The sequence below is a fragment of the Salmo salar genome, chromosome ssa26 (genome assembly GCF_905237065.1).
Source record: "Salmo salar chromosome ssa26, Ssal_v3.1, whole genome shotgun sequence".
In the NCBI taxonomy this organism is placed as follows: Eukaryota; Metazoa; Chordata; class Actinopteri; order Salmoniformes; family Salmonidae; genus Salmo; species Salmo salar.
Genome location: NC_059467.1, coordinates 21,642,706 through 21,713,070, shown reverse-complemented (window position 1 = coordinate 21,713,070; position 70,365 = coordinate 21,642,706). Strand labels below are relative to the sequence as shown.

General features: G+C 41.8%; 5 protein-coding genes and 1 non-coding gene across 9 annotated transcripts; 1 reads left to right on the top strand and 5 right to left on the bottom strand.

The window, feature by feature from the left end:
- Positions 1 to 1,864: 1,864 nt before the first annotated feature.
- On the bottom strand, positions 1,865 to 13,315 carry LOC106587398 (cytochrome P450 2D15). 2 transcript variants are annotated; one of them, XM_014175753.2, is made up of 9 exons: positions 13,115 to 13,315; positions 11,851 to 12,013; positions 8,546 to 8,698; positions 8,114 to 8,274; positions 6,247 to 6,420; positions 5,949 to 6,087; positions 5,688 to 5,875; positions 4,254 to 4,395; positions 1,865 to 2,299 (listed from the first exon to the last, which is right to left on the bottom strand). In XM_014175753.2, exons 1-9 carry the CDS (start codon positions 13,271 to 13,273, stop codon positions 2,112 to 2,114), a joined length of 1,467 nt encoding a protein of 488 aa, XP_014031228.1. In that variant the 5' UTR covers positions 13,274 to 13,315; the 3' UTR covers positions 1,865 to 2,111. The 2 variants fall into 2 exon arrangements, with proteins under 2 accessions (XP_014031228.1, XP_045564003.1); XM_045708047.1 differs by lacking the exon at positions 13,115 to 13,315 and adding an exon at positions 12,195 to 12,214.
- Positions 13,316 to 17,993: 4,678 nt separating this feature from the next.
- LOC106587399 (transcription factor E2F4) lies at positions 17,994 to 31,454 on the bottom strand. Of its 2 annotated transcripts, none has more exons than XM_014175754.2 (10): positions 31,203 to 31,454; positions 30,346 to 30,762; positions 27,364 to 27,473; positions 27,115 to 27,276; positions 26,776 to 26,884; positions 26,417 to 26,678; positions 26,114 to 26,239; positions 20,067 to 20,114; positions 19,851 to 19,895; positions 17,994 to 19,768 (listed from the first exon to the last, which is right to left on the bottom strand). In XM_014175754.2, the coding sequence occupies exons 2-10, from the start codon at positions 30,487 to 30,489 to the stop codon at positions 19,653 to 19,655; spliced, it is 1,122 nt and encodes a 373-aa protein (XP_014031229.1). In that variant the 5' UTR covers positions 30,490 to 30,762; positions 31,203 to 31,454; the 3' UTR covers positions 17,994 to 19,652. The 2 variants fall into 2 exon arrangements, with proteins under 2 accessions (XP_014031229.1, XP_014031230.1); XM_014175755.2 differs by having other exon boundaries at positions 19,891 to 19,895.
- Positions 31,455 to 40,905: 9,451 nt separating this feature from the next.
- On the bottom strand, positions 40,906 to 41,028 carry LOC123730866 (small nucleolar RNA SNORA76). The gene has a single exon (XR_006762317.1). It is a non-coding gene; the product is annotated as a small nucleolar RNA SNORA76 (small nucleolar RNA).
- A 1,492-nt stretch (positions 41,029 to 42,520) lies between these two features.
- LOC106587401 (lysosomal protective protein) lies at positions 42,521 to 46,914 on the top strand. The gene is made up of 11 exons (XM_014175756.2): positions 42,521 to 42,824; positions 43,672 to 43,783; positions 43,925 to 44,062; positions 44,282 to 44,440; positions 44,651 to 44,742; positions 44,926 to 45,010; positions 45,157 to 45,306; positions 45,453 to 45,607; positions 45,734 to 45,896; positions 46,023 to 46,112; positions 46,248 to 46,914. Exons 1-11 carry the CDS (start codon positions 42,649 to 42,651, stop codon positions 46,329 to 46,331), a joined length of 1,404 nt encoding a protein of 467 aa, XP_014031231.1. The 5' UTR covers positions 42,521 to 42,648; the 3' UTR covers positions 46,332 to 46,914.
- Positions 46,915 to 50,303: 3,389 nt separating this feature from the next.
- On the bottom strand, positions 50,304 to 60,356 carry LOC106587403 (putative sodium-coupled neutral amino acid transporter 7). 2 transcript variants are annotated; one of them, XM_014175757.2, is made up of 12 exons: positions 60,218 to 60,356; positions 56,191 to 56,689; positions 56,008 to 56,061; positions 55,766 to 55,910; positions 54,325 to 54,469; positions 54,057 to 54,155; positions 52,544 to 52,601; positions 52,293 to 52,407; positions 52,017 to 52,164; positions 51,732 to 51,931; positions 51,581 to 51,632; positions 50,304 to 51,482 (listed from the first exon to the last, which is right to left on the bottom strand). In XM_014175757.2, the coding sequence occupies exons 2-12, from the start codon at positions 56,443 to 56,445 to the stop codon at positions 51,365 to 51,367; spliced, it is 1,389 nt and encodes a 462-aa protein (XP_014031232.1). In that variant the 5' UTR covers positions 56,446 to 56,689; positions 60,218 to 60,356; the 3' UTR covers positions 50,304 to 51,364. The 2 variants fall into 2 exon arrangements, with proteins under 2 accessions (XP_014031232.1, XP_014031234.1); XM_014175759.2 differs by lacking the exon at positions 60,218 to 60,356 and adding an exon at positions 58,222 to 58,315.
- Positions 60,357 to 62,386: 2,030 nt separating this feature from the next.
- LOC106587404 (aspartate aminotransferase, mitochondrial) lies at positions 62,387 to 70,098 on the bottom strand. Its single transcript, XM_014175760.2, has 10 exons — positions 69,896 to 70,098; positions 67,025 to 67,181; positions 66,168 to 66,296; positions 66,011 to 66,070; positions 65,603 to 65,764; positions 65,313 to 65,417; positions 64,936 to 65,086; positions 64,625 to 64,790; positions 64,285 to 64,435; positions 62,387 to 64,119 (listed from the first exon to the last, which is right to left on the bottom strand). Exons 1-10 carry the CDS (start codon positions 69,976 to 69,978, stop codon positions 63,997 to 63,999), a joined length of 1,287 nt encoding a protein of 428 aa, XP_014031235.1. The 5' UTR covers positions 69,979 to 70,098; the 3' UTR covers positions 62,387 to 63,996.
- Between the last annotated feature and the right edge of the window lie 267 nt (positions 70,099 to 70,365).

The window sequence follows — 70,365 nt, the reverse complement described above, 5'->3', positions numbered from 1 at the left end:
TGCTGCCACTAAACAAGGGAGGTGATTGTTATGATCTTGACAACTATCGTCCCATATCAAGAGTTTCTTGTCTAGCTAAGATTCTTGAATCCTTGATCATTCTATCTTATTGAGTTATTTGTCTGTATTAGGCCTTGGCACTGATGCCTGTTTGTGGTTTCAGAATTATCTTAGTGATAGACGGGGTTAAATCCGAATTTCTTGAAGTACTTGAAGCGGTACCCCAGGGTTAGATTTTGGGGCCATTATTGTTCACGTTGTTTATAAATGACATTGAAAATACTGGTAACACCTGTAGCATTCCTCTCTTTGCAGATGATACAGTTATTTATTCCTGTGTCTCTTCAGCGCAGCAGCCCATTCGTGATCTTCAGAATTATTTTGACTCGATCCAAAAATCACTTACTGATCTTAAATTAGTGTTAAATGCAAATAAAACCAAGTTTATGCTGTTCTCTAGGTCTCATAATGTTGACCTTGAGGACTTGCGTACTCCAAATGGAGCCCAAATTGAGAAAGTTTCTCACTGTAAGTACTATGTCTTTTTGTCACTATAAGTACTATTTGTCTTCTGAAACACAAATTAAAAACTTGACAAAGAAGCTGAGAACTACGATTGTTTTTTATAAAGAAATAAATCCTACCTCAGTTTTGGAAATAGAAGGAAGATTGTTCAAACAACGCTTCTCCCTATAATATACTATGGTGACATTATTTATATGCATGCGTCAGCCTCTGTTTAGAAACAATTGGACTCAGTATTCCATTCAGCAATACGTTTTATCACAGGGGACGGTTTTAGGACTCATTGTATTCTGTACAAACATGTAGGATGGACCTCTCTGTCTGTAAGAAGAGAACTGCACTCTCTTTTATTTATTTCGTTTTGTAGAAACTTGCTCTGTACATTACTTCATTGATTAATTTTAGACGTACAAATGACCAAACCCGTTCTCAGGGAGGTTTCACTCTGGAGATCCCTTTGGTCTCCAAAGAATTGAGAAAATATGCTTTCAGCTTTTTTGCTCTTATGTATGGAACAATACACAAAATTCCTTGCAATTAGATATTCTGGTGCCTTTCAGGCATTTTAAATGATTGATTGGAGACTTTTATATTACAGAATGCAATTGCTTTTCTTAAATATATGTAATGTTGTGTATTATGTTTTATTATAGTGTGTTTTGTAGGTCTGTTGGGTTTTATTTATGTATTGGGTTGTATTTGTAAACTTATACAGGGCTCTCTTGTACATATTACCTCAACTAACCGGTGCCCGGTTACTCTGTACCGGTACCCCCCTGCATATAGTTTTACTGCTGCTCTTTAATTACTTGTTACTTTCATTTCTTATTCTTATCCGTATTTTTTTAAACTGTGTTGTTGGTTAGGGGCTCGTAAGTAAGCATTTCACTGTAAGGTCTACACCTGTTGTATTCGGCGCATGTGACTAATAAAAATGTATTTGATTTGTAGAAGAGTTTTATCTCAATGTGACTCCGTTTAATATCAAAAATAAAAGATGAGTAGCAACTGTACTTGTGCTTTGAAAAAACTAAGAATTTGTTCATATAGTTTGATCAAGGCCTTACACACCTTTGTATATACCGTTTCTACAGTCCAGTAGTGTTCTGTATGTTCAGAGGGCTATGAGCATTTTCTTTTAAAATTAATCAAATATAAAGAAATAAAAATACTTAGATGGTTGTTTTGTTTGAGTGTTGTTTTTAGGACTTTTACATTTCATTCTATTCTCTAGTTTCATTAGAAATGTTTGCATCGTATCTGTGTCTGGGTCTGTTTACTGTGTCTCTGTATGGAATGTGGTTTGATGAGTCATGGGTGGGAGAAAATGAAACACAAAAATCACTATCCCATTTATTTCTGGACTGGCTGCAGAATATGACATCATTTTACATGTTACGTGATGTTTACCTGTTGAGGAGGTTCATTTGTTTAGCATGAAAAGAGGTCATTTGATTTCGACTGTCCATCACAGGTCACAAAATTGGTTAGCAAAAACTACAAGGCACTCAATGGAGGGTACAGCATTGATTAATGTGCTGCTTTAGTGATATTGTTTCTCAGTGAAAACTGTCGGTAGTTCACCATCACTGGCTGCTTCTCAGACGCACTCCCAGGCGGAACGGTTTTTGCGCCTGTGCAATGCCAAAAACCTTGCGGAAGTCGGGCGCACCTTCTTGTTCAGGCCAGACAAATTGGAAACGTCGAAGCAAGGTCACCAATATCAGAAAGAGCTCCGTGCGCGCTAACCCTTCTCCCAGGCATACACGAGAGCCTGGGGAACACAAACACACAAACACAGTTATTTATGTTGACAACACACTCCTACACATGCTCTAATAAACATGGTGGACAAGCCGTTTGTACATATACAGTGCCTTCGGAAAGTATTCAGACCCCTTGACTTTTTCCACATTTTGTTACGTTACAGCCTTATTCTAAAATTGATTCAATGTTTTTTTCTTCAGAAATCTATACACAATACCTAATAGTGACAAAGCGAAAATAGTATTTTCAAAATGTTTGCTAATTTCTTAAACATAAAAAACAGAAATACCTTATTTACATAAGTATTCAGACCCTTTGCTATGAGACTCGAAATTGAGCTCAGGTGCATCCTGTTTCCATTGACCATCCTTGAGATGTTTCTACAACTTGATTCAAGTCCACCTGTGGTAAATTGAATTGATTGGACATGATTTGGAAAAGGCATACACCTGTGTATATAACGTCCCACAGTTGACAGTGCTTGTCAGAGCAAAAACCAAGCCATGAGGTCGAAGGAATTGTCCGTAGAGCTCTGAGACAGGATTGTGTCGAGGCACAGATCTGGGGAAGGGTACCAAAACCTTTCTGCAGCATCAAAGGTCCCCAATAACACAATGGCCTCCATCATTCTTAAATGGAAGAAGTTCGGAATCACCAAGACTCTTTCTAGGCCTCCCGAGTGGCGCAGTGGTCTAAGGCACTGCATCGCAGTGCTAGCTGTGCCACTAGAGATTCTGGGTTTGTGGCCAGGCTGTGATATCCTTGTCTCATTGTGCACTAGCAACTCCTGTGGCGGGCTGGGTGCAGTGCACGCTGACACGGTCGCCAGGTGTACGGTGTTTCCTCCAATACATTGGTGCAGCTGGCTTCCGGGTTGGATGGGCATTGTGTCCAGAAGCAGTGCTGCTTGGTTGGGTTGTGTATCGGAGGACGCATGGCTGTCGACCTTTGAGTGACAGAGGTCCTCTGTGGAGATGGGTCCTCTGTGGAGATGGGAGAACCTTCCAGAAGGACAACCATCTCTGCAGCACTCCACCAATCAGGCCTTTATGGTAGAGTGACCCAACGGAAGCCACTCCTCAGTAAAAGGCACATAACAGCCCGCTTGGAGTTTTCTCTGGTCTGATGAAACCAAGATTGAACTCTTTGGCCTGAATGCCAAGCGTCACGTCTGGAGAAAACCTAGCACCATCCCTACGGTGGCAGCATCATGCTGAGGGGATTTTTTTCAGTTGTTTTTGACTAGTCAGGATCGAGGCAAAGATGAACAAAGCAAAGTACAGAGAGATCCTTGATGAAAACCTGCTCCAGAGCGCTCAGGACCTCAGACTGGAGGCAAAGGTTAACCTTCCAACAGGACAACGACCCTAAGCACACAGCCAAGACAACGCAGGAGTGGCTTCGGGACAAGTCTCTGAATGTCCTTGAGTGGCCCAGACAGAGCCCGGACTTGAACCTAATCGAACATCTCTAGAGAGACGTGAAAATAGCTGTGCAGCAATGCTCCCCATCCAACCTGACAGAGCTTGAGAGGATCTGCAGAGAGGAATGGGAGAAACTCCCCAAATACAGGTGTGCCAAGCTTGTAGCATCATACCCAAGAAGACTCATCGCTGCCAAAGCTGCTTCGACAAACTGAGTAAAGGGTACGAATTTTTATGTAAATGGATTATTTAAGATTTTTATTTTTACAACATTTGCAAACATTTCTAAAAACATGTTTTTGCTTTTTCATTATGGGGTATTGTGTGTAGATTGATGAGGGGGAGAATTTTTTTTTTTTAACACATTTTAGAATAAGGCTGTAACATAACAAAATGTGGAAAAAGTCAAGGGGTCTGAATACTTTCTGAATGCACTGTACACAATCTTATATGACTTATATCAACATGAACTCTCTCGTTCAATCTCTATGCATCCTCTTTCTCTATCTCTCTCTAGCGCTACCTCTCTCTCTGTACCTGCTGAGAACGGCAGAAAGGCCTCTGGTTTCACAAACTCGCCGTCCTCATTGAGGAAGTTGTCAGGGTTGAACTCCTGAGGGAACTTCCACTGGCCCTCTTCATGGAGCACAGAGGACAAGTTAGGAATCACCATCGTGCCCTGGAACCAAAGAGGAAAGCGTAGTTAGGGTGAGAACTGGAGAAAGAGATGTACGCATGACTGAGAAATGGGGAGGTTTTACAGATGATCTCAGGTATAGCCTACATTCTGTACCAATCATGACATCACTCCCTCTAGCCCAGGACATGCGTGCGTCCGTGTGCGCCATCGCGCGCATGTTGATTTTGTCCACCCAGACGCGATCAGGACACGCAGGTTGAAATATCAGTACGAACTCTGAACCAACGATAGCATTAAACATTTATGGCAATTTAGCTAGCTAGCTTGCTGTTGCTAGCTAATTTGTCCTGGGATATAAACATTGAGTTGTTATTTTACCTGAAATGCACAAGGTCCACTACTCCGAGAATTAATCCACAGATAAAAGGGTAAACCGAATTTGTTTCTAGTAATCGCTCCTCCTTCAGGCTTCTTCTTCTTCTTCTTCTTTGGACTTTATATGGCGGTTGGCAACCAGCTTTAAGGTGCATTACCACCACCAACTGGACTGGAGTGTGGACCTCAGTTCATCTTTCAATCACCCATGTGGGTATATGCTCCTAAAAAACAATTAGGAGATGGGAGAGGCAGAACTTGCAGCACGTCAAGCGTCACAAATAGAACCAAGTTCTATTTTAGCACCTGGCTACACAGACGCTCGTTGATGCGCGCGAGCAGTGTGGGTGCAACGATTGAACAACATGTATGTGTACATTTATTTTGCAACGCACGCGATGTGAGCGGTGTCGTCTTTATGTTAGGGTTCTAAGGTCACCAGTGGCAGCATATTGTTATGATATGGGGAGTAGTTTAGTGGTAGTACATAGATAGTACACACTACCACTTCCACACCTCATCCCTAGGGGGCAGCAGCAACCGGGTCCTTAAGCACAACAGTGCAGGCATTCAAGGGGATAGTCAATCTGTGAGAGAGAGGTGTTTACAGAGATTCTCCGCCTGCTAGTCTTTATTTCTGGACATATTTTGGTAGTTTCTTTTTGCTTATATGTATTTTGGTCACCACTTTGAACAACAACTGATAATACACTTGGGCTGGCAGACTCAAGAGGTCAAGAAGGAGCTGGCCCTGAACTCGGAACTCGGCTGTCTCCTGGGGCACATGCATTCAACACCTGGTCCGCATACGTTTACATCTCACCGTAATGAACACATTAAATCAGGTTACAGACCATTTAGCTAGGCCTAGGACACCTAGACAAAACGAGTGTAGCAAAATCAGTAGGCTAGTTAATCGGTTACGTAAGAGTATCAGTTGTCATGTCAATGCTCACCTGGGGCAGCTGGTAGCCTTGTAGTTGCGTGTTGCAGGAGGTCATATGGAACACGCTAAGAGGAACAGTGTCAGCCATCCGCTGTGACTCGTGGATCATCGCTTGAACGTACGGCATGGCGTGTCGGTCCTCAAACAAGGCGCATGAACGTCCCTCAAGAACGTCCTCAATTTCCCGGTGACAGCGTTCTGGAACACACACTCTTTGTGTACCATACACAGAATGTATCCCAGTATGTGTGTTGTATGTGTATTTACTCACCCTGTATGTGTTGGTTGGTCATCAGGTGTAGCACGGCACAGCGGAGGGTGTTGGAAGTGGTGTCTGTCCCAGCAAGGAAAAGATCAATTAGTAGAAACACCATCTGAACGTCATTAAATGTGGAGCCTCCATCACCAGTCTGAGACATACACAAACACAGACACAGACACATTCCTAGAACTTAGAACCCAATGTTTGGTTAGAGCTCCAGCACAACACAACTACTAAGTTTGACCTACTTTGAAAATGTCTCTGTTTACTGAACTTGCATAGTTATATTTCTCTCCTGATTAGTTACCATGTCAATCTGGTCAAGGTAGCAGTCAATGAGGTCCCTGGGCTCTCCTGAGACCCTTGAACTTTTGTGGTTGGTCACAGCCTTCTGTGCATGTTCTTTGATTTCATCATAGATGTGGAAGGCTTTCTTGAAGGGCAAGGGTAGGGCCCTCAGGGCAGGTATGATATCATAGAACTACAAGAGATAGATCAGCAGGTCAAAGAGACATAGAGCAATATAGCTATAAATGTTTAGCAAAATAAATGAGTGTCTTGAAGCCTTCTTCTGATCTCAGGCTGATTACAACAAAAGGCAATATGTGTCATTCAACAAATAGTGTGTCTTTGGGATTGTGTAATTTTGTAAAAAATAAATTACTTGTGTCATGCACAAAGTAGATGTCCTAATCAACTTGCCAAAACTATAGTTTGTTAACAAGAAAATCATGGAGTGGTTGAAAAATGAGTTTTAATGACTCCAACCTAAATGTATGTAAACTTCCGACTTCAACTTTACACGGGTTACCGGTACCAAGTCAATGTGCGGTGGTACAGGTTAGTCGAGGTATATTGAGATAATATGTACATGTAGGTAAGGGTAAAGTGACTATGCATAGATAATAAACAGCGAGTAGCATAAAAAAGGGGCTCAATGCAAATAGTCTGGATAGCCATTTGGTTAACTGTTTAGCAGTCTAATGGCTTAATCTAGAAGCTGTTAAGGATCCATTTGGACCTAGAATTGGCACTCCTGTACCGATTACCATGTGGTAGCAGAGAGAACAGGTTACGACTAGCTGGAGTCTTCGACCATTTTTAGGGCCTTCCTCTGACACCAACTGGTATAGAGGTCCTGGATGGCAGGAAGCTTGGTCCCTGTGATGTACTGGGCCGTACGCACTACCCTCTGTAGCGCCTTGCGGTCGGATGCCGAGCAGTTGCCATACCAAACAGTGAATGTTCCTGAGTGGCCGAGTTACAGTTTTGACTTAAATCTAATTGAAGTCTATGGCAAGACATGAAAATGGTTGTCTAGCAATGATAAACAACCAATTTGGCCGAGCTTGAAGAATTTTTAAATGAATAATGGGCAAATGTTGCACAATCCAGGTGTGAAAAGCTATCAGAGACTTACCCAGAAAGACTCACAGCTGTAATCGCTGCCAAAGGTGCCAGTGACTGTGTACTTTAGTCAATCAATACTAAAACCACAAGCCATGTATATATATTAGGGAGACATGTTATGTACTGGAAAGACATGTTTGTATTAATTAAGTACTCTTAGAAATGCACTTATATTAGGAACATATATATGCAATAAATGTATTCTTTTTTGTGTTAAAACTGTGGTGTCGCTAACAATATAATCTAAACTGTGCAAAGATAAGTCAGATGTGGGTGTTAACAAGCAAGAATTGAGACAAAAAGATAATGGTGGCGAAAGAGGCCAAGGGGTGTTAATCATTTAAATAGAGAGAAGTGACCATGTGTGTTATCTGAAGGTGGAAATCTATAAATCCTGAGGTCTAAAACAAGAGAATTCAGTTGTTCCATGGAATTGCTCGGCTTCTGTTACTTTTGTAAAAAAGTATATTTGAATTTACAAGTTCCGGTATCTGAGAAATATTTGATTCAATATTTCCTCGTCACTATTGGATTGTCTTTACATGGATTAGTTTAGTTGGAGCATAGATGTATGTGATCAAACTGTTCAATTGAGTGTTTCATAAAAATGTACACACATAATGTCTGAGAGACATAAAAGGCACTTTATTGGTGGAACAACCCCGGTTTTCTATTATGATTTATATATATTATTATTATATTATTATTATTTCAATTAAAAGTAGTGGAGTAGCAGCAGTAGTAGTGATAATAGTGTTCTGTACCATGGCCCAAGGTCCGATAGCAATTTTGGTTAAATCCTGTATCCTACTGATGAGGCTGAGGAAGACCGGGTTGTCGTATTCAAACCTTTCCCCGTAAATCAGTGAGCAGATGATGTTAGATGCTGCTAGATGGAACAGGTGCTGAGGGTCCATCGAGCTGCCTGCCAGGACACAGCAACAATCACCGCACCAGGCAATACACACAGACAAGATAAGAGCACCGATCATAGAGCTTCCAAAATTGAACACACTGATAGGATAGAGTAAAAATTATCACATTCTTTATACCCAATGTTAATACAACACTGTAAATATTGTAACGCTAATTGGTTGATATTGGGGAACTTTAGTCTGGATACTAAGTATGTGGTGATAATGACATGAATAGGAATGGTGATGACTATGTGGTACGTTGTGTGTGTGTGGCTGTACCAGCATTGCGCTCCAGCTCAGAGCAGATGTGGGAGACCTCCTCGAGGATGCGCTCTTCCATGGAGCGTTTGCCCATACCAAAGTTTCTCAGCGTGGTCAGAGCAAAGCGTCGGTGGTCCCTCCAGCTGGAGCCAAAATCTGCCATGATGACCCCTGATGACACATGTAACAGGGTTGGTTCTGTTTCCACTTGCCACTGCAGAAATATGTATTCAATGTATTCTTCTATTGGTTCGTTCAAGTCAGATGCCAATAAGGTTTATTGTCATTGGCTATGCTTGCAAATAGGGGAAGATTGTCAATTCTTCCCAGTCTGATGTTGACATGCAAGCAGTAGGTCACGTTCTGAAATACTGTATTCTATTACAATGTGTAAGAGTTCACTATGTACATTTCCTGACGTCTAAATGTACTTGATATATATGTATATATGTATATACAATTCCAGTCAAAAGTTTGGACAGACCTACTCATTCAAGGGTTTTTCTTTATTTTTACGATTTTCTACATTCTAGAAAAATAGTGAAGACATGAAAACTGACATAACACATATGGAATCATTTAGTAACCAAAAAAATGTTAAACAAATCAAATATATTTTATATTTGAAATTCTTCAAAGTAACCACCCTTTGCCTTGATGACAGCTTTGCACACTCTTGGCATTCTCTCAACCAGATCCATGACGCAGTCATCTGGAATGCACTTACATTAACAGGTGTCCCTTGTTAAAAGTTAATTTGTGGAATTTCTTTCCTTCTTAATGTGTTTGAGCCAATCAGTTGTGTTGTGACAAGGTAGGGGGGTATACAGAAGATAGCCCTATTTGGTAAAATGCCAAGTCCATATTATGGCAAGAACAGCTCAAATAAGCAAAGAGAAATGACAGTCAATCATTACTTTAAGACATGAAGGTTAGTAATTCTGGCAAATTTCAAGAACTTTGAAAGTTTCTTCAAGTGCAGTCGCCAAAACCATCAAGCGCTATGATGAAACTGGCTCTCATGAGGACCGCCACAGGAAAGGAAGACCCAGAGTTACCTCTGCTGCAGAGGATAAGTTCATTAGAGTTAACTGCACCTCAGATTGCAGCCAAACAAATGCTTTGCAGTGTTCAAGTAACAGACACATCTCTACATCAACTGTTCAGAGGAGATTGCGTGAATCAGGCCTTCATGGTCGAATTTCTGCAAAGAAACCAATACTTAAGGACACCAATAAGAAGAAGAGACTTGCTTGGGCAAAGAAACACGAGCAATGGATATTAGACCAGTGGAAATCTGTCCTTTGGTCTGATGAGTCCAAATGTAAGATTTTGTGAGACGTCTTTGTGAGACGCAGAGTAAGTGAATGGATGATCTCTGCATATGTGGTTCCCACCGTGAAGCATGGAGGAGGAGTTGTGATGGTGTGGGCATGCTTTGCTGGTGACACTGTCTGTGATTTATTTAGAATTCAAGGCACACTTAATCAGCATGGCTGCGACATTCTGCAGCGATACGCCATCCATCTGGTTTTCACTTAGTGGGACTATGATTTGTTTTTCAACAGAACAATGACCCAACACACCTCCAGGCTGTGTAAGGGCTATTTGACCAAGAAGGAGAATGAGGAAATGCTTCATCAGATGACCTGGCCTCCACAATCACCCAACCTCAACCCAATTGAGATGGTTTGGAATGAGTTGGACCGCAGAGTGAAGAAAAAGCAGCCAACAAGTGCTCAGCACATGTGGGAACTCCTTGGAAAAGCATTCCAGGTGAAGCTGGTTGAGAGAATGCCAAGAGTGTGCAAAGCTGTCATCAAGGCAAAGGGTGGCTAACTTTTTAAAATATATTTTGATTAGTTTAACACTTTTTTGGTTACTACATGATTCCACATGTGTTATTTCATCATTTTGATGTCTTCACTTTTGTTCTACAATGTAGAAAATAGTAAAAATAAAGAAAAACCCTTGAATGAGTAGGTGTGCCAAACTTTTCACCGGTACTGTGTACAGTACTGTGAACAGTATATTAGATATTGGGGGGCTTCCTGTGGGGGGCTTCCTGTGATGTGGTTTTGTATGCATGACTGCTCTATAAGTGAGTTAGCTAGCATGCTCTAAATGTAGTGGTTATGTTAGCTCCCTGCTAATTCACAGTTATTTCCATGCTAACAGACGAATCACAAATCTACAGTCGTCAACATACTGTTGTCCAGCACATCTAATGTGCTTAATTTTGTCTATCATTGTAACAATCGTCTGGAAGACGGGACCAAGATGCAGCGTGGTAAGTGGTCATAATTATATTTAATGAAACACTTTAAAACAAACAAGAAAACGAAAGCCAACAGTTCTCCCAGGTGAACACACACACACACACACACACACACACACACACACACACACACACACACACACACACACACACACACACACACACACACACACACACACACACACACACACACACACACACACACACACACACACACACACACACACACACACACACACACACACACACACACACACACACACACACAAGACAGAAAACAACTACCCACCAACCCCAAAGGAAAACAGGCTGCCTAAGTATGACTCCCAATCAGCGACAACGATGTACAGCTGTCCCTGATTGAGAGCCATACCAGGCCAAAACAAAGAAATACAAAGCATAGAAAAAAGGACATAGAATGCCCACCCAAATCACACCCTGACCAAACCTAAATAGAGACATAAAAAAGGCTCTCTCAGGTCAGGGCGTGACAATCATCAGGTACTTACATTTATTGTATTTTGTGCTATTTTTGTCATTGTTATGATGTTTGATTACAAAATGCCCAGTCTGATATACAGTATATATGCAAGCGAGTAAACACCAATCAACTGGGACCGCTGGCTGGGAATATCTTTAAGAACACAACTCAAGAGAGTTACGAAGTATGATCACTATCTGTTAGACACACACACACACACAGACATACAGTACATACGTACCAGTGGAGGCTGCTGAGGGGAGGACGGCTCATAATAATGGCTGGAATAGAGTCAATGCAATGGTATCAAAGACGTGGTTTCCATGTGGTTGATACCATTCCATTGACTCCATTCCAGCCATTACTATTAGCCATGCTCCCCTCAGCAGCCTCCACTGATACATATGCAGTTCATACAGTACTGACAAGGCGGTGTGTGTTTGTGCTCTGCATTATCTATACTGATTTAAGGTCACCTCTACCTACACCAATACAATTATATCACAAATTATAAAACTATCCCAGGACCAGCCTAGGGGACACTAGGGGTCAAGAACACAGTACCTTTGCCTTCTGTGATGTCGCTGATCATGAGATGGTTTGGTCGTCCTGAAAATTCCGCTGTGCGTGTCACCAGTGCCTCACGAACCGCCTCGAGGCCATTCAGAACCACGACAGGCCGTGATCCGATGTACAGACTGAACACGTTACCATAGCGCCTCTTCAGCTGAAAACAGAGAGGTAGCGAGAGGGAGAGAGAGTTCCCAAGCTGAGCAGTAAGTTGTGTGACAAGTCAGACATATCTGAAGATGAAACTTAACCATAGCAACTACTGACAGTTCCAGCGGGGGACAGCACATAATAATGGCTGGAACGGAGCGAATGGAATGATGAATTTGATACCATACCACCTATTCCGCTCCAGCCATTCCCACAAGCCCGTCCACCCCAACTAAGGTGCCACCAACCTCCTGTGAAAAGTTATTGTAATGTATCATTGACACTTCTCACTATCTGGGTTAAATTAATATGGATGAACAAACTTCTGTAACAAAACAAATCAATAACCTTTTTGAGGGTTGTCAATGAAGTATACTGTATCTCTAAACACATCATAGTGAACTAAGTGGACTTTGTTCCAAAAGCAGAGACACTGTTGATTTAGGCCTGATAAAACCTTTGGAATTTGACCTATTTTGGATCAGTCACAGTTTAGTGGCTGTTGCTGCTCTGACATTAATCACAATAGCATTTTATTTAGTATCTAAATGTTTTAGTTGAAAGACTTCTAAAAACATTATGTTGTTTGTAAGGACGCTTCAAAACCAAAGCTGCACACAGTTTGGGCAACTTCAAGCAAAACCAAATTACTGGTAACTATTCAACATACAGTATATGACACAAACAACATACAGTATATGACACAAACAACATACAGTGACAACACAAACAACATACAGTATATGACACAAACAACATACAGTGACAACACTGACAACATACAGTACATGACACAAACAACATACAGTATATGACACAAACAACATACAGTACATGACACAAACAACATACAGTGACAACACTGACAACATACAGTACATGACACAAACAACATACAGTATATGACACAAACAACATACAGTGACAACACTGACAACATACAGTACATGACACAAACAACTTACAGTGACAACACTGACAACATACAGTACATGACACAAACAACTTACAGTGACAACACTGACAACATACAGTATATGACACAAAAATAAACCCAGTGAAAACCACATTTTTCCAGGTTTGTGGATTTTTTGTAAAGTTATCTTACCCTTTCCAGGTCTTTGAGAGGGTTGACAGGGTCCAGCTGTAGCAGATTACCGAGGATGGGCAGGGGACGGGGTCCTGGGGGGAAGTTTTTAGGTCTGCGGACCCTGATGAAGAAGCACAGAAGGAGGAAAAATAGCAACAACACCACCAAACCTATCATGGTGACTGGGCTGCAAGAAATGTGTTCTTCACCATTTAAAGATACCAACCACACAGGGGCGGAAATCCCAGGGGGGACGGGGGGACACGACCCCCCCATCCTGGGAAAAATATGATTTGTCCCCCCCAATATATCACTGAAACATAACTATGTAATTTAAATAATATTAATAATACGCAATGAAACAATTGTGCTGATTATAGACACTTAATAGCCCGTTTTTAAGTTTCAAAAGATTGCAACCCCCCACCCTTTGCCTCACAATGGTTTGATCCACTGCCAGTTCCTTAGTTGGCAAGGTAACAGAGGGGTCGTGTCTACTGTCTGAAAGGCACTCAATGAACGGAACTGACGTGAGGTTAATCCAGTCAATCGCGCACACACACTAGCTGAATATGCAGAGCTAGCGCGCAAATATGAACTATTAAGCTAGCTAGTACCTATTCCATTTATGTGGCCTCGTCAAAGATGGAATCTTTGCTATCGTCAATTTATTCCAAGATCAGCATGCAGATGATGTAAGTTAGTGCTTCAAAGTCCCTGTGATAAGGTTAGCGATAAACTGAAGTCCAAACTGAACAGAACTTCACTCTCTTCTACCATTGTCTTAAATATATTTAATGGTCTCATTGCAAAAGCTAAATTGTCGCAAGGGAACTTTTATTTATTTATTTTATTTAACCCGGGTAGCAAAGATTATAGCAAACACCACTGAAACGGAATTGGTGCTCGCTTGCTTTGCAAATTCAGCTATTGTTGGAAGCCAGCCAATATGAAACAAACTATTAAAATTACAAAAGGTTGCAGCATATGTTGTGTAAATGGGGAACTCATACGGCTGTCAACTCTTGTCATTTTAATCCGTTTCACATTTGCTAGCTACCTTTTAGGTCGAAGCCCAAATAGAATGATAAAAGATAAGATGATAGAAGCCCATCTCCTACTGTAAATAACCTACACACTGTGTGTGTGTGTAGCCAGCCAGCCAGGTAGAAAAATGGCAGAAAAATAAAAGAGGGACATCGGAGTATTTTTCAGTACACCAAAACGCAAAGTAAGAACCCTAGTAGCCTAATATCTCAAAGACTAGTTGATAAAATGTTCATAAGAAAGAAATGAAATTCTATTGGAAATGTTTCACAATGATGTCATTAGGCAGAGCAGGCAACAGATGGCACACAGACAGCAGAGTTGGGGACAGATATGCAGGGACAGACTGGCAGAGACAGGGAGTCTCAGGTAAGTTTGTTGAGTCTTTGTTTGGCAACATTATGAAAGGTTCTCAATTTTTTTGACTTGTAAAATAGGAACATAATTGGAAAATGCCATGGATACCCCCACTCTCAATTTAAACTGGTGACTGAACTAAGATTTGTTAAAGGCAATGGTATTGCTGTTGTGATTAGTTGTGTAGTTTTGGGTACCGGTAGTTAGGAGTACTGCAAGCACCTTATTTCTTTGGTTTCTCAATATACATTTACCATATTACAATGTAGGCTATGTGTTACAGCACTACTTTTGGTGTCCCCCTCAGGAATTGCTCTTGAGAAAATGTCATGTAATTGTCCCCTCCAAAGTTGATATCAGATTTTCGCCCCTGCAACCACACCACCCAGGGATATTTGCTGAGTCTTAGACGCCACCCACACACATTGGACTGCTTTGAACACTAGCAGTCAGACAGTGTTTATGAGGAGGGATATTTTCTTACTCTGAGTTTACAGCCTATTTAGCCTATTAGGGGATTACGAACCTGTGGTTGAACACAGTGTTCACCACTAATAATTGCACTCAAATGGAGTTCATTCAACTTTTTTATTAGAGTTGTTCACCATTTAAAGAGAAGCCACCTACACACACACACATTGTCTGTTTATGCTGCAGTTCCATTTTATGATGTATTATAATTTTTCTAATATTATCATAATATTTCTATTTTAATATGCATTATTATATGACCTAGATCAGGCCACAAACCACAGCACTTTAAACAAAGTTATAGTTGGATTTCTCTTTGGTATCTATACCAGTTTGAAGGCAAGCAATTGAAGACTGGGTGCCCAAACCTGACTCCTGTTCAACTCGCGAAAGGGAGGAATCTGTAACATGCAATAACACAGATAGGACAGCAGTCTGCGCCATTACTTGACTGGCCAGCACCCATTTGAAGTCGTCAGCCAGCACTCAGAACAGCTCATTTCAACTGATGACATATTTTAAATAAAAAAACATAAATATATGTCAGGTACTTCAATAAAATAATTTCTGCATCAGTAATACCATTAGATGTGAGTTCAGGCAATGTTTTTATATGGATTGGGCTATGCTTTAAAACTGTTAAAAACACTTCATATGGGCTAATAGGTTTTTAAATTGTCACAAAAATTACTATTAGTCAACATAAAGTATGTGTCTGTGACATTTGCGATCTAAGAGACAGATATGACTAACGTAAACGTAGAAGTTCTAGTAAGTAGTTCATATTGACTTCATAGAGGCTAGGCGATATGTAGCATTTTTATTAAATCTATGGACACTTATGAACAATAGCCTATAGGCTACAGCTGTTGAGACTGCCGTTGGTATTAAATTAAACTAAAAAGAACCACAAACAACTAGAGAGGAGATCCGATCAGGAACAGTTGAGTTTGAGTATAACCATTTCTCCAGCTCAACCTATTTGTGAGGCCAATTGAGTAGTGTGCAGGGTGACTCTTATCTTTCATATATTTCTTCAATTGTGTAACTCCTCAGCTGCTTCAGTTACACTGCTTCAACAAAGCTCAAATATTAGTCTTATCACCTTCAGTCAGATAGCCTTAAAGAATGTGGCAAGCAGTCACAAACCTAAGAATTGAAAATAAAAAAGAACCACAAACAAGTAGAGAGGGGTTCCGATCAGGGAAGGTTGAATTACGTTTGAGTTTAACCATTTCTCCAGCTCAACCTACTTGTAGAGCGGACTGAACAGTGTGCAGAGTGACTCTTATCTTTCATACAAATCAAATTAAATGTTATTTGTCACATGCGCCGAATACAACAGGTGCAGACTTTACTGTGAAACTCTTAATTACGAGCCCTTTCCCAACAATGCAGAGTTAAAAAGGAAGAAAAATGTGTGTGTGTGTGTGTGTTGGAATGTCAGTGTAGTATGTGTGAGTGTGTGGGTAGAGTCTGAGTGTGCATAGAGTCAAGGAAAGATAGTCAGTGCAAAAAACAGGGGGTCAATGTAAATAATCTGGGTAGCCATTTGATTAACTGTTCAGCAGTCTCATGGCTTGGGGGTAGAAGCTTTTCAGGAGCCTTTTGGTCTCAGACTTTGTGATTCTGGTACTGTTTGCCATGCGGTAGCAGAGAGAACAGTCTATGACTGGGTGGCTGGAGTCTATGACAATTTTTAGGGCACTCCTCTGACACTGCCTGGTATAGAGGTCCTGGATGGCAGGGAGCTTGGCCCCAGTGATGTACTGGGCCATATACACTACCCTCTGTTCCACCACTACGTCATGATTGACAGGTGGCCAAAAACACTTGTTTAATTTCTTCAATTGTGAAACTGCTCCGCTACTTTAGTTACAGTGCTTCAGCCAAGCTCAAATGTCAGTCTGTCACCTTCAGTCATTTACATTTACATCATTTAGCAGACGCTCTTATCCAGAGCGACTTACAAATTGGTGCATTCACCTTATGATATCCAGTGGAACAACCACTTTACAATAGTACATCTATATCTTTTTCTCTTTTTTTGGGGGGGGGGTTAGAAGGATTACTTTATCCTATCCCAGGTATTCCTTAAAGAGGTGGGGTTTCAGGTGTCTCCGGAAGGTGGTGATGGACTCCGCTGTCCTGGCGTCGTGAGGGAGCTTGTTCCACCATTGGGGTGCCAGAGCAGTGAACAGTTTTGACTATCAGATAGCCCTAAAGAATTTAGCAAGCAGTCACTTACAACTCTGAGAATGGAGCGGGTCATGAATTCATTGAAAGATTGAACTCCAAGTGGTGGAAAAAGTACCCAATTGGCATTCTTGAGTAAAAGTAAAGATACCTTAATAGAAAATGACTCAAGTAAAAGTGAATGACCTAGTAAAATACTACTTGAGTAAGTCTAAAAGTATTTCATTTTAAATATACTTCAGTATGAAAAGTAAATGTAATTGCAAAAATATACTTAAGTATCAAACTTAAAATTATAAATCATTTAAAATTGCCTATATTAAGGAAACCAGAAGGCACAATATTCTTGGTTTAATTATTTTTTTTTACAAATAGCCAGGGGCACACCACAACACAGACATCAAGTTTAGTGAGTCCACCAGATCAGAGGCAGTAGGGATGACCAGGATGTTCTCTTGATAAGTACGTGAATTTGACCATTTTTCTGTCCTGCTAACCACTTACAATGTAACGAGTACTTTTGGGTGTCAGGGAAAATGTATGGACCAAAAGTACATTATTTTCTTTAAGAATGTAGTCAAGTAAAAGTTGTAAAAAAAAACTACTTAAATTGTACTATAAATCATTTTTACACCACTGTAAAACTCTAAAGTTGTATCCTTGACTCACTCTAAATTGCCTCAGCCTGTTTGAAAGCTACTGTCCACTTAACAGCCACATACAGCCATTCCAACCACATAACATAATACTATGCTTCTCATGGTGTCAACTAAGTAGACAAAAGTGTGTCTGTTGTGTGATGTAATAAAAGACAAAATTCCAAAGATTTTATATATTCTTTTTCATTCATATTGGTAATCAGGAATGACTGCCCATTCTTAAAATGAATATCCTCTGAGCCTCATTTAGCATATAAAAACATATAGGCAAGTTTACTCAGTAGATTTGTGGCTACATGCCGAGTTTGTTTGCACATAGGATAACAAAGACGGGTGTGAGTGTCAATCTGCAACTTACACATTGCAGAATTGAAAGAGATAAGGGATATACTAATTGTAACCCCCTATAATATAGAAAAATTAACACATTTATGTATAGAACCAATATATCACCTGTAGAATAGTTTAGCATATCTATTTAAATTTCTCTCACAATAATTTTGCTTATTTCCTGCTGTCCCATTTCACAGACACTGACCAAAAATATACGGCCCCGAACAGATAGGCCGGGGTGACAAAAATTCCCAGGGCCGATTTCTGGTTCCAGTTCGCCCCGATGTGAAATCATGAATTTACTCATCAGAACATGAGCAGGTTACAAACAGCAATATGCAATACAACCAAACAATACAAATGATACAGAAGATTTTACACTAAACTTGAAAAATATTCAGTTCTGAACTTCCTGAACGAACACATATCATAGTTGAATCTGGATTCGGATGTAAAAAAAAAAAAACAGAGACAAAAAAATGTGTGTACCGTACTGTTCCTTGAAAGTGTCAGTTCACTATAAAAATACACCAAAATAAAGAGCATTTTACAATAGAAATCAGTGTTGAGACTTGTGAGAAATACAACAACAAATGTGCTCCACATGTACACAGACTTAGAGGGAGAAACAGACAAGATATAAAATGCACCAGCAACTGAAGAGAACTGGAAGCCTCATCAATAGTATCAATAGATTAGGACTGGTAACGGCTTTTAATGGATTTACATGTTGTCAGTATATTGTGGCTGGTCTTGTGTGCCTGACTCATAGGAGAGACTAGGTTGCGGCAGGTGAGGGAGCTGATCTTCTCTTCCCGCTGTGACTCTAGCACCACTATGTGGGCAATGGAGTAGCTGCACTCCTCACATGCAGAGCTCATTGACCGTAGACAAACAATGAAGCTCCTCACAGCACCTATCCCTCCCTACCCTTAGTCACCATGTAGATCTGAAAGGATCAAATAAGTCTGCGATATGGCAATAGCTCTACCTTGCCCTCTAAAAAACTAGATGGAATTGTCTTATTGCTTACTATCCAACAGTTTCAGATGTACATAAGTGCCAAGGTGTCAGATGATTTTGCCTTGAGCATCCCATTAATTTACTATCCTTCCCTCAACCCAAGCCATCTTTACTCACTCCAAATGGATCACAACTCAACTTCTAAAAACACATCCACTGCCACTTCAGTAGCAGATACAAAAATACATTACATGACATCATTAAAGCTTATAAGCCAGTAGGGGATGGCTGCTCTCCAGGATAAGTTGCATCATCTCCCTGTTCAGACATCAACGAAGAGGACGTGACAAAAATAAAGAGTATGAAAATTATCAAAAACTGTTTGTTTATCAATTCAGCTTATATTACAAGACTCCAAAAATAGACCACTTCATCGGTTAGTTAGTACTCAAAGAATTGTTTAAAAACTGTTCTTGGCTTTCTTAAAAAAAAAGGCCTCTTCATGTGAGCCTTGTGGCAAGGTTCAGAGGTCAAAGGTTGAGGACGGGGACGTCAAAGAGGTCGCAGAGGCCCTCACTCTCATCCAGGTTATAGATGTAGTCATGGTCACCCGGGGGGGGAGAGAGGCGGAGGAGTGGAGAAAACACTGGTAGAGGGATATAAACATAACTGGAATCATCAAGTCAAAGTACAGGGGGTTTATAACACAATCCGTTTTAGACTCTTACCTTCTGACGCCATAAGTTCCTCTAGTAGATCTGCACTCACCATCTCTACACACACACACACACACACAAAGAGGTGAGAGAGTGTCTGCTATACACAAAGTCACAATTTATCATTAACTTCAATTTCCTGAAATGCAAAGCAAGGGTCTGTTTGGATACATTTAAATCAAGTTTAAGACATGATACACATGCACACACAAGAGTCACACGCAGTACCTTTAGCAGAGTCAAACATGTCAGAAAAGTATTTGGGGAAATCCAGCACTGAAAAACACAAGGCACAATATAGACACCATACAAGTACATTAGAGGTTGTTTTTATAAGGTAGAGCCAATTTACACACTGTTTTCCTGTGTATGTTCATTAAACAACCAAAAATTAAAACAGTTTGCGCACACACACATTTCTATAGCAGGCAGGCTTTATACACTGTTTGTTGCCACACAGATGCTTCCTGTGTTACAGTGCATTGGGCATAGCCAGGGTTTTAATGTAAAAAAAACAAAAAAACACTGTGGTCGGAAGTGTGTGCTTACTAAAACAGATAAACAATGTACGTACAGTACCAGTCAAAAGTTTGGACACACCTACTCATTAATTATTTTATTTTTTTACTATTTTCTACATTGTAGACTAGTGAAGACCAACTATGAAGTGACACATATGGAATCATGTAGTAATCAAAAAAGTTAAATCAAAATATATTTTAGATTCTTCAAAGAAGCCACCCTTTGCCTTGATGACTGCATTGCACAGTCTTGGCATTCTCTCAACCAGATTCACCTGGAATGCTTTCCCAACAGTCTTGAAGGAGTTGCCACATATGCTGAGCACTTGGTGGCTGCCTTTTCTTCACTCTGTGGTCCAACTCATCCCAAAACAGGTCATCTGAAGCAGCACTCCATCACTCTCCTTCTTGGTCAAATAGCCCTTACACAGCCTGGAGGCGTGTTGGGTCATTTCCCTGTTGAAAAACAAATCAATAGTCCCACGAAGCGAAAACCAGATGGGATGGCGTATCGCTGCAGAATCCTGTGGTAGCCATGCTGGTTAAGTTTGGCTTGAATTCTAAATAAACCACAGACAGTGTCACCAGCAAAGCACCCCCACACCATCACACAACCTCCTCCATGCTTCGGGAACCACACATGCGGAGATCATCTGTTCACCTACTCTGCGTCTCCCCAAGACACGGCGGCAGGAACCAAAAAATCTCACATTTGGACTCACCAGACCAAAGGACAGATTTCCACAGGTCTAATGTCCACTGCTCATGTTTCTTTGCCCAAGTAAGTTTCTTCTTATTGGTGTCCTTTAGTAGTGGTTTCTTTGCAGCAATTCGACCATGAAGGCCTGATTCACACAGTCTCCTCTGAACAGCTGATATAGAGATGTGTCTGTTACTTGAACTCTGAAGCATTTATTTGGGCCGAAATCTGAGGTGCAGTTAACTCTAATGACCTTATCTTTTATTTTATTTAACTAAGCAAGTTAGTTAAGAACAAATTCTTATTTACAATGACGGCCTACACCGGCCAAACCCGGATGACGCTGGGCCAATTGTGCGCCGCCCTATGGGACTCACAATCAGGGCCGGTTGTGATACAGCCTGGATTCGAACCAGGGTGTCTGTAGAGACGCCTCTAGCACTGAGATGCAGTGCTTTAGACCGCTGCGCCACTCGGAAGCCCATCTTGCAGCAGAGGTAACTCTGGGCCTTCCTTTCCTGTGACGGTCCTCATGAGAGCCAGTTTCATCATAGCGCTTGATGGTTTTTGCGACTGCACTTGAATAAACTTTCAAAGTTCTTGACATTTTCCAGATTGACTGACCTTCATGTCTTAAAGTAATGATGGACTGTCATTTCGCTTTGCTTATATGAGCTGTTCTTGCCATAATATGGACTTGGTATTTTACCAAATAGGGCTATCTTCTGTATATCACCCCTACCTCGTCACAACACAACTGATTGGCTCAAACGCATTAAGGAAAGAAATTCCACAAATTAACAAGGCACACCTGTTAATTGAAACACATTCAAGGTGACTGCCTCATGAAGCTGGTTGAGAGAATGCCAAGTGTGTGCAAAGTTGTCATCAAGACAAAGGGTGGCTACTTTGAAGAATCTCAAATATATTTTGATTTGTTTAACAGTTTTTTTGGTTATTACATGATTCCATGTGTTATTTCATAGTTTTGATGTCTTCACTAGAAAATCGTAAAAATAAAGAAAAACCCTTGAATGAAGAGGTGTGTCCAAATTTTGACTGGTACTTTAAGCACGCGCGCGTGTGTGTGTGTGTGTGTGTGTGTGTGTGTGTGTGTGTGTGTGTGTGTGTGTGTGTGTGTGTGTGTGTAAGAGAGAGACCATTGGAATGCTAGCCCAGTGCCAAGGTTTATCTGCCTCCATCACATTGCTGCTTATGGTTGGGCGGTCAACCTTTGTCCTATCGTGATTAAGTACCCATAAAACATTGTAATGTACAATGGTATCGCCCCCTATTGGCCAACCCAACAATTGTACGGTTTAAAAATTTTTTTTTATAAAAGACTGCTAAAAAAGGACAAAATATATATTGACAAAATATATCTTGGAGCCAACTCTTTTTCCGTAGTGTATTCTTCTCAGTTGGATCTGTGGCACGAAAGAGGTGTGTGCCGCTATTAGGTCTGGGCGACATTGCCACAAAATCATCTCTCGATTCTTTCAAACCTATGGGCAATTCACAATATATACCTTGATTTTTTTTTTTAAGTTCACTAAATAAGCTTTGTTGTACAATTAAAAGAGCAAATACACTGCATTTCAACCAGTCAGCAATAATCTAATGGATTCAGGTCTTATGAAATTATACCAAGGCTAAAAATACACCTTCCACAACCATACAACCCAATATTAACTTAATCTAAATAATTTAACCTGCTTTTTTGCAATAATCACTGATCTGGCTTTCAAGTCAGTTTATGAAAATTGCCTTTTTGTTACAAATTTTACCAGAACCATGCATAATGTACATTCACTAATAATGACTAACTTCTTGTAGCAGGCATTAACCTCTTGAGGATACCGTAGGATAGGGGGCGCCACAGCGCATTTTGAAAAGAAATCTTTCCCATTTTCAACGGCCTACTAATCAAACTCAGAAGCTAGGGCATGCATATACTTATTATATATGGATAGAAAACACTCTAAAGTTTCTAAAACTGTTTGAATGGTGTCTGTGAGTATAACAGAACTCAAATGGCAGTCAAAACCCCGAGACCGATTGAAACAGGAAGTGGAATTCTGAATTGTGGACTCGACTTCTCATCTTTCCTTATTAATCACACCGTTAACAATGGTTCAGTGAGCACTTCCTATTGCTTCCACTAGATGTCGCCAGTCCTTTCACAGTGGTTTGAGCCTTATAGAGTCAAAACTCAGTGAATGACACGAGTTTGAAATTGGTCACAGGGGATGGGCCATCACCATTATGACGCCGGCGGCCATGTCTGCCCCCACCTTTGGATACGGTTTTAAAGGCCATGACATCATCCCCCTCGAATCTTATTGGCTCTCTTGGTGTTACAGGCCCTGAAGATTTATTTTATACAACGTTTGACATGTTTGAACGAACCTACATGCGGGAGCATTGCATTTTATTCTGAACTTCAGCCCTGCGCTTGGAGAGAGCCATAGGACGCGCTACCAACATCAGGCTAATGGAACGTGAAGTATGGACTTTTTGACCGAAAATACATCTGTTGTGGACCTGGGATGCTTTCTGATGAAGACAACTAAAGGTAGGCGATTATTGACAATATTATACAAGATAAGATGTGACATGCGATTCTTTCCAAGATGGCGCCGAGCTCTGTATATTAGCTAATTTTCCGAGTATCGCATCTCCTTTTATCGCAAAGTGTGATTACCCAGTAAAGTTAATTTAAAATCTGGTATGACGGGTGTTCTCAAGAGATATTCATCTATAAATGTTAGATTGACAATATACATTTAAAAAATCGTTATAGGATAGTAATTTAGGGAAATGTAGCATTGTTTACCGGGACGCTTTTGAGGGGAAATTATGTAGTGAACCTCAGACAGAGATGTAAAATGCTGTTTTTATATATAAATATGACCTTTATTGAACAAAAGAATGCATGCATTGTATAACATGATGTCCTAGGGGTGCCATCTGATGAAGTTTGTAAAAGGTTAGTGCTGCATTTAGCTGTTTTTTGATTATATGTGATGCAAGTGGTTGGTCGGAAAATGGCTATGAAGCTGCTTTTTACGATGGACTCATCTAATATAATCTAATGATTTGCTTTTCCTGTAAAACCTTTTTGAAATCGGACGACGTGGGTCGATTCAGGAGAGGTGTATCTATAAAAAAAAAATATATATATTTTTTTTTTAATTATGATTTTTTTTTTATGCTAATTGGCGATATGATTTTTCGCTGGATTTTGATCCCGGTGACGGGATGAGACGCTGAAGAACATTTACACAGGTCTCAAACAAATTAGACTGCTAGCAGAAAATTCTGCTAGCTGTACGTGGTACCACAATGCGTGCGTGACAAACTGAACATTCATTTTCCAGAACCAATGTTCATTGATACTCCTGTTTTAGTAGTGTCCGCTCTGCGAGCAATTTGAGGAGTTGAGACATAAAAAGGCTATCATTAGAAAGGTTAACTTCCACTATTACAGTAAAATAATGTCTCAATGTGTTTCAGTGTCCATATGACCCATTCTGTTGGACCAAAATTCAAATAACGAGTTGAAACCTGTTTGTCAGAGAGGAAGAAGTGATCTCTCATCTTTGTTATTCTGAGTGGCAGGGGAGGGGCTTGGTGTGTATGTGTAAATAGAGAGGAAGAGGCGGAGTGAGAGGTTTGACAAATGTTGACAAAACGTTTCTCTCGCAAAAATCTGTCCAAAATAAGCCCAATGCATTTCTATGGGCTTATTTTAGACGTAAGCTTGTCGCCTGCCTTCCCACCTTTGGGACAACGACTCCCATTGTCAGGGCAGAGACATGAGCATCTTGTCATGCATAATTAATATATATATTATAGATAGAGCCGGGACCAAAAAGACAAGCGCACATAAACACTCATAAAAAAATGATCCGCAATACAGGTATTTGGAATATCGCGCAAAAACATACATTCTAATTTATCCAATTCATTTCAAATCGCCCAGCCCTAGTCTGTGTGCCGAAGTGCAAGTGACAGTCAAGGATCCTCGCTGGCTGTGCGTCATGTGATGGGTTGTAAATTATCAAGGGCCCAGCTGCAGAGCATGCAATTCCGCTGTCCCCATAACTGGATAATTATTCAATAACTCACAAGTTTTGCCTAATCTTCCTCCCTTATTAGCCAAGGTTTCTTTCTATATGTTGTATAGGTAGGTTGGGGACTACATTGCTAATTATAGGCTATGGAAATTGGCCTACTCTACACATTTCTTTCTTAAGCTTTGCACAGCTGTAAGTTCTTTTGACTTCTCATTACATTTTTCCATATTGATATTGTTTACTCAATTTGACTTGTTGTTGCCTGTAACATATGTTATTTAAAATAAACCTGTGATAGAGAAGAATCGCCTATAGACTGCATTTGAAAGCTGCAACTTTAGGATGTTAAACACTTCATTAGAATAGCCTATTTGGTAAATAGTATTTATAATTTTAACTTCATGCTTTTGATAGGCTATTTTAATTAGTGGGATTTGGCTTTTAGCCGTTTGGCTCACAACGGAAAGAAGGAGGGTTGCATGCATTACTTTATAGAAGACTAAGCTTTGTCCAACTGTAAGGTTTGTTCAAACTACTCATTAGATTTGTCTATCTTGTTATTGTTTGTTCTACCTCTTTCATTATTACCTTAGGCCTATCATGTTTTAAGGTTTTTCAAAAACAACCTAAAACTTTGAGAATTTATCTAACGGCGTTCTAAGCTAATTGTTTGATCATGAAGTAGCACGGCGGGAGGAGAAAGCCAGCATGCATAAAAACTTAAGTCATATTCATATCAAATGGAGAGAAGAGACAACATTTGACTTTTAAAATAATTAGACACCGGAGTGTCCTCTATGAAAAATAAAATAGGCTTTGGCTTTATACAGCATCTTTCACATCACAATGTCATCACCGTCGACGCTGGCTGTCAATAATCTTCGATATCCGATACTATCGTAATATCGCCCAACCCTATTGCTGCTACCCCACAACATGCGCACACACACACAGATACATTGAATTCTAACTCACAGTCAGATGAATCGGATTTGATTGGTTCAAAGACAGTCACGTTGTTGTCCAACGAAGCAGAAGACTGGAGGGATCGGGTGTCCAATGATGGTGGTTGTGGAGCAGGTTTTTCAGTGCTGGAGGTGTCTGGTAGGTAGAGGTAGAGAGAGAGAGGTAGAGGTAGAGGGAGATAGAGGTAGAGAGAGAGAGAGAGAGAGAGAGATGGACACAGAGGTAGACATGGGACAATTCAATGATATTGTATTGAGAGTTTAGCAGACAAAACATTTTCATAGAGCATGAGAGATATAACAGTGAGGTCACCTGATGGCTTAGCTGCTGAATGTGCTTTAGGCTTGCCGGTGGCCAGACACTGGGTGGTCTCGACAAATGTGTGAGTGGGTGTGTTAGTGGTTGTGTCTGCAGAGGCTGCAGCAGACTTGGCGTTCTGCAGCATTTCCTCAGGGGGCGGGACTGGCAGCACCACAGGTGTTGCGTTAACTGGGTCCTTGTTGATGAGCAGAACATCAATGGGCCCAGCAGCACTCATCAGATGGATCTGATACTTCCTCGGACCGTTTTCAACCTAAAAGTGGAGACAAACACACACACACTTACTTTCACCCTGAGAAGACTGACAGACTGACTAGGGGGAGGAGGTGGCAGAAACAAATCCAACTTACAGCTTCAGGTATGGGCACCTCCAGCTGCGTACCAGAGGGAGCACGCACCGCCAAGAGGGTATCACCTTTGAAGCAGCTGCAGATGTCCTCATGATTAACATAGGCCAGAGTTGGTCAGAGTTAAGGTCAGACACACACCTTAACAGAGTATTATAACAGTATTAATGCTGGCAAGTGTATCCTCTGCTATTGTACAGACAAGACAGCACTGCAGCTCTTGTCTAAAAGTTTCTACTGGTGTGGACTGTGGACTGACATGGATACCTATGTAAGGTTAGGTTGGGGTAACAATTTAGATGTTGGTGTAGGTATGAGTATGTGGGTACATAGTAAGGATATGGACTATTGTGTGTGTCCTCGGTCACATTCTTGATGCTTTGTTGGACCCACACCCTCTGCTGGTCCAGCTCACTTTCCCTCATATCCAGATCTTCAAGCTCCGACTTCAGGTCAATCAGCCTGTCACCAATCTCCCTTGTGTTACAGCCTGGGCCAGCTCCCCTTAGACAGATAGTGCAATGAAATGTAAGCACATACTGTGTGCATACCTACAAACATACAAGCGCGCGAACATACACACACACTCACTTCCACTGAATACTGTTCTTTGACTTCTTCTCGATCAGGCCAATGCCCTCCAGTACATTGGTGATGTCATAGATGCGCCTCTTCTGTCTGACGGCCAGGGTGTCTGCTGCCTATAAGAGCAGGAAAAACGACATTACTCACAACACAACTGTCAAAGGTCACCATCTCTGATCAGAAGCAAAATAACTTAATGAATGATTTTAAAATGCAAGCACCCAAATGTCCCTATCTAGGCTATTTTCCTTAGTGGGATGCATATCTAGTGTGGGGTTAATAACAAATCACAAAGGTCAGAGCCTGTGAGACATATCACTGGATGGGTCATAGCCCTGATAGCCAATAATAGGAAAGGTCACAACCCTATGAGCCTATCAGAGGGGGGACTAAACAATGTGGACAATAATGACAGACCGTGACAGAGCCACCCACTGAGCGATGAGACACGGCTTGTCTCTTTTGCACACACACTCTTTCTGTGTTTTACCCTCTTATTCCTTGAAATTCTTACTGACAGTAACCTAGATAATGTAACAGTTTAACACTTAGTTTTATATTAGAGTTTACGCTTCTATTTTATTTTAGAGTGTAAATCATCATGATCACAGTGCATGTGTAATTGCCGGCTTTTGGCAAATAAAAAAATTAAAATCAGATAAAATTGTTGCTGGTCAAATTGACTGGGAGAAAAAACAATCCCATTACAAATAATACTTTTTATTCATTGATGAAAATAACAGTTGATGAAAATACATTTGACTGTCATGCTTATCGGTCTATAGGCTAAAGCTGCAATATGTAACTTTTAGAACAGACCAAATTCACATAGAAATGTAAGTTAAAGATCTGTCATTATTGAAAGCAAGTTTAAAACTTCTTAAGGCTAGGGGCACTATTTTCATGTCCGGATGAAAAGTGTGCCCAAAGTAAACTGCCTGCTACTCAGGCCCAGAAGCTTGGATATGCATATAATTGGTAGATTTGGATAGAAAACACTAAAGTTTGTCTGTGAGTATAACAGAACTCATTTGGCAGGCGAAACCCCAAGGACAAACCATCCAGGAATTTTTTTGTTGTTGAGGTGACTGTTTTCAATCGGTTTTCTATGGGAACCTAGATTTCTGTGGCACTTGGTTGCAGTTCCTATTGCTTCCACTAGATGTCAACAGTCTTTAGAAATTGGTTGATGTTTTTCTTTAGAGAAATGTAGAAGTACGGTTATTCAGAACAAGGGTCCAGCCTAGTGCTCTCTAATGTTTTGATGCGCGCTCCAGGTCACACGCTTCACGTTATTTTTATTCGGTATTGAACACAGTTTATCCAGTCTTACATTTTATCGATTATTTACGTTTTAAAATACCTAAAGTTGGATTAGGAAAGTTATTTGAAATGTTTCGACAGCGTTTACAGGTAACTTATTAGATATTTTGTAGTCATGTTGCGCGAGTTGGAACCGGTGTATTTTCTGAATCAAATGCACCAAATAAATTGACATTTTCGGGCTATAACGACAGAATTTATCGAACAAAAGGACCATTTGTGATGTTATGACTTTTGTGTCGTGCCTGGCGGGTTGAAATGTGATTTTCATGTGTTGGTATGCTGGGTGCTGTCCTCAGATAATTCACCGTAAAGCCTTTTTGAAATCTGACACTGTGGCTGGATTAACAAGAAGTTAATCTTTAAACGGATGTATAACACTTGTATGATTTATGAATTATTATTGTGAGTATTTCTGTTTTTGAATTTGGCGCACTGCTATTTCACTGGGTGTTGTTAAATCAATCCCCGCGAAGTTAAGAAGTGGTAGATCTGTTCTATGTGCGGTATTTCTATGCTTCCTGTTCTTAGTTTTGTACACCAGCTTCAAACAGCTGAAAATACAATATTTTTGATTATGGAAAACATATATCATAGCGGTTTAGATGGTAGAATGATTCTCCACACGATACTTGCTTGTTTTGTAACATAAATTGAAATAAGGCAAACAATTAGAATTTTTGCAACCAGGAAACAGGGGATTGATTTCTGCATAGTGCAGCTTCAATGTACAACATTTTGTGGAATTAAATTGGGAAGTGTGTATTTTCGTTAGTCGTCATGTAGCTTATTTATTACACGTGCACAGCATACAGAGCCCATTTTTTTACGGAATACCACTTGTCAGACAGCGCTAGAGCTGCTGCTGCAGATCCTCCGCTCGTTGCTTCTGGAGTGCCATTGCGCAACAATTCTAAATGCAATCACATGTTAAAAACGGTTTTGATGGTGATGATTATAAATAGCTACTATTGCTTTATTTCTCAACTAGTAATTGAAGCATGCCTTGCATTCGCCATTTATTGAGATACTTCGGGATTTTGGCAATGAGGCCCTTTATCTACTTCCCCAGAGTCTGATGAACTCGTGGATACCATTTTAATGTCTCTGCTTGCAGTTTGAAGGAAGTTGATAACTAGTGCTAGCACATTTGTTAACTAGCGTTACCATAAACACTGGAAGTATATTGTGTCTGCTAGCACATAGACTTCCAGTCATTGCGCTAACACTAGTTAACGTTAGCATTGGCTCGCAAAACTACCTCCAACTTCCTTCATACTGGACACAGAGACATAAAAATGTTATCCACGAGTTCATCTGACTCTGGGGAAGTAGATAAAGGGTTGTCAAAATCCCGAAGTATCCCTTTAAGCATTACACTGTTAGTCTACACCTATTTCATGTTAATTGAAATCTTCCCGGACACATTTTTCTAACGGAAACCCTGGTGTGGGTGTCTGTGTGCATGTCATATTCCACATGCATCTCCTTGGAGTTTGTTGCACATCTGTTACAACACAATGCAGCAATATCAACCAAACCACGCAGTGCTCAGACTTATATATGTTAGAAGATTAGACTTTGCGATGATACTAAAACATAAACAAACCATATCTAACAATTCTTACAGTCAGACAGTCAAAAGGGATGCAGCCCATCACTCACTACTTTGAGATCGAGCACCCCGTCCTTCGCTTCCTGCAGCAAAGTAACGAACTTCGTGGTGAGAAGTCCGAGGCTCCTCTCGTGTCTCTGAGACTGGGGAGCATCGGAACCTTCCAGCTCGGTTCGGCTCACCTCCAGCTCCATAACCAGTCTGAATCGGTTGGATGATATAGTGAATGGGAGGTTTCCCTAAATTCTGTAAAGCACTGGGCCTATGCCCACGACCGTCCTAGTCCAGTGCAACCGCAGGGATAGTTGCAACCCTGGGAAGGCTGTGCCAACTACGGGGTCAGTGGTCAGTACAGTTCGTCTCCCCGTGAGCCAGAACACAGTAAGCAGCCACCCAGCAATGAGGTCCTGTGCTCCAGCCGTTGGAGGCGGGCTGAAAGCTGGGATGGTTTCAAGCGTAGGGAGCGTCTGTAAAGTGAGGACACCACGGGAAAGTGAAACGAAAAATACACAACTACTCATTGTACCATAACCTGCTGTATGCATTACATACGGAGACTAAACTACAATAGAGTAGCTAGCTATATCTCTTAGAGTTCCTACTCCAATTTGATTTAATCAGATTGTGTAGGAGTGCAAAATACCAAGTCAGCAGTAAATGCAAGCCGTTTTCGATTAGACCTCTGCCACTGGATTGGCTTGGCAACTTTGGCCAACCACCCATAGTTACGTTAGCTAGCTACAGTAACGTTAGTTAGCACAACGTTAGGTGGCACAATAACTAGCTAGTCAGCTAGTTAACTCACCCGATTATCAGCAGACTAGCTAACGTTAGCTAGCTACAGTACAGTAAGTTACCTAGTTATCTCCTGTCACGAGCGTCCTGATGAATGCTCAGATGTACTTACCAATGAGTTGTCCTCAAAGCAACATTCCAACACTGGAATGCTATTCAAGTTGAGTTTGTTTCATCGATATATTGTAAGCAAGCTATCACGCAGGGCATTTACTTAACTAATATTCGAAAGGCAGTTTTAAAACTCCCTCCTACTGCATCTTTCATCCAACAGAACCAATGCATTTTCTTCCTGTTAACTAATGTCTCGCGTACAGCGAACTTCACGCCGAAGGATGCATGAAGCGGCGCACCAGATTTTCATCTTAGCCAATGAAATCACGTTAGTGCTAGGGAGCGTCACACATAAAAGAGTGTCATGATACTGTGCTAATGAAACTATATTGTAATGTACAGTGAGTGTACAAAACATGAAGGACACCTGCTCTTTCCATGACATAGACTGACCAGGTGAATCCAGGTGAACGCTATGATCCCTTATTGATGTCACTTGTTAAATTCACTTCAATCAGTGTAGATGAAGTGAAGGAGACTGGTTAAATACGCTTTTTTAAGCTTGGAGACAATTGAGACATGGATTGTGTGTGTGCCATTCAAAGTTTGAATGGGCAGGACAAAATATTTAAGTGCCTTTGAACAGGTTATGGTAGTAGGTGTCAGGCACACCGGTTTGTGTCAAAAACTGCAACCCTGCTGGGTTTTTCACGCTCAACAGTTTCCCGTGTGTATCAAGAATTGTCCACCACCCAAAAACACATACAGACAACTTGACACAACTGTGGTAAGCATTGGCGTCAACATGGGCCAGCATCCTTGTGGAACGCTTTTGACAACTGGCAGAGTCCATGCCCCGACGGGGGGGAGTTTTGTACACTCAGCCAGGGGCGAAAATCTGATATCAACTTTGGAAGGGGACAATTACATGACATTTTCTCAAGAGCAATTCCTGAGGGGGACACCAAAAGTAGTGCTGTAACACATAGCCTACATTGTAATATGGTAAATGTATATTGAGGAACCAAAGAAATAAGGTGTTTGCCGTACTCCTAACTACCGGTACCCAAAACTACACAACTAATCACAACAGCAATACCATTGCCTTTAACAAATCTTAGTTCAGTCACCAGTTTAAGTTGAGAGTGGGGGTATCCATGGCATTTTCCAAATATGTTCCTATTTTACAAGTCAAAAAAATTGAGAACCTTTTATAATGTTGCCAAACAAAGACTCAACAAACTTACCTGAGACTCCCTGTCTCTGCCAGTCTGTCACTGCATATCTGTCCCCAACTCTGCTGTCTGTGTGCCATCTGTTGCCTGCTCTGCCTAATGACATCATTGTGAAACATTTCCATTAGAATTTCATTTCTTTCTTATGAACATTTTATCAACTAGTCTTTGAGATATTAGGCTACTAGGGTTCTTACTTTGCGTTTTGGTGTACTGAAAAATACTCCGATGTCCGCCTTTTATTTTTCTGCCATTTTTCTACCTGGCTGGCTGGCTACACACACACACAGTGTGTAGGTTATTTACAGTAGGAGATGGGCTTCTATCATCTTATCTTTTATCATTCTATGTGGGCTTCGAGCTAAAAGGTAGCTAGCAAATGTGAAACGGATTAAAATGACAAGAGCTGACAGCTGTATGAGTTCACCATTTACACAACATATGCTGCAACCTTTTGTAATTTTAATTGTTTGTTTCATATTGGCTGGCTTCCAACAATAGCTGAATTTGCAAAGCTAGCGAGCACCAATTCCGTTTCAGTGGTGTTTGCTATAATCTTTGCTACCCGGGTTAAATAAAGGTGAAATAAAATAAATAAATAAAAGTTCCCTTGCGACAATTTAGCTTTTGCAACGAGACCATTAAATATATTTAAGACAATGGTAGAAGAGAGTGTAGTTCTGTTCAGTTTGGACTTCAGTTTATCGCTAACCTTATCACAGGGACTTTGAAGCACTAACTTACATCATCTGCATGCTGATCTTGGAATAAATTGACGATAGCAAAGATTCCATCTTTGACGATGCCACATAAATGGAATAATTACTAGCTAGCTTAATAGTTAATATTTGCCCGCTAGCTCTGCATATTCAGCTAGTGTGTGTGCGCGATTGACTGGATTAACCTCACGTCAGTTACGTTCATTGAGTGCCTTTCAGAAAGTAGATACGACCCCTCTGTTACCTTGCCAACTAAGGAACTGGCATTGGATCAAACCATTGTGAGGCAAAGGGTGGGGGGGTCGAAATCTTTTGAAACTTAAAAACGCGCTATTAAGTGTCTATAATCAGCACAATTGCTTTCATTGCGTATTATTAATATTATTTAAATTACATAGTTATGTTTCAGTGATATATTGGGGGGGACAAATCATATTCTTCCCAGGATGGGGGGGGTCGTGTCCCCCCCGTCCCCCCCGGGATTCTCCGCCCCTGCACTCAGCGTATATTGACCCAGTGTCTTGAATAAAATACGGTATAAGAATGTCTTTCAGAACTATGTCAAGATGACATTTACATTTTTGGAACAATGTAGAGATTGACCAATAACCCATACACCCACAGACAAGTTTAAAAGCAGAAATAATTTTGACAAGTCAAGGACTCTTTTCCACAACTTTGCAAAGCCCCTACCCTCTATGAGTCACTCATGTGTAAGGAGATTAGCCTAAAAACATGTCACTTCGATACAGATACGACTTTTCCGTAACAGGTTAGGAGAATTAGCATAGCAGTTTAGGAGAATTAGGTTAAGTTTAGGAAAAGGGTTAGGGTTAGCGAAAATGCTCTCCTAACATTCTACAAAAAGTCACTTGTACTGAAGTGCCGTGTTTTTAGAGAGTATCCGTGTGTATGATTGAAATGACCAGAAATCATGGGTACCAGAAATCTCCAAAAGTCCCCACAAGGACAGTAAAACAAGGAAAATTCTCCCTCGTGGGGATATTTCCCAGGTCCCCACGAGGACAAAGCCTATTTTAGGCATAGGGGTTAGCTTTAGGATTGGGGTTACAATTAGGGTTAGGATCAGAATTAGGTGTGTGTGTGTGTGTGTGTGTGTGTGTGTGTGTGTGTGTGTGTGATGCAGAAAATGATGCAGAAAAATTAATCCATGCTTTTGTTACTTCTAGGTTGGACTACTGCAATGCTGTACTTTCCGGCTACCCGGATAAAGCACTAAATAAACTTCAGTTAGTGCTAAATACGGCTGCTAGAATCCTGACTAGAACCAAAAAATTTGATCATATTACTCCAGTGCTAGCCTCCCTAGACTGGCTTCCTGTTAAGGCAAGGGCTGATTTCAAGGTTTTACTGCTAACCTACAAAGCATTACATGGGCTTGCTCCTACCTATCTTTCCGATTTGGTCCTGCCGTACATACCGACTCGTACGCTACGGTCACAAGACGCAGGCCTCCTAATTGTCCCTAGAATTTCTAAGCAAACAGCTGGAGGCAGGGCTTTCTCCTATAGAGCTCCATTTTTATGGAATGGTCTGCCTACCCATGTGAGAGACGCAGACTCAGTCTCAACCTTTAAGTCTTTACTGAAGACTCATCTCTTCAGTAGGTCCTATGATTAAGTGTAGTCTGGCCCAGGGGTGTGAAGGTGAACGGAAAGGCTGGAGCAACGAACCGCCCTTGCTGTCTCTGCCTGGCCGGTTCCCCTCTCTCCACTGGGATTCTCTGCCTCTAACCCTATTACAGGGGCTGAGTCACTGGCTTACTGGTGTTCTTCCATGCCGTCCCTGGGAGAGGTGCGTCACTTGAGTGGGTTGAGTCACTGACGTGGTCTTCCTGTCTGGGTTGGCGCCCCCCTTGGGTTGTGCCGTGGCGGAGATCTTTGTGGGCTATACTCGGCCTTGTCTCAGGATGGTAAGTTGGTGGTTGGAGATATCCCTCCAGTGGTGTGGGGGCTGTGCTTTGGCAAAGTGGGTGGGGTTATATCCGGCCTGTTTGGCCCTGTCCGGGGGTTTCATCGGATGGGGCCACAGTGTCTCCTGACCCCTCCTGTCTCAGCCTCCAGTATTTATGCTACAGTAGTTTATGTGTTTAGGGTCAGTCTGTTACATCTGGAGTATTTCTCTTGTCTTATCCGGTGTCCTGTGTGAATTTAAATATGCTCTCTCTAATTTTCTCTTTCTTTCTTTCTCTCTCTCGGAGGACCTGAGCCCTAGGACCATGCCTCAGGACTACCTGGCATGATGACTCCTTGCTGTCCCCAGTCCACCTGGCCGTGCTGCTGCTCCAGTTTCAACTGTTCTGCCTGCGGCTATGGAACCCTGACCTGTTCACCGGACGTGCTACCTGTCCCAGACCTGCTGTCCCAGACCTGCTGGAACCCTGACCTGTTCACCGAACGTGCTACCTGTCCCAGACCTGCTGTTTTCAACTCTCTAGAGACAGCAGGAGTGGTAGAGATACTCTCAAAGATCGGCTATGAAAAAGCCAACTGACATTTACTCTTGAGTTGCTGACTTGTTGCACCCTTGACAACTACTATGATTATTATTATTTGACCATGCTGGTCATTTATGAACATTTGAACATCTTGGCCATGTGCTGTTATAATCTCCACCCGGCACAGCCAGAAGAGGACTGGCCACCCCTCATAGCCTGGTTCCTCTCTAGGTTTCTTCCTAGGTTTTGGCCTTTCTAGGGAGTTTTTCCTAGCCACCGTGCTTCTACACCTGCATTGCTTGCTGTTTGGGGTTTTAGGCTGGGTTTCTGTACAGCACTTTGAGATATCAGCTGATGTAAGAAGGGCTATATAAATACATTTGATTTGATTTGTGTGTGTGTGTGTGTGTGTGTGTGTGTGTGTGTGTGTGTGTGTGTGTGTGTGTGTGTGTGTGTGTGTGTGTGTGTGTGTGTGTGTGTGTGTGTGTGTGTGTGTGTGTGTGTGTGTGTGTGTGCGATACCTCTGCATCCTACAACTGGATCAGAGGCTAGAGGTGTGATGGTCAAACACAAAGGGGCACAGGGTGGGGAAGGGCTAAGAGGGGGCATCTCCCTTTCAAAATGACAGCCTGACCTATTTCTGTCTACCGTGGTTATGAACCCACAAAGAAGCCTTCCCAGGCGGCCCAGCCCAGACAAAGAAGACTGGAGTGGGACAGCTAATTGGGGTAGCATCCCCCTCACCCCAATTCAGCATGGAGGCCAAAACGTGGAAATGCTTCAAGATGCAGGGGCAGCACAATAAAATACTGTAGGACTATTTAGTTCAGTTTAATATATGTCACTTAACAGATCATTTTTATCCAGAGCGACATGTATGACAGAGTGCATCATTTGTTTTTATTTGTATTTGATCTTTGTGGGAATTGAACCCACGTTGTTCACATAATATAGACCAGTTATGGTCAGAGTATTGGATCAAGCTAAGGTCCAAATTATTTAAATCCTGGAGAGACAACCCTTGATGCATTGGTTGTGTGTGTGGAAACGGGTGCATTGGGGGTCAGGGACAGCCGTATGCTATGAATGCACAATGAACAACATGAAAGCCCAGGCCGCTGTGCTGTCCCTGCACTGTTGGGGGGGGGGGGGCATTGTTTGACAGACAAAAGGCTAACGGTGCCCAGAACACCCCACAGTACATTTGCCCCCCTTGGAACAGAGGATGAGAGACTAGGGGGGAACAAGGGTATCTGGAGAGTACACCCAACCAGATGCCCCCCCCTTCTCCTTCCAAAACCAAAACTAGAATTTCCCACCTCACATCCCCATCCTAAAGAGACAACAGCACAATGAGAGGGCCTCTTCCTCGCAATAAAATAAGAATGCGCCGGAATATAAAGAAGGAGAGAAATTTGAGAGCGAGTATGAGAAAGTGGGGTAAAGGATTGAATGTGATTTCTATGATCTTGTAGGAGCTGATGGTGGGTGACTAATATTCCAAGACAGAAGAACACAACACACCAGTTGTCATACTAAATATGTCATACCCTCTCCTCAAATCCATTTAGATTTTTCCCAAATTTACTTTCTCTGTTTTATTTTTCCTGGTTTCAGATTCAGTTATTTACTCTCAAACTTCCAATTATTTATAGAGAAACATCAACATTGAATGTTCTGAGTCCATGTCAATGCATCAATCAAATCAAAAGGAAAAGAAAGAAAGTAACAAATGTAGATTTTTTTGTGTATATTCCTTTTTTGTGTAGATTCCTTTAATTGCACACCTAAGGCCTCATTCTGACCTGAGTTAATCCATAAATTGAATGTTATTTATTTTTATGCACTTTTCTCTCTATGCATATTCTGACCTTGAACTTAAACATGAAAATAGCATGCTATTCACGCTGCTTTTCTTTCAAGGTGAAGAAAGAAAATAAGGTGTGTCGGACCGGGATGACTACAGATAAGCCCTATTCTGACCTTGACTTATTTCCCTCATAATTCCACCACCTTTATGCACGAGGAAACCATGTATAAGGTCGAGCAAACTGGCTAACTGGCTACACAAAGTGATGGACAAGAGCGCACCACACAGACAGGCATTCCCATGCTGTTGCTTCTTCAAAAAGTTACTAGAAATACCAATCACTGATGCATTATTTTCATATCTTGTGAGAAACTTGTGTAGATCAATAGATTTTCTAAAAAGTTCAATTCAACACATTTTGAACATTGTTGAATTCCGTATTAATGTCGGAACCTACTTGATAGTCTGGTAAAGTGCCACCCTGATTCACCTCCTTGCACAGTTATCACAATTTGTTGGTTGGGAAAGTACTCCACTCAAAAGGTTTTGTTAAAACACAAGTCAGTATAGACTATGAAGGCTGTAGGGGAGAACGGGACTGGGGTTGCGGTTGTCATGCTTTTTACTCTTGTGTGTATTTTCAAGCACCAATATCTCTTACAATAGTCTTTTCAACATTAATAGAAAGACCGAGGTCTTGGGTTGAAATGGGGACCATTTTTATCCTCCTTATTCAAACATGGAGTTATTATCAGGTTTGAATGTCACACAGAATGGGGTTGGTTGTCACAATGTTCACTAGTAGCATATTCCTTTTGTAACAAGACATTTTAAGCAATAGCCTATACCATGCAGTCTTAGAAATAGCCTTTCTTTGATCGAACAATATTCCTAACAAAATTCAGGATTTTATTCATTGAGAACAACATTTTGAGTAAATTTGTGTGTGAATGCGTGTGTTTGCACATGCATTTTTGCGTGTGTAGGTGTGTGACAGGAAAAATATGTGTGTGAGAGAGAGACAATGAAGGGTGCTCTTTATAGCACAAGCCCAGAATGGAGCTTGGGATTTATTGTATACTGGCAATGGCAATATCCATGAATAATGTAGTTAAGGATCATATCACCTCCACCTTATTCGACACCCTAGGCCCACTACAATTTGCATACAGCCCCAACAGATCCACGGACGACGCCTTTGCCATTGCACTGCACACACCCCTCACAATACACTTAATTTGAACTAGCTAAATCCTGTGTAACAACTACTAATTACATTGTACTTAGGCAAACATTAGGGCTCCGGCAGCCGTCTGTAGACAATATGTATAGTACTGGTGAAAGAACGCTGGTCTGTGGGGTTCCAACTGAAGCAGTGCGCATTTCAGAGAGGGTGTTGCCAACTCGTACCTGCTGAGACCTATCAGTTAGGAAGTTGGTGATCCATGTGATAAGCATAGAATCAAGTCCGAAGTCTCATCTAAGTCTGTCGCGAGGATAAACGGATTGATTGTGTTAAATGCAGAGGAGAAATCTTCGAACATGATATGCATGTTTTTGCTGCCCTTCAAATGCATGTACATCTTTTCCTCTCTCCGACCGGAATACAAACTGGAGGGGGTCAAGGAAGTGTTGGTAGAGTAAAAATAAAGCAAACATTGAATATCCCTTTGAGCATGGTGCAGTTATTAATTACACTTTGGATGGTGCATCAATATACCCAGTCACTACAAAGATTCCTAACTCAGTCACTGGAGAGGAAGGAAACTGCTCAGGGATTTCACCAAGAGGCCAACGGTGATTTTAAAACAGTTACAGAGTTTAATGGCTGTGATAGGAGAAAACTGAGGATGGACCAACAACATTGTAGTTAATCCACAATTCTAACATAAATTAAAGAATACAAATATTCCAAAACAAGCATTCTACTTTTTGGGGTTACTGTATTGTTTCTAGATATTACTGCACTGTTGGAGCTAGAAACAGTATTTCACTGCACCTGTGATAACATCTGCAAATCTGTGTACATGACCTATAAGCTTTGATTTTGCCTTTCCTAACCACTGTTCTTCTGCACCTGGATTGCTTGCTCTGTTGGGTTTAAGGCTGGGTTTCTGTAAAGCAGTTTGTGACAACTGTTGATGTAAAAATACTGGCCTGAGGATGGAGTTGTACAAGATTTCAGCCTCTTCTTTGGCAGGACAGTCTCAAAAGCCATACCACTTGGCATTTGGCATGAGGAGCAGCGAGTGAGGGTGAACTACCCATAGTCTCCACAAGGGAGCACTAGTTCTGCCAGAGCTAAGGAGATCATATTCTGTAATTCATTCATCTTCAGCAGTTACTAGGTCATGAAAAATATAACTACAGCAGTAAGTTTAACAATGTTTAACCCACCATTTAATGCCTTATCATCTGTGTTACCTTCTGTAAAGATCAGATATGGGAATGATCATTCAAGAAGTAGATGATTCAGTATGCTTTACCATGTATTTCGTCTTTATGTCCTTCAATGTGATGTCTTAGAATGATCTCCAACATTGATTTCAGGGGACAGTCTTGGGCCTTCCAGGTGAAGAATTTGTCACAGGTCAGATCTATTGTTGATGCTTTGTAATTCCATTTTTAAAATCATTCAATTGGTATTTCTATCACAGATAAATCCTTCTATATTATTTCAAAGTGTTTGTAAGGAAAATAACAAATGGTTAAAAACGTGATTTAGATTTTTTTAAATGTGACCAATTGATTTTATGTCCTATGATCCCTTAGCATCTATAACTCTTGTTTGAGGACAGGAGTCCCCGCACCAGACAAAACATGTATATAAACCTCAATATGAGTTTACTCAAAAGTCTTGCAGACTGACATTCAGCGTAGAGATAGGGTGCACACACAAAAAAATCCACATTTGTTCTTACTTAGTATCTACATTTATTTCATTCAATATATTTCTGGCCTCTGTTTAACAAATAGAGAAACATCAGATGCAGACACGGGTGGAATTGAAACATTTAAGCGAATGGATTGAAAGGCAATTTAACAAGAAACTCATAAACATCTCCACTCATAAAACTTTGTGTGTCCTTATCAGAGAAGAGTGACTTGTCCTCTGACATAGGCAGCAGTAATCATGTCTGGATCTTTTCTGGATTTCAGTCCCAGCCAGCAAGAAAGGCTAACCACAAGGGGTAATGAAAGCTAGAGGAGGCCCTGTCTAAACAGCTGGCTAGGAGGCCTCAGATGGCTTGTCCTCTTCTGACTGTGATGATTTTACTATTATTAAAGGGTGTGTAGAAAAGGACTGTGAAATCCTAGTGGCAAAGACACACCCCTTTACACCTTTGCCCTTTGTATCAATGAGACACTGATCGGAGTCACCTGAGAGGGAAAAGAGAGAGACGCAGGGCACTATTCAATCACATATAAGTACATGATCTGTGTTACTATTCTGTCAGATACTGATACATACACACATACTCAAACACGGACACAGTAACACACAGAGGGAAGATGGTGGGATGGGGGTTAGTAACGGTCACTGTGTCTCAGTTCTCCGCAGGCTAAAGAACAAGCACAGCCTGGGAGAGAGAGAGAGATTCTGTAGCACTACAGCGTAACCCCAGAGGTCACACACAGACCCAGGGGCTTAATAATAGTGCACACGCACACTTTAATAAGACCAGAAAACACACACTGAGGTATAACATTCAATAGTCAATGGACCATATTTAAACTTGTTCAATTTAGCCCAAGGGCTTAGGTTATGTATTGTTGGTGCTTGACTTGGACTGAAATAGGTAATCATTTTGTGTACTGGTACTGTTTACATTTAGGTGCAAGAGCTCCACAATACTTTTGAGCAAATATTCTATAAGATATTCTAAAATATTCTATTTCGGGGCGACAGGTAGCCTAGTGGTTAGAGCGGTAACCAAAAGGTTGCTGGATCAAATCACTGAGCTGACAAGGTAAAAATCTGTAGTTCTACCCCTGAACAAGGCAATTAACCCACTGTTCCCCGGTAGGCTGTCATTGTAAATAAGAATTTGTTCTTAACTGACTTGCCAGGTTAAATAAAATAAGAGGTGCAGAAGCTCAAGCAGTGAAACGTTTGAGGTGCCAGTACTCAGTTCCAGTGAGCTCTTGCCCAAGTCAAGCACTGTGTATTCAAATCGAATCAAATGTTATTTGACACGTGCAGAATACAACAGGTGTAGACCTTACAGTGAAACGCTTACTTACAAGCCCTTAACCAACAATGCTGTTAAGAAAATACCTTTAAAAAAGTAAGAGATAAAAAAAACAAATGATTAAAGAGCAGCAGTAAATAACAATAGCGTGGCTATATACAGGGGTTACCGGTACAGAGCCAATGTTGCGAGGGCACCGGTGTCGAGGTAATTGAGGTAATATGTACATGTAGGTACAGTTATTAAAATGACTATGCATAGATAACTGACTGTATTGTCTAACTATTCATGTAAAAGGCATAACATTCAATAGTCAATGTATAACATGCAATAGTCAATGGACCAATACATAGCCTTGGGCCTAGGCTATGTATTGTCTAACTCTTGACAACCTACCATGCATACATATGCATAGTGTACATGCATAGCGTCACCTTAATCATGCATCTTCAGGGGTCTTTTGTCAGAGACCCTTATAAAAACGCATGACTGATACTCACTTGTCTTTTTTTGTTTTTACCCTTTTACTGGCCTATTGAAAACTCAGGTCGACTATAGGCTACCATTTTCTCTGACACTCATCCACCTAATGCACATTGCCACCTAATTATACCACCCTCACATTCTTCACTGTCATGTTACATCAAACGTTGATTTGTTAAATGTTACGCCACGATGGAACAATGTTGGCAAATGTAGCCAATTCTTGGTAGGCCTAGTTGTCATATTTTCAGCGTTATACTTTTCTCGATGATTCAGAGCTCACCATAGTTGTTTTGCTGCCCGCTGGCATTTCGCTTGATTAACATATTGAGTAATTAATACATCGAAATGCCCGTCCTTGATATAACCGAGACACCGGCAGTAATTATTAATGCACAAATGTAGCCTATCAAATGAAACGCAATCTGGTGATGAACGTCAAAACAAAAGATCGACCACGTGACCAGAGAGCTCAGTTAGTAGTCATATGACCTGTAGTGCTTCTATATGCAGGGCATAGACACCGCAGTTGTTGCGTGCACAGGACTTCGAGTCAAGCGTTTGAGGACAACATTGTTGGCGCATTAGGCTAGTTTCGTCCTCGACATGACTATCATGTATTTTGTTAGTTTGGTGGTATATTTCCTTGCTGTTTCGTGTCTTACATGGGCTGACTACGTCCCTGACGAGGTAACCGGACTACCGGGAATGTCGTTTAAACCAAACTACCGGCAATGGTCGGGCTATTTGAAAGCTAGCCCTGGAAAGTTTCTCCATTACTGGTGAGTATCAGTAATGCCATACGTCGCCGCCTTGACTAACTAACAATTTATAGTTTGTTCTGGTTGGGGATGTTTTCAGGAACTCCAGCTCGTGCACAGCATTAGTTTACTACAATATATATCAGTGGGAATCGGTTTACTCAAAATAGGTGAAATAATAAATGAATCAACGTGTAACCGATGTGAAATGGCTAGTTAGCGGTGGTGCGCGCTAATAGCGTTTCAATCAGCGATATCACTCGCTCTGAGACCTGAAGTGGTTGTTCCCCGCGGCTTTTGTGGCGCGATGGGTAATTGTTGATGTGTGCAAGGGTCCCTGGTTCTAGCCCACGGAACCTACACTGTTACAAACGCATGGCATAAATAACCGTATTATCTTTTTAAGAAGTCATTAAATAAACTTACAAGTGGCTATTGCTCAATAGTATATTAATACATACAGTAGTTACTACAGAGACAACTGAAGCATGTTTTAACAAAAGACAACTTCAAATAGAAAGTCACAGGCAGAAGCGGAAAAGCTTCTGAAGCTGGACAAGATGATTGTTTATACTTGCTCTTTTGCTACTTCCTCCAGCATTGGTCATGCATGGTGTTGTAGTGTGTACCTTTCATTGAGAAGTTTAAGAGCATCCTTTGCCATAAGCTATGAGAAGTTAATGATTGACAAAATAACACATGACAAACTTTTATTCTAGTGTTCTATAGGTCACACGTATGCACACGTAAACATAATCAGCAGACACTGTTGTACCTGAGGTCTAGAATTAAGTGTGGAGTGCACCAAGTGTCTTTGGGTGCTCTCTATCTCCGGTTAACCTGGCCCTCTACCACCCTGCTTCCCCAGGTTTGTGACCTCACAGAGGGACCCACTGAAGGACCCTGTTGTACTGTGGCTGAATGGAGGGCCAGGCTGCAGCTCGCTGGATGGCTTTCTGTCAGAGAATGGCCCCTTCCATGTGAGTTCTCCCACACGTTACCTTTTCAGCATGATCTTAGCAGGACCTGTGGTTCAGTTTGCCTGTGTGTCCCAGTGTAACCTTATTGTATGCAGTGATTCTGAGTCCCACAGAGTAACAACATAATTTTGTCTCCCTCAGGTGAATGATGATGGGGCCACTCTGTATGAGAATAAGTTCAGCTGGAACGGGATCGCCAACGTTCTGTACCTAGAGTCCCCTGCAGGTGTGGGATACTCCTACTCTGACGACCAGAAGTACAACACCGACGACGACCAGGTGAGCTCATCAGGGTCTCATTCGGGAGAGTGAAATGCATTGAATAAATCAGACAATTATATACCTCTTGTCATAGGCATGTCTGTTATACACACTGTATTCCTATCTGAACGTCCCAGTGTTGTGCTCCACTGACAGTGATTCAGAAATCATGCAGTTCACTCTTCCTTACTGAATACTAAAGTAATAGTAACTGATTTATCTCCCCCTTACAATTAGGTAGCTGATGACAACTACCTAGCTCTGCAGAGTTTCTTTGCCAAGTTTCCAAACTTCACACAGAATGAGTTCTTCATCATCGGTGAGAGTTATGGTGGGATCTATGCCCCGACACTCAGCCAGCGTGTGGCCACAGGGACTGCAAAGATTAACTTCAAGGTGAGTTGATTCACACACCGACTTAATTGGAGTGGATTCCACTCTTACGCTCTCTGAAAATCTAAAGACTAAGCATAAGTTAAAAGCAATGCAATGGAATTCCAGCCTTTCCAACCACCTGTCAATGATCATGTAGAAAAGGCAGGAAAGGATGAAATGAATCCAATATGAATAACAATTATAAAGAACTCCTTTTAATGTGTTTTTCAGGGCTTTGCAGTGGGTAATGGCCTCAGTAGCTATGCCCTGAATGACCAGTCTCTGATCTACTTTGGTTACTACCACGGCCTCTTCGGAGAACAGTAAGAACGTGCAACACATTCACTCATGTGGGCCCAGACTGTTTTGCTATGTTTACATGACTAGGGATAACTCCTTTCGAAAGCCCCACAACGTATGTATAGGCCCACAATATGAATCCAAGCTTGTCTGATGCTTCTGTTACAAGACATTGTAATGTGTTTAAGTAAACTATCCTCTTGCAGACTGTGGACAGATCTGAACACAAACTGCTGCGATAAGGGAACATGTAACTTCTTCAACAACAGCAAGGAGGCCTGCAAGACACTGGTACACATGGAAACACTTTTACAACCGGATAATACATCAAATATTATACATCAAATACAGAAATTGGGCTATGACATGCACAGGTTTAACATTAGAAATGTGTACTTGTACCTTTGTTTCTCCCTCTCATTCATTCTTGCCCTCAGTTGAGGCAGGCCTTTAGTATTGTGTATAATTCTGGGCTGAATGAGTATGCTCTTTACATGGACTGTGAGGGTGGAGTCAGGGCCAGAGCCTATGAGAGGAGCATGAGCCAGCTCTTCAGGAACTACAGGAAGCACTGGGACACCTTCCAGGTAAGTGCCCCTCCTATGGAGAATTAGTGTTCAAGTCCATCCTGGCATTAGATATTGGTAGTCTTGTGTTCAGAAGGTTGTTCTGGTTATTCTCAAATTATGTTTGAAGTGGTTATGATGGAAGAAATTGGTGTGTTATGCTGTAGCTGCTGAAGGTGCCGTCCGTCACTGGCCAAACTCCTTCTGTGGGTGAGGTCCCTCCCTGCATTAACAGCACAGCTCAGATGAACTGGCTCAACCAGGGTGATGTTAGGAAAGCCCTACACATCCCTGATACACTTCCACCCTGGGACATCTGCAGGTATATTACACTAGTACCCACACATCCCTAATACTCAGGAAGTCTAAATTCAGCAAAGGGATATCTAAAACGTGGCAACAGTAAACTACCTACAAAAGAACATCTTTACCATAACTTTCTATGTAGTGATGTGGTGGGAGGACAGTACACCAACATCTACTCGACAGTGAAGGATGTGTATCTGAAGCTGCTGTCTCTGGGTGTCCGGGCGCTGGTCTATAACGGAGACACTGACATGGCCTGCAACTTCCTGGGAGACAAGTGGTTTGTGGAGCAGCTCAACCAGAAGGTAAAGCTCTTGAAGACTGGTATTTGGGTCATGTGGTATAAAGATTTGGATGCTGGGTTGCAGGGTATTTGGCATGTTTGTAACTCACAGGGCATGCGGTGTGAAGACTTTTTCTTTAATTTCTAGACAACCACCAAGTACCAGAGCTGGATATCTGATGATCAGATTGCCGGCTTCTACGAGCAGTATGGAAACATCACCCTCCTGACTGTGAAGGTAAGCACTACTTAGTTAGCATATTGGCATTGATTCACTGCCTTCAGACTCATTAACACACCAGACATGTTCATAAAGATTAGTGGATGCAACGGGGGTGAGGCTGCTGCGTTCTAATCCCATCCTCTGTTTCAGGGCGCTGGTCACATGGTGCCGCAGTGGGCTCCAGGCCCCGCCTTAGACATGTTCCAGTCCTTCCTGTCAAACAAACCCTACTGAGCATGCTCCTGGGGCTGCTTCCAGTGTCTAATGGAACTTGTTAGTGGGCAAGGATGATGGCCCATTTTTCTCAGGGAGGGTTGGATGGAAAAGGGGAAACAAATGTTTTGTTTTTGTGATCAAATTAAATGTTTCTGTTGCACTCCAAGTAAGCTCAGATCAAAGCTCAACTCTGGAGGAACACAAGTGTACACACTTATCAGTGTTGGGGTGACAGGAGTGCAATCGGACTATGCCATTTCTTAATTTCAGTAAATGTATAATTTTACTTTTCTTGAGGGCAAACTTCATATTAATAGCCATAGAGAAATGTTTTGACATGTGATGCACCTAAACAATCTTCCTTTAGTGGTGCTGTGCAATCTCTCTGGTTGGCTTTCTAACTGATTTGCAGTTTATTAGTCGCATCAGAACTGTAATTTGCCTTTTGTGAATTTCCTCATGCAGTTTCTGAATCAGGGGGTTTCAATTGTCACCACTTGGGGGAGCTGAAATGCCATGGAACTCAAATGGCCAAAAGGCCAATTAGCACTTTAAAATAATCGAACATTCTTTGTCTTTCTAATAAATGCTTTTTATGGAACCATTTGTATCTAATTTAATTTTAAGAGCATTTTGTTTTATTGAACATGATTGATTTAATAACAGAATGTGTTAAAACATCCAAGTAATCTTAAGTGACTTCCATAGACATGTAAAGATGATGGTGATTGAGCACCAGAAATCTCCTTCTCAGCCACCATGCTGAAGATTCAGTACACAACAGGCCAATCAGTGTAGCAGTTTAACTGGACAGGACCAGTGATTCCTGTATTAACTGAAATTAAGCTATTTTTAGTTGCTTCAAGATCTACAGGTAGGACTTGTTGCAAAAATTAATATATATCTATGTCACTAGTGCTTTCTACATCTGCATTGTTTGGGGGTTTTAAGCTGAGTTTCTGTATAGCACTTTGTGACATCTGCTGATATAAAAAGGGCTTTATAAATACATTTGACTAGTCCGGGCGTTTTCCAACTGGGGTACTGCAGGGGTCTGCAATGTACATTTTTTTTTTTTTTTTTGGAGAGGAAAAATATTTGTATTTTAAATATAGATTTAATGCCATGTTCGAGAACTAAGAAATAAAAGTCAGACCAAAAAAAAACAGGCATTCGGCAAACATACTCATTGATTTGTTTGAGAAGAGGAGCATAGCATTAGTCATGGTAAAATTGTCTCACTGTAGAATTCCTGGAAATTAGCTTCAAAACTGCTACATTTTCTCTGAACTCAATGGAAAAATGTGTAGAATTGCAGAATTATTTTACATTTTCTCTACACCACCAGTGGTGACATGTCATTTGAGCCCCACATTTTGCAAAAAAATATAGAGTTAATAAAGCCACATACAAACATGGTATTTTTTGGGGGGTTTTCTTGAGTAAGGCAGCTCCAAAATGCAGGTGTTTCAGCCTAGCTCAGTGCTTTCTGTGGTGGAGGGGCAAGCCAGCCGAAAATACGGAGTGTTACGCCGTGATTGGCTCAGTGTTCTGTCACTCATGGGGACACTACGTCACCACCAAGTCTAAGGGTAGACCCTGAAAATTCTAGCCCCTTGGGTGCTGCCATAGAGTTCCATAAGTGCCAATCCAAGAAGGCTCAAGGTCATTGGCCACAGATAAAAATTACATCAAATCATGAAGTCATGAATCAAGTTGACAATCGACTGGCAAATCCTTTTTAATCCTTGTCATATGAAAATAAATAATGAATGAAGAGAAATTAGATAAAACGTATCAGTGCTCATCGGCCATTGGTCAAACATTACACAAGTTGGAAATCGCAAATTCAACAATGAGTGGTTTGAAAGGAATCAGTGACAGTGGCTGTGTGGTACCACTTCTGGGATTAAGGGGCTCTTTTCCAAGTTTAAAATGATAAACATTCAACATTGGCAATGCTGTCAATGACGCATGATTTATGCCGCGCTCAAAACAACCGTTAACTCGGAACTGCAAAAACTTGTCTTCCGTGAGCTCAAGACAACTGGGAAGTTGGGAATAAAACGAGCTCCGACGAGGAAAGTATGTTTTGAATGGTCATCCAACTCGGAATTGTAAATCCGGCCTCTTTCTAGAGCTCTGACCTGAAGATCAATGACCTCATCATGATTTTACCTTGTTTTTTTCCGAGTTCCCAGTTGTTTTGAAAGCACCATAAATCCAGAGAATGCCAGACTTTGATGACAAAATTTGCCCACAAAGGACTGCCACGCCACCTTCCTGTTCAAGTGAGCACAGCACAAGGTCAGTCCAAAAATGTATTGCTGCTGCATAAATGATGTAATATGCCAGGGAGATATGTATACTGTAGCTAAGAAAGTAATACTAAGTGTATGTTATGTAGTAAGATGTTAGTAGCCCATGTGCTTCACCCTAATAATTTGGTCTATTTACCCCTTAATTTCACCTACTGTTCTAACTTGGTGGTGCACATGAAGCCTATAACCTGTTTTAGAGAAATGTAATCATTGAATATTGTAAGAGCTTTCATTGTCTGCTTACATGCCCCCTTTATTTATCCTACGGTTCTGACTTGGTGTACAGGGAGAACACTGTAAGAACGGCCCATGTTCTGAATTCTGTCACTGTACATTTCAAAAGTGCTAAACAAATAGTTATATTGACTAATGTTACATCCATCCTAGCTCGCTCATGTCTTATTCGAAATTACGGATTGCCTATTATCCGCTTGTCGTCCCCTTATGGCATAGTTTGTACATCTCAATTGTCATTAGAAACCACATTTGTTTAAGCAAGTCAGCCATATTAGCTATGTTTTTTTAAAAGGCAGTAAATGAGGCTGAATGAACTGTTTGGCTGCCAGACAAGGCTCCGCTGATAGCCAGGTGTAGCAGTGGTAAGATGTTGGGGCTGCTGTTGGGACAGTTTTATGTAGGCCCTAACAGTGTCTGGGCACCGTTTGTCACCGTTATAGTGCAATTAATGTATTGTTTAGTGTTGTGGATTTGCTGGCACGCATCCCACAATTAATTTTATTTTTGCCCCACCAAGATTTACATGCTAAAATCGCCACTGTACACCACCAAGATACCTTTCTAGCTAATAGACTGTTCGAGTTTACACTTCCTCTTCCAATGAGCTGTGTGGGGTGGTGTGGGGGCTGTGCTTTGGCAAAGTGGGTGGGGTTATATCCTGCCTGTTTGGCCCTGTCCGGGGGTATCATCGGATGGGGCCACAGTGTCTTCTGATCCCTCCCGTCTCAGCCTAGTAGTTTATGTGTCGGGGGGCTAGGGTCAGTCTGTTACATCTGGAGTATTTCTCGTCTTATCCGGTGTCCTGTGTGAATTGAAATATGCCCTCTCTAATTCTCTCTCTCGGAGGACCTGAGCCCTAGGACCATGCCTCAGGACTACCTGGCATGATGACTCCTTGCTGTCCCCAGTCCACCTGGCCGTGCTGCTGCTCCAGTTTCAACTGTTCTGCCTGCGGCTATGGAACCCTGACCTGTTCACCGGACGTGCTTGTTGCACCCTCGACAACTACTATGATATTATTATTTGACCATGCTGGTCATTTATGAACATTTTAACCTTGTTCTGTTATAATATCCACCCGGCACAGCCAGAAGAGGACTGGCCACCCCTCATAGCCTGGTTCCTCTCTAGGTTTCTTCCTAGGTTTTGGCCTTTCTAGGGAGTTTTTCCTAGGGAGTTTTTCCTAGCCACCGTGCTTCTTTCACATGCATTGCTTGCTGTTTGGGGTTTTAGGCTGGGTTTCTGTACAGCACTTTGAGATATCAGCTGATGTACGAAGGGCTATATAAATACATTTGATTTGATTTGTGTATGTGTGTCTACCAAATGTATTCATTTTTAAATGTTGATTATTTTTACCTGCCATAATCATTCATCTGATAAGATGTTTTCACTAACATGAGGGTTTAGGACAAAACTATGACAATCTGAATTCAATGACAAAACCGTCATGTTTATTAAATTGTAGATTGATAACAGGAGAATTCATGATAATATAAGACTGCTTATTGTTCAACCAGATTACTAAATTGGTTCAGTTCAGAAAAAACTATTTCCCTTGGCTCCAATTATGGAATACAAGTTATAAAACAATAAAAAGTAATTGAATTTCAAGCATTTCCAATCTCATTCAAGTCATTGTAAAACAGCAATTGCTGCCCTGAGGAACAATCCCTTTGAACATGATAGATTTTTGTCCATTACCTCTCTGTCTGTAGTCTATAGCTAATCTCTCTATCAGTAAAGCATATTTAAAATATCTGTCTGTTTAAAGGTAGGCCAAATACAATCATTTAACCACAGGAATCAGCCTGAGACCCCAGACTTCTGATATCTCAAAGGCATTCAAAATCACTTAAAATTATAATTCACTTGCCACATTACACAGATTTCAGAACTGCAGTTGCAGGATACATCTTCAAACCACTTAATCATTGGAATTGTAAAATTACTATAAAAATTGATGGATATGTTTGGCCACATTCTTAAAACAGTATGTTCATTACTCATCAGTAACAACACCAATTAGAGAGAGGTACCCTCTCCCACTGCCCAGTTTCTTGAGGGATGGGATGCCACCTGTAGTGCAGTGGTGCATGCTGGGCCAGCAGGGAAAGGCATATGGAGGGGCTGAGAATGTCAAGACGGATTTGGTACTGCAGCCCACAACGGGGCGAAAATAAATTAAAATCAAAAACATAACATTTGCATAATCTTTTTGAAAAGATAGGTCCATTGTCAGAGGTTGCTCTCAGGACTCTCATCCAATCCTAGAGCATCGCTCCATAGGTGACACGAGTCCTTGCTATGGAGCGGTTTCATCATCAGGGAGACAACGAGACGTGCGGCATGCAGGAGAGGTCACAAGAGGGAGTGTGTTTGCATGTATGTGTTGGATCCTCCACATCCTGATACAAGTCAATAAAGTTCAGAATAGCAGCATAGACCTGCATCCTCCTCCTCCTCCAGCAAAGAGTCTTCCTGGTCAGAATTCTATTGGCTGTCCGAATAGTGGATGGCATCTTGATAGATGGCATTGGTGGTGGTCTGGCCAAAGATGAAAGTGCCGATGGTTACCATGAGGACACCGTAGACCACCATCCCATGCCAGCTATGGAGAGAGGAGATCAGCGTTCAGTAACAGTCACATCAGGAGATTTCGTCATTTACATTTGTTCAATTACGTACAGGTAGTGAGTCTAGTCTTACCTAGCAGATCGGACCTCTGTTTCTGAGAGCTTTGCCTGAATCAGACACAGACCTGCAGGGAAGAGCAGACATTATATACAGGCATTATGCTTATTGCTGATATAAACACATTGGAAACACACACACACAGAATCAGACACACTGGTCGTACCTGGGAAGACAAAGATGAAACAGGCTGCCAGGCCTCCGATGAGGGAGATGACTCGGCCAATGTCGGGGATGAAGAGTGCGAGGACGAGTGTGATCGTGAACCACACAAGCGTCTGCAACACTCTGCGTCTCCGCTCACGCCTCACACACAATTCCACCTGCTCGCCATGGAAACGGAGCCATAGCCCCTCCAGCACCGCCCTGAAGAAACAAGTTACACAACAATGTAGTACTGAAATGGCATGGGTGGCACACAGTGCTTTGTAGGGTAAGGTTAGTGTCTCACCGGCCACAGAAGTGAAGAATGGGATAGGAGGTGATAACACAGATGACGACGAAGGCCCTTGCGATCGCCACGGCGATGTCATTAGGAGGATATGACATCAGCACATCCTGACTGACGTTAGACCCAAATGACAGAAAGCCACAGACACCTGAGACATGGAGTATGCACCATTACACATCAACGAATCACACAAGAAATGGGCTATGTCATAAAAAAAAACCAGATGCTTTCCAAACTGACTATAGAGCCACACAGTGGACAAACACACACACACACCTGTGCCAGTGTAGACAAAGAGGCAGATGATCATGCCGACAGTGACCACACCTCCCCAGGGCTTGAGTTCACTCCTTCTCATGCTGTTAAACACTGGCACACTGCTCACATGACACTGAGAGATAGAGAAAGTGAGAAAGAGAGAATGTGTGAGGATGTAAGTAACTTCAAGCATTTTCAATCAAGTAATAGAATAGCCATACGCACACCCTTGCACATTAATACACACACTCACAAACACAGACAGATACCTGGAAGCTAAAGCAAATGGTGGGCATGGCGTTCAACACTGCACTCCAGGAGGACGGGCTGTAACAGACACACTGGCTGATCAACACAAACAAAGCATGATGGGAACTGTAGTTTGATGTAGACTGTGCTTTAAATGAAAGGCGAGTGGGCTGAAATGCCGTTTCTGGAATCTATCTCCCGTCTGGCACCATGGGTGCTTTGCAAACTCTTGGCATTCTCTCAACCAGCTTTATGAGGAATGATATTCCAACAGTCTTGAAGGAGTTCCCACATATGCTAAGCACTTGTTTGGCTGCTTTTTCTTCACTCTGCGGTCCAACTGATCCCAAACCATCTCAATTGGGTTGAGGTCGGGGGATTGTGGAGGCCAGGTCATCTGATGCAGCACTCCATCACTCTCCTTGGTCAAATAGCCCTTACACAGCCTGGAGGTGTGTTTTGGGTCATGGCCCTGTTGAAAAACAAAATTATAGTCCCACTAAGTGCAAACCAAATGGAATGGCGTATCGCTGCAGAATGCTGTGGTAGCCATGCTGGGTAAGTGTGCCTTGAATTCTAAATAAATCACAGACAGTATCACCAGCAAAGCTCCCCCACACCATCACACCTCCTATTATCCGTTCACCTACGTATCAGAGACATTGTGCTTGGAACCAAAAATCTCCAATTTGGACTCATCAGACCGAAGGATAGATTTCCACAGGTCTAATGTCCATTGCTCGTGTTTCTTTCAAGCAAGTCTCTTCTTCTTATTGATGTCCTTATGTACTGGTTTCTTTCAGCAATTCGACCGTGAAGGCCTGATTCACACAGTCTCCTCTGAACAGTTGATGTTGAGATGTGTCTGTTACTTGAACTCTGTGAAGCATTTATTTGGGCTGCAATCTGAGGTGCAGTTAACTCTAATGAACTTATCCTCTGCAGCAGAAGTAACTCTGGGTCTTCCTTTCCTGTGGCGGTCCTCACAAGAGTCAGTTTCATCATAGCACTTGATAGTTTTTGCGACTGCACTTGAAGAAACTTCCTGGTTTGACTGACCTTCATGTCTTAAAGTAATGATGGACTGTCATTTCCCTTAGTTTTTTTGAGCTGTTCTTGCCATAATATGGATTTGGTCTTTTAACAAATAGGGATATCTTCTGTTTACCACCCCTACCTTGTCAAAACAAAATGGATTAGCTGAAACGCATTAAAGAAAGAAATTCCACAAATTAACAAGGCACACCTGTTAATTGAAATGCATTCGAGGTGACTACCTCATGAAGCTGGTTGTGAGAATGCCAAAAGTGTGCAAAGCTGTCATCAAGGCAAAGGGTGGCTATTTGAAGAATCTCAAATTTAAATATATGTTGATTTGTTTAACACTTCTTTGGTTACTACATGATTCCATATGTGTTATTTCATAGTTTTCATGTCTTCACTATTATTCTACAATGTAGAAAATAAAGAAAAACCCTGGAATGAGTAGGTGTGTCCAACCTTTTGACTGGTACAGTAGTTCAGTTAGCTTACCTGGTTGGAATGTAGCCAGGGGTCATCTCTTTATCAGGCCAGATGTATTTCAGTATTACCACAATGGTGACATACCAGGTGCCAACAACACTCAGCGCACTACAAACAGGAGAACAGCAATATCAGACGGACCTGTGTTCCTGTAGCCTACTGATACAAAGCAGTCTTCAAATTCTAATTCAATCATCAGTTGTAGACTAAAGGGTGGTGTGGAAAGATATACTTGGTCAATTTGTAAAGTGTATTCGTTGGATGCAGGAAGGCCTACCTGGCGTATTTCTGGAAGCCAATCTCTTTGGGGATGGAAAGAGGCAGAATGACCAGGACGGCGGTCACACAAATGGTGAACTTACGGTCAATGTACCAGTGACCACCGACCACACCGTCTGGCAAATGAGCTATTGCAGCTATCACTACAGAAAGACAGAGATAGTGAGAGAGATAGAGGAAAGGCCGCAGAGCAAACAAAACATTCCATTGACTAACGTCTTATTTAAAGTGGAATTGTTGTAGTGCTGGCTATCTGATAGCAGGGTCATAGTCCATCTGAGGCTGACCTAAGGTGGCTTTCCAACTGATCAGCACTTAAAGGGTTAATGGCCGTTTCATTATGACGGCACATCTAAACAGCTGAGCTAGAAGATCTCATCACAGACTCCCTTGGCTCTTATCCACGGTGATAATAACTCTGAATTTACTGACGACACTAACAACACATCAACTAACACACAGCGAGTGTGATGGTGCAATAACAGATAAGGATTACCTTTTTTGAAGGTACAAAGGAAATGGAAAACTGGTGAAAAAGGCTAGTCAATGCTACAATCTGCAACTTTGAGTGAAATGACCTTCTGTTTCGTCAACTGTGTGTGTGTGTGTGTGTGTGTGTGTGTGTGTGTGTGTGTGTGTGTGTGTGTGTGTGTGTGTGTGTGTGTGTGTGTGTGTGTGTGTGTGTAAACTAGCACTCTGGTACCCTGCAAACTATGATCTGTATTGTATTTTACACAAGTCAAACGTAATGGAGTCTGTGGCACGTTGTTAATGGTTGCGTTCATACAAGGATTTACACACAGCTAGACATGACCGCCTCATTGACCTGATAGCTAGTGATGTGAGACAGACAGTACCACCATTCACAAACAGTCTCTTGTCAGAGGAGGCTGGTTTGATGTTGTGTTTTCTTGTATACAGAATATGCCAGATATTGTTGTTGTGGGGGAGGAGCTCATTTTAGAAGTGGGTTGCTCTTTTGACTCCTACATGGAGCAGACCTTTGCTGACAAGTTGCTGAAATACCAGCCCTTGTGTGTCAGCTGTCATGTGCAGCTTAGCGGTTTGGAGAAGAAGGTGGGCAATTCTACGGTAACAGAGTGATGTGGGGACTTCGATTTTTTTACTTTAAAATGTCAAACAAAAAACAATGATTGCAAAGTTAAACAACCCAGACAACTCTATGCGCAATGACTACTTTTAACTATTACCAAAAACACATTTATCTGAAGAACAGTGCAGATGCAAAGTTCAGTAACCGAGTGCCGTCAAACTTTGCATCTGCACTGTCTTCAAGTAAATGCATCCATAAGTGTCCAGATATCCGTGTCCTTTTGAATTTCTTGAATTCTTCGACTGTAATGTGATTTGTGGATTAAAATAAAGTATTTAAAAAGGTGCGTGCACACGTTCATTATCTATGTGTGAGAAACACTCACAGCGGTCCAGCTGGTCTCCAATGACGATAAGGAAGGCGATGCAGGTGCCGAAGGTGTAGACGGCGATGGCCACCTCACAGATTACCCCGGTGACCTTCCCACACGAGGCCCGCACCACCTCCTGATAGGTGCTCTCATTACTGACCTAGACAAACAGCACAGGGTCACTAGGATGAGTACTGCTGGATAAGACTGTCCTAAATTGTAAGTGGGGGGGGGGGGTGGTGTATTAACTTACTAACCTGGGAGCAGTATGCCAGGATCACCAGACCGCTGATGATGAAACTCAGCATGGACTACAACACACAAAAACAGGAAGTTTTACCAAATACATCCCTGTATATATATGCAGTATTTCTCACTTCTGCTCCTGGAGTGCCACAGTGTGCAGGCTTCGGTCTCAAAAGTGTGTGTGTAGCGCTCACCATCTGTAGCACCACCCCTGCAATCACGCCTCCAGCCACGTTGAAGGCGGCGGGGAAGTTGAGTAGTCCTGCCCCCAGCGCAGCGTTCACCACAATGAAGACAGCGGCTGTGGCAGACACCCCTCCACTCCTCTCACTGTCTGACAAAGGGGGGCGGACGGACTCCACACTGGGGCTCTGCAGTAGCCACACCCTCTCACCAGCATCTTCACTCCCAGCCTCGGCCCAGTCCCCTGCCTCACTGTTAATCGCCATGGGACACCACCCGGCTGGTACAGTCCCAAAAACACTACCTAAAACACCCTCAAATTCACCCTACTCTGTTCGACACAGACTTCAACACTAAAGAGCTGAGGGTATTCAGAGTTTGGGTTGAGGGGTAAGTCTGAAGGTTGAAAGTTTGTTGTGGCTCTTGTGACATTCAGGACACAGATGACTGCTTGTCAGTTTATCCTCAAAGTGGATGTAGTGTCACCCAGCAGTCAATCCTTTCGTCAATCTGCAACAAGACAAACACACATTACAGCTTTGGCCTTCTCGACACCTTATCTCAGCGCTCTCTAAGTGCTTACTACCTAGTAAAGCTACAACCTGCTTTCCCAGTAGCCTACACGTTGTTGTCAGTGTGTTCTCCCCCCAGTCCCATGCCTTGTGCTGTAGGCTGACCTTGCTTTACTCACCGACACAAGGATATGACGAAAAATACAAATCTTAACTAAATAAAAAAAAGGTCTGGTAAAAAAAATACTAAAATCACCAGGAACTCACCTAAAAATGAGTTTAATTTAAGAAATCTGTTCCCAAGTATTCCCACGAAGAAAAAAAGAGACATGATCATGTCTCAAAGTAATCAAGTTATGACATTTTTATTTTCAAATACAACCTCTTTTTGGGCCTAGTTGTGGTCAATTTGCAGTGTTCAAAATTATTAGAATTATGTTCCGGCACACCGACCATTCGCTCCGACAAAAATTGCCCCTAGGCTGAATCTAGTTGCCTACCCCTGCTTTACAGCACCCATCTGAAACACATTCTAAAGAGACATGTAATCATTCGTTTTAGATAGGTCTGATCCCAAGAGATTTTCACTTCATATCCCTGAGAAGGATCACAAAGTGGACTTCAGTGATCAGGGTCACTGTTCTCATGATGACACAGTCTGTCACAGTAGATAACTGTTGGAAACCTCACTGTCAGGCATGTGACCTACACACTAAACAGGATCATTATTGTGCTTGTCAGAGGCTATGCATTTTTGTAGGCATTCATGTAGCTAAGCCATGTCATGGACATGTTATTTTTAAGTCATAAATGAGAATAGGCTATATTGAAATACAAGGTGGATAACAACTTCATCTCACTTCATTTAGTCAAAGGGAAATAGACTACATACTTCTCTTAACAAAATTATTTTGTCATTTTGTTTGTGTTCACAAGCTGCTAGGCAGAGATGGTAAGGGGCCTGTCAATAGACCATAAACACAAAATAAAAAGATGACATGTCTGCAACTAGTCATCCTCAAACCACCTTCAGATTTTTCTTGAAGTTGAGGTGACTTGGAGAAATTAATTATCATACCATGAACATTTTCAAATCCCCTGAAGGGGAAATATATCCCCTGCAGGACTTTCTTTAAGACCTATTTTAAAAAGGGATAGTTTACCTATATTTATTATAATTTTTTACCAAATTCTTAAAAGGTGCAATATGCCGAAATCGCTCCGACACTTCCTGGTCGCAAAAATTCTAAATAGTTTGCCTAACTTCAGTTTATGTGACAAAACAAGCCCCAAAACAAGAATCACTCTACCATCTAAACCACTGTGAAATACACTACCGGTCTTAGAAGGTTTAGAACACCTACTCATTCAAGGGTTTTTCTTTATTTTGACTATTTTCTACATTGTAGAATAACACTGAAGACATCAAACCTAGAAAATAACACACATGGAATCATGTAGTATCCCCCCAAAAAAGTGTTTAAACAAATATACATATATTTTATATTTGAGATTCTTAAAATAGCCAACCTTTGCACTCTTGTCATTCTTACAACCAGCTTAACCTGGAATGCTTTTCCAACAGTCTTGAAGGAGTTCCCACATATGCTGAGCACTTGTTGGCTGCTTTTCCTTCACTCTGTGTTCCAACTCATCCCAAACCATCTCAATTTAATTGAGAACGGGGGATTGTGGAGGCCAGGTCATCTGATGCAGCATTCCATCACTCTCCTTCTTAACAGCCTGGAGGTGTGTTGGGTCATTGTCTTGTTGAAAAACAGTCCCACTAAGCGCAAACCAGATGGGATGGCGTATCGCTGCAGAATGCTGTGGTAGCCATGCTGGTTAAATGTGACTTCAATTCTAAATAAATCACAGACAGTGTCACCAGCATAGCACCCCCACACCATAAAACCTCCTCCTCCATGCTTTACGGTGGGAAATACACATGCGGATATCCGTTCGCCCACAATGCGTCTCACAAAGTCACGGCAGTTGGAACCCAAAATCTCCAATTTGGACTCCAGACCAAAGGACAGATTTCCACCGGTCTAATGTCCATTGCTCGTGTTTCTTGGCCCAAACAAGTGTCTTCTTATTGGTGTCCTTTACTAGTGGTTTATTTGCAGCAATTCTACCATGAAGGCCTGATTCACACATTCTCCTCTTAACAGTTGATGTTGAGATGTGTCTGTTACTTGAACTCTGAAGCATTTATTTGGGCTGCAATTTCTGAGGCTGGTAACTCTAGTGAACATATCCTCTGCAGCAGAAGTAACTATGGGTCTTCCATTCCTGTGTCGGTCCTCATGAGAGCCAGTTTCATCATAGCGCTTGATGGTTTTTGTGACTGCACTTGAATAAACTTTAAAAGTTCTTGAAATGTTCCAGTTTGACTGACCTTCTTGTCTTAAAGTAATGATGGACTGTCTTTTCTCTTTGCTTATTTGAGCTGTTCTTGCCATAATATGGACTTGGTCTTTTACCAAATAGGGCATTTTTCTGTATACCCCCCTACCTTGTCACAACAAAACTGATTGGCTCAAATGCATTAAGGAAAGAAATTCCACTAATTCACTTTTAAGAAGGCACATCTGTTAATTTAAATACATTCCAGGTGACTACCTCGTGAAGCTGGTTGAGAGAATGCCAAGAGTGTGCAAAGCTGTCATCAAGGCAAAGGGTGGCTATTTGATGAATCTCAAATTTATGTTGATTTGTTTAACACTTGTTTGGGTACTACATGATTCCATATGTGTTATTTCATAGTGTTGATGTCTTCAATATTATTCTACAATGTAGAAAATAGTCCAAATAAAGAAAAACCCATGACTGGTAGTGTGTATATATTTAAGTTGTTTGAAGATTGTGTACAAAACTGAAAGTAAAAGACGTAAAAACGATACTTATGAAGCACAGAAATAGCGCACATAGAACATATCCCGCATCTTAGATTTACTTTCAATGAGAATGACCGATATGTGAATCATATTTCTATGTGAATGTGGTCAGGTCAAGCAAAAAGTTACATGTTGCAGCTTTAATAATTATGTTCTCTCAATGTTAATCTCAAAAGTTTGTTTGATGCATTTAGCTATTGAAATTAAAATGTCTTCTTCCAGGGAGGATGCCCACGGACCCCCCTACTAGTGTTCCCTTTTTGGATTTGGGCTAAGCCCCCAATGTCATCAAATCATAGAAACGCCACTGGAGCTACCTCAACAATAACAACGACTAGAAACATTAATAAAATACAGACATTTTGTAGCATTTTGTCAACTTTGCATATAGAGCAGCTGAATCTTAGATTCAGATCTAGCTACATGCCTAGGAAAACACAAATCACGACAATGAACCTGATTGGTGATGTCTTTACAGCAAACTGGACACCGCATCATAGTCAGCTGTTGCTAGCTGGCTGATAGTTTTCGAAAGCTGCTACCAACCTCTTCATCTACATATTATTTAACCTATTCAGTTGAAAATATGAAAATGCATATAATATACTCAAATACTCGATAAATACCTCTCTACTGTCTCTCCGATGCTTGTGTTTTTCTGCAACAACCGCACGTGCAATGAAATTCCTGCTGAACAAGCAACGATGGAATGTGACTTGGTTGGGACGTGATCATGTGACGATGTAAAATTACGTCTTTAAAACGATGTGCATGGTGGGATTTGAGTTTACTGCCACGAGAACATAAAATTATACCAGAGAGGGTTTTAGCAGGGTAGATACTGCAGCACAGGAGGCTGCTAAGGGGAGGACGGCTCATAATAATATCCGGAACAGCGCGACTAGAATGGCTTCAAACATATGGAAACAATACAGTTGAAGTGGGAAGTTTAGATACACCTTAGCCAAATACATTTAAACTCAGTTTTTCACAATTCCTGACATTTAATCATAGTAAAAATTCCCTCTCTTAGGATAACCACTTTATTTTAAGAATGTGAAATGTCAGAATAATAGTAGAGAGAATAATTGATTTCAGCTTTTATTTCATCACATTCCCAGTGGGTCAGAAGTTTACACACACTCAATTAGTATTTGGTAGCCTTGCCTTTAAATTGTTTAACTTGAGTCAAATGTTTCAGGTAGTCCTTCCACAAGCTTCCCACAATAAGTTGGGTGAATTTTGGCCCATTCCTCCTGACAGAGCTGGTGTAACTGAGTCAGGTTTGTAGGCCTCCTTGCTCACACACGCTTTTTCAGTTCTGCCCACAAATTTTCTATAGGATTGCCTCATGATGCCATCTATTTTGTGAAGTGTACCAGTCCTTCCTGCAGCAAAGCACCCTCACAACATGATGCTGTCACCCCCATGCTTCACGGTTGGGATGGTGTTCCTCGGCTTGCAAGCCTCCCCTTTTTCCTCCAAACATAACGATGGTCATTATGGCCAAACAGTTCTATTTTTGTTTCATCAGACCAGAGGACATTTCTCCAAAAAGTACAATCTTTGTCCCCATGTGCAGTTGCAAACCGTAGTCTGGCTTTTTAATGGCTGTTTTGGAGCAGTGGCTTCTTCCTTGCTGAGCGGCCTTTCAGGTCATGTCAATATAGGACTTGTTTTACTGTGGATATAGATACTTTTGTACCCGTTTCCTCCAGCATCTTCACAAGTTCCTTTGCTGTTGTTCTGGGATTGATTTGCACTTTTCGCACCAAAGTACGTTCATCTCTAGGAGACAGAACGCTTCTCCTTCCTGAGCAGTATGATGGCTGTGTGGTCCCATGGTGTTTATACTTGCGTACTATTGTTTGTACAGATAAACGTGGTACCTTCAGGCATTTGGAAATTGCTCCCAAGAATGAACCAGACTTGTGGAGGTCTACAATTGTTTTTCTGAGGTCTTGGCTGATTTTTTTTTATTTTCCCATGATGTCAAGCAAAGAAGCACTGGGTTTGAAGGTAGACCTTGAAATACATCCACAGGTACACCTCCAATTGACTCAAATGATGTCAATTAGCCTATCAGAAGCTTCTAAAGCCATGACATCATTTTCTGGAATTTTCCAAGCTGTTTAAAGGCACAGTCAACTTAGTGTATGTAAACTTCTGCCCCACTGGAATTGTGATATAGTGAATTATAAGTCAAATAATATGTCTGTAAACAATTGTTGGAAAAATGTATTGTGCACAAAGTAGATGTCCTATAGTTTGTTAACAAGAAATTTGTGGAGTGGTTGAAAAACGAGTTTTAATGACTCCAACCTAAGTGTATGTAAACTTCCAACTTCAACTGTATGTTTGATGTATTTGATACCATTCCACCTATTCCGCTCCAGCCATTATCACGAGCCTGTCCTCCCCAATTAATTTGCCACCAACCTCCTGTGTACTGCAGATACATCTTCATAAAACAAGAGTATTTTGTGTCTAATAAAACCAATGATTTACGTAGTAAAATCATGTCCTACACTTGTTCCCAACCAGGGGTACTAGGACCCCTGGGGGTACTTGGTCTATCCACAGGGGGTACTTGAGAAGATTCATGAGACCATCATCATACTGGTCAAATGCATGAGGGGGTATTTCAGGGGTACTCCAGCCAGAGCAAAATTCAGTTGGTGGTACAGTAACTGAAAAAGGTTGGGTACCATTGACATAGTCCAACGGTATCAGTTCAGTTTCTTACATTTGGTTTGACAATATTCTTGTTAGAAAGAAATACAAAATAAGCCCAGTTATTTCAATGCTAGATATTTTATTAATTGTTCAGAGAAAGACCTGACCGGTGCTCCATATTGTTTTATTATTTTGCGCTAACACGAAAATGGCGACAGAGCAGCTTAATCTTCATGAGTAGACAGCAGAAATGTGAATTTCCCTGCACAATCTGTCTTGTTACAATCAGAAAGACACACACAGAGAAAATGTTCGAAGGCTGATCATTGGAGCAAAACACTGTCTATACAACGTTCTATATATATTAATAGAAGTTCTATAACCTCTTGGTTCTGAAACGGAGGGGATAGGAATCACCCAGTGATCTAAATAACACTTGTAAAATGCCTTTTCTTGTGGAAATACAAGAGCACCATCATAGGACAGTCTATCCTTTTAAAGCTGCAATTTAACTTTCTGGACCAAATTCAAATGGAATTGTTTAGTTATAGATCAGTCATTGTCATTGAAAGCAAGTTTAAGAAGCAGTAGATCTGTTCTGTGCACTGTCTCTGCTTACCATTACGTTTCATTTTTTGCATCTTACTTTCAGTTTTGTACACCAGCTTTGAACAGCTGAAAATACAACACTTTTGGTTATAGAAGATATATTCCACAGCAGTTTAGATGGTACAATGATTCTCTACACATTACTTGTTGTCAAACTGAAATTAGGCAAACTATTAGAATTTTAGCAACCAGGAAATGGCAGAGCGATTTCTGTATATTGCACCTTTAAAACCTCATAAACCATTGCTTGGGGGGGTGAGAGGAACATTCAGTGGGCATTTAAGACTGGCTGGCTGACTGCTCACTCATCAACACTTAGAAGAAACACAGTAGACCCTGCTCTTAGTGCAAAAGCACAAAACTTGTACAGTAATATAATTATTTATATTGAGTATCGAAGACAAGATAATGCAAGTGGAAATGCAAGAGACAGAGGCTGAGTGAAAGGACTGAATGATCATACATTATTGTCCATTTCTAAAGCATATTAAAATATCAATGACCATATCTCATCTAAAGGTAGTGCAAGACAATCTTATAACTAATTGTTATCTGGAAATACTGAGTTTTCTGCTACTCTACTGGTGTTGAGGAAAAGTTGAACTTTCACATCCTACAGAAATTTTTCAAGACAGACAAGAGTTCACAATTCTCACACAACAGAGGCTCAGTGTTGGTAAACTCATCTGTAGCCTAACAGTAATTTGGACCACAGCAAGCAGAGCAGGTTTAAAAGAGAAAATTAACCTGTCATTAAGCCATTTATTAAGTTCATTAATATTAACATTTGACATACAATAAATAAGCGTAGAAGAGAGACATCAGCTCAGTCAAATGTAGGGCAGATCATTGGACCATCACTAAACAACCTTTGACATGGTGGCCTCGTTGGGGAGGTCACAGGGAACTAACCATCCCTACCGCGAGGAGGGTTGAGGTCAAAGTTGAACTTGACGATGAACAATGACAGTCTTTAAGAATGTCCAGCACCTCTGTAAGGGATGGGTGGAGGGGGCAGGGAGAGTAAAATGACACAAAATGCTCTTTTTCAGGTTGTTATTTTAATTTTGATTGTGTCCAGCGCCACCGTGCCCCGCCGTTTCTCCCAGCATTCTCCTTTTTACTTAGTGACGGCGTGGATTCCATGCGCTAGGTATCCCACGTTACTGGAAGTGACGCCTGCCATGGAGATTCTACCATCCTTGGTCATGTACACTGAAAACTCCTTAGTCAGACGCTCAACCTGGGGTAGACGCACACAAACACCTTTGACTCAACGCAATTTAGCATTATACTAGAACTTCATTCCAACTGATGAATATGACCAATATGAATATAATAATGTCTTATAAGGTTGTAAGGTACAGGTGTGGGTATAAAGAGTGGGTGTGGTCGTTTGTGTGTGTACCTGTTCAGGCTTGAGGCCTGTGAAGCAGAACATGCCGATTTGGTCGATGACATGCTGCCAGTTGTGAGTGGAGCCCTCGTTCTTCAGGTTGGCCGCCAGCTGCTCCCTCATCTTGATGATGCGGTTGGCCATGCCGTGGACCTCCTCCAACCTGTGTAGAGAGAGGTTCATCAGGGGGGTTGATGAGGAAACAGAATGGAATTTGTGTGTAGAGACAGGAGACCACTCCAAAGAGAACTCAGATACCTTCCTAGGCCGTCAGCTAGATTATGAAATCACAGGATCAGTGAAATGGGCAAACAATATTTTTTGTGGGGTGTGTGTGTGTGTGTGTACTTACCAAATTTTATAAAGGTCTGGTGTGTTGAGAATAGTGGCAGCGATTCTGGCTCCATTCATTGGAGGGTTGGAGTACATTGGCCGGATCAGAATCTTCAGCTGAGACTCCACCCTCTTAGCTTCCTCGGCATCGTTACACACCACAGTGAACCCTCCCACTCGCTCACCTGTCAACACACAGAGAGGTAAGATACCACACCGGTGGGAGTTTTTACCATTCTCCTATGTCAATACCATAGTTTGTGAGTGAGATTTTGTGTGTGTGTGCGTGCGTGCGTGCGTGTGCGCGTGTGTGTGTATAATGAGACCGACCGTAGAGGCCCATGTTCTTAGCGAAGGACTGAGACAGGACAATTTTGTGGCCCTGCTCGATGAAGTGACGAACAGCCCAGGCATCACGATCAATATCTCCACTGGCAAAGCCCTGGTAGGCCATGTCAAAGAACACCAACAGGTCCCTTTTCTGAAGGAACGGCAGAACAGGGGAGGAGTTATTATTAGGACCATGTGTGTGTAAATAGTTGTCTGGCACAGTAAAGATGTCAGTCTTCACACAAAACACCTGTAGGCACTGGGCAGTAAAACTCTTCAGCAGTAGAGTCCCAGTAGTGACAGAGACTTTAGCCAGTTAGGGCCTTTACAGAGAAATCACCATTGAGGTATTTCATATCTATGGTAAGCACACTCACCTTCACCAGGTCAGCGATCTCCTTCCACTGCTCAGGCTTGGGGTCCACACCGGTGGGGTTATGGGCACAGGCATGCAGCATGATCACACTCTTCTCTGGCATTTTCTGTATCAGAGGGAAAATACCGTCACACTAACATTCAAATCAGATTCTCATGACGGAAATAGACACCCACACCTTATCAAGTCAACATAACAATACAAAAACAGATCACAGAAGACGTGGTAATGGTCCTCCATGTCAGTGTGGAGTCATACAACCGCACCCCCCCTTTCCCATCCCTCTCTCACAGAGATGTCGTCGAGCGCCCCGTTGAAGTCGAAGCCGCAGGTGGAGGGGTCGTAGTAGCGATAGGCTTTCAGCTGCATGCCAGCATCTCTGAAGATGGGTGTGTGGTTCCCCCAGGAGGGCTTGGGCAGGTACACGTCACGGGACGCACTGTGGAAACGAGACTAGAGAAAAATATAGTGAATTAACTGACTGACACCATACACACTCCGCAGTACTACCGGTATGAAGATATTATTGTTTTATAGAACACAATCATTTGTAATGCATATATATTATAGAGAAGGCAGTCATTTCAGGCATGTATAGGCTGGTGCACTGTTCTAGGGGGCTATGGGCCCAAATGGAACCGTGGTAGTGTTGGTGCATTCATTCTCTTCCTGTTTAGCTGTTAAGAGGCAGGTCTTTACCAGGAAGTTGGCTCCAATGCACAGAGAGCCGGTTCCTGAGATGGTCTGGACAGTGATGTTCTGAAGAGAGGAGAGAGATGTTAATAGCATTTCTATCGTTCACTTAACACACCGACAGCAAATGTGCTTCCAAGCTACCACCCACGCATCCACTCACCCTGCCACTCTTGAGGACCTCGCTGTCAGCCCCCAGGGCTAGCTGAGCGCAGGACTTGGTGAAGTCCCCCAGACCACCGATGGCCAGATACTCCTTATCCAACTGCTTGGAAGCAATCAGAGCCTCTGCCTAGAGAGAGAGAAAGAGAGAGAGAGAAAGAGAGAGAGAGAGAGAAAGAGTCGGGGAGGATGGTAGAGAAATAGTGAGTGTAAGGAGAAGTAGAAAGGTTTTTAATGATGACATTTTCTCAGTATCCACCTCGACTGATCCAAAGCCCTGCCAAATCAGAGCTAATAGCGTAACACACACAGCTGGGGTTTAGCAGGGCTGCGTGAGCTGAGCTCAGAACGACTACGCAGAAATACTGTAAATGTCTAACACATGGGTCTGCTGGAGCCTGCACCTCAAACTTACATACATAAAGTATGCAAACATACATCTACCCAGTAATAGAGGTTCCATATTGTTATACATTATACGAGTTAAGCTCAGGATGACAGTGCAGAAATGCACCAATCAGAAACACACAGGCCTGCAACTCCATAAAAGCTTGTATAGTGAGAATCAGCTGAATAACATAAAAAACACCTTCTTCATGCTTCTACGTGTTTGTTAACTGATCCGGTTCTTACATAAAAGGGCTAATAGCAGTGTGACTGGATTGGCCTTTCACCAATGCTGAGCTCGGGATTACAAAACAATAAGAGCCGGCGTAGCTACTCACCTTTCCTCTGAGGAGTGAGTCGCAATAAAATATGAATGGCTGGGTGAAACTGGGGACAGTAATCTAGTCCCTGTCTGTGTCTGTGTGTGTGTGGAAGCCTGGGTAGTTACACTGGTTGTCATGGTATTCCTACCTTGCGGACACAATTGAGCACAAAGGGTTTGCCGTGGTCATCCCTGTAGGCCCCCACCCCCAGGTTCATCTTCTTCGGGCTGGTGTCCCTCTTGAAGGCCTCCGACACCCCCAGGATGGGGTCAGGGGGGCCCATCTGCACTCCACCCCACCATGAGCTGCAACACAGGGGAGGGGAGAAACAAACAGAAGCAGCTTCATTTAACATCATTTTGCAGACTTGTGTTCTTATTTGTTTCACAGTGGACACCAATGGATGAGTTTCTTTTTCTAAAATCACTCAGTGTAGGCTTATATTTCTCCAAGAAACTGGACTTAAAATAAAAGACTCAAACTCAACGGTAAACAGTACTATACTCTGCTCAAGAAACGGTTGCTCTCACCCAACCAGAGGAGAGTAGCACCAACCACCCACAGTAGACCACACTCTGGACTATGACCTGGTGAATGCCTGGTCATCCCCCAGTCCCTGCACAGCGAAAAGCTACACACACACACACTACACACAGCTAAAGTCTGTCGAGGTGAAGGGCCCGGGTTGGATGGCATTAGGGGGAGTCACTAAAAGGGAGGAGATGTACTGCACTAAATACATGAACATCTCTCTCCATCGCCACTAAACTACCAGAATGACAGCTCTAAAGGGCAGGGAGAGAGTGGTTGAAACAAAGGCAACGATTGGTTCTTTGAAATTCAGAACAAACTCATTCATCATATCTTTGGATCTGGTCATTACAGCCTGGTCTTTTTTTCACACTGACCCCACCAAGCTGATTATCCATCCAATACTTCACACTTCCCTTGCCACACACACACACACACACACACACACACACACACACAGATAAACAGCTCATGCAATGGTCAGGCTCTGCAAACATATGCTCTCACCCTTACAAATGCTCTCACACACAAAACAATTCCATCCCCCAGTATGGAATGTGTCTTATGAAGAGGAAAGAACAGAAAATTAGCAGGGGCCCAGTTCAGGAACTACCGTAATAGAATTACACACATACACACATATGACCTTGCCCTTGACCTCTTCCACATGACCTCTGAAAGAGGGGAAAGCACAGCCTCTAATCTTACATATTCCTCTCACTGCTGTACTGGAGGCTATAGGGCTGCTGAGGCTGAACTAGAGATATGTTTAGAACATTGCATGGGGAAAAAAAATTAAGTTGACAGCAAGACTCCCAACAGAGAATCACATCTGTTTTAGACAGCCTACATTTCTATTGTAACCTTCTGTAATTTTGCACTCTAAAACCGTGTTGTGTCTGATGCTACTCACCACTGAGTACTGGTACAGTAGTATGTTTTGATATGTCAAATGTAGTGGTGAGCCACTATGACTTGAGCAGTGATACTCCACAGCTCACTGAGATTCAGGTTCAACAGTTGTGTTCAAACACCCTGGAACTCACAGCGATACTTTGAGCTGAAGGCTTCGCAAAGGGGCAGCAACGCCAAGACCGCAACACGAGACTATAGACAAGAATGATGACATGACGCCCACCTTGAGACATGACGCCCACACACTGAACAGTCACCTGTCAAAGAGCCTGTTTACATAGCATTATAAAACATCCTTACAGAACGTCCATTGTCCAATAACAAAAAGATCTCAGGCGATTAAAATTGAACACTCAGCTGATCAGAAACATTGGGACTGCACATTAAAATCAGATCCTCAATCAGTAAAACTGATAACAAATATGAATACTTGTTATCTGATTCTGACAAATCTGTTATCAGAGTGAGAAGAACCTGGGTATATTATCAGCCTACTCACTGGTTCATATTGCTACTACTATCAGCAGTTTGTGCGATCTACATACACACAGAACCTTAGTACATTTTAACTTGTGAGATGTCGAGCAAACATAAATATGCTTGGTATACACTTCATAGGTACAGGGAGTACACTGACTATTTAGTCCTATTTATGCCAGCACCAATGAGGGTCCATCCAATGTGGAGTCACAGACTTGAATGTAACCTGCTAATGGACTAAAATGCACTTGAATACAGACCGAAATTATTTTTGAATGAGAATAATGTAACACTCGGCGCACGGTGTTCTAACAAAAACCGACAGTGATGCAGAGTGTATTTGCAGATGCTTTTCGAATACATAGTCTGTTTTCCAGAGATGTGTAGCGGTATCTTATAAGCGAACAGAGTTTGTCCTCCAAGAGAAAAGTGAAAGGACACCGGTTACTGTCGTCACATCTCCGTAGAAACCGGGACATCCCTTGGCCAATCAGCGACCAGGGGCCTGCACATGATAACCAATGATCACGCTAGAATTAGGGAGCTACGGTATGCGAGGGAGATCAAACCGAGAAAATACATCGATTCTCAAAGGCTAAATGCCTCTGCGACCCTAAAATATAAAATGTTTAAATAATTTACCTTTCACAAGATGAACTGAATGATCACTATGACAACATACTGATTACCTGCCACTGAAATCTGGATAATATTTTTACAGAGCCACCAAATAACAGTATCAGTATCCATAGCTGGAAAATAACCTTGCCAAGTTCGATTGTAAGTGAACTGGTTGAGCCATGAAGTCTACAAGTATGACTTGACTAAAGCCAAAGATATGAACGGGACATTTCAGTCACGACAGGCGGCGGATGGATGAATGCGAGTTTCAATCAGTTAGCAAACCAAATCAAATGTAATTTAAATATTAGGTAGATAGCTAGCTAAACTACAGTGAGAGACGTAAATGCATGACCACTTCAGTAATTCAGTAAACTTGAAGTTAGGCTACTTGAGTCATTGCGGGCATGGCTAGCCAGCTATTCATTCAATGTCAAACATGACAGTGCAGAGATTGCATGTCTGGTATTACCTGTTACGGGTAGACAAAACTCCCAGGGACGGGGAGAAAGTCCCAATACTGGAGATTACCTTGCTGGACTTCAACAGAGCCATGGTCAAGCAGGTGGCCGGGGCGCAGAATGACAAAAAAAGCAGAGTGAGGATATAAATCGGAGGGACAACAGAGGCACGCAAGCTTCTTTCTTCTTCGATTAGGTTTAACTGTGGTTGGCATCCAATAAATGTTGCATTACTGCCACCTACTAGACTGGAGTATAACTCCCGTATACTTTGCTTAAAAATAAATACAAATATTCAACAAATACCTTACCATCTAACACTACACTCACAAAAAGTATGAAAAAATACCACACTATATATATTTAGTCCTACTTCAGGCCAACAGCCTGAAAGGATGGGACACCACCACTTAACACACCCTGTAATTCTTCTGATGTCATGTCTCACACACCCAAATACCTCTCTAAAGCTGCCACCACA

What these genes read in the sequence shown, in the direction of transcription:
- LOC106587399 (XM_014175754.2), bottom strand. Translation starts at nt 30,489, where the DNA reads ATGGAGCTGGAGGTGAGCCGAACCGAGCTGGAAGGTTCCGATGCTCCC. An exon ending in AGGTGCCCATACCTGAAGCT is followed by an intron (nt 26,679 to 26,775) that starts GTAAGTTGGATT and finishes CTCCACTTTTAG; the next exon opens with GTTGAAAACGGTCCGAGGAA. An exon ending in CAAATCCGATTCATCTGACT is followed by an intron (nt 20,115 to 26,113) that starts GTGAGTTAGAAT and finishes TGTGTTTTTCAG; the next exon opens with TGCTGGATTTCCCCAAATAC.
- LOC106587404 (XM_014175760.2), bottom strand. Translation starts at nt 69,978, where the DNA reads ATGGCTCTGTTGAAGTCCAGCAAGGTAATCTCCAGTATTGGGACTTTC. An exon ending in GTTTTGTCTACCCGTAACAG is followed by an intron (nt 67,182 to 69,895) that starts GTAATACCAGAC and finishes CCTGTGTTGCAG; the next exon opens with CTCATGGTGGGGTGGAGTGC. An exon ending in CCAGACCTTTATAAAATTTG is followed by an intron (nt 64,436 to 64,624) that starts GTAAGTACACAC and finishes CTCTCTACACAG; the next exon opens with GTTGGAGGAGGTCCACGGCA.
- LOC106587403 (XM_014175757.2), bottom strand. Translation starts at nt 56,445, where the DNA reads ATGGCGATTAACAGTGAGGCAGGGGACTGGGCCGAGGCTGGGAGTGAA. An exon ending in CCTGGCTACATTCCAACCAG is followed by an intron (nt 52,602 to 54,056) that starts GTAAGCTAACTG and finishes TGTCTGTTACAG; the next exon opens with CCCGTCCTCCTGGAGTGCAG. An exon ending in CTTTGTCTACACTGGCACAG is followed by an intron (nt 52,165 to 52,292) that starts GTGTGTGTGTGT and finishes TCCATGTCTCAG; the next exon opens with GTGTCTGTGGCTTTCTGTCA.
- LOC106587398 (XM_014175753.2), bottom strand. Translation starts at nt 13,273, where the DNA reads ATGATAGGTTTGGTGGTGTTGTTGCTATTTTTCCTCCTTCTGTGCTTC. An exon ending in ACCTTGACCAGATTGACATG is followed by an intron (nt 6,088 to 6,246) that starts GTAACTAATCAG and finishes TGTATGTCTCAG; the next exon opens with ACTGGTGATGGAGGCTCCAC. An exon ending in AAGGCTACCAGCTGCCCCAG is followed by an intron (nt 4,396 to 5,687) that starts GTGAGCATTGAC and finishes CTTTGGTTCCAG; the next exon opens with GGCACGATGGTGATTCCTAA.
- LOC106587401 (XM_014175756.2), top strand. Translation starts at nt 42,649, where the DNA reads ATGACTATCATGTATTTTGTTAGTTTGGTGGTATATTTCCTTGCTGTT. An exon ending in CACGGCCTCTTCGGAGAACA is followed by an intron (nt 44,743 to 44,925) that starts GTAAGAACGTGC and finishes ATCCTCTTGCAG; the next exon opens with ACTGTGGACAGATCTGAACA. An exon ending in AGGAGGCCTGCAAGACACTG is followed by an intron (nt 45,011 to 45,156) that starts GTACACATGGAA and finishes TCTTGCCCTCAG; the next exon opens with TTGAGGCAGGCCTTTAGTAT.